The 67436-nt window shown below is 40.7% G+C and overlaps 2 protein-coding genes across 2 annotated transcripts in view; one reads left to right on the top strand and one right to left on the bottom strand.

The window, feature by feature from the left end:
- The first annotated feature begins 20424 nt into the window (after nucleotides 1–20424).
- LOC308098045 (uncharacterized protein) lies at nucleotides 20425–49362 on the top strand. The gene is made up of 11 exons (XM_080446266.1): nucleotides 20425–20560; nucleotides 20768–20802; nucleotides 36217–36355; nucleotides 37947–38208; nucleotides 41344–41535; nucleotides 41631–41827; nucleotides 44711–44741; nucleotides 46182–46313; nucleotides 47772–47963; nucleotides 48059–48255; nucleotides 49138–49362. Exons 4-11 carry the CDS (start codon nucleotides 37950–37952, stop codon nucleotides 49153–49155), a joined length of 1218 nt encoding a protein of 405 aa, XP_080302392.1. The 5' UTR covers nucleotides 20425–20560; nucleotides 20768–20802; nucleotides 36217–36355; nucleotides 37947–37949; the 3' UTR covers nucleotides 49156–49362.
- Nucleotides 49363–62995: 13633 nt separating this feature from the next.
- Nucleotides 62996–67436, bottom strand: part of LOC308098091 (interferon-induced protein 44-like) — a 4942-nt gene continuing 501 nt past the window's right edge. Inside the window, exons 2-8 of the mRNA XM_080446321.1 lie at nucleotides 66277–66339; nucleotides 66137–66158; nucleotides 65574–65769; nucleotides 64615–64752; nucleotides 64317–64488; nucleotides 63684–63784; nucleotides 62996–63542 (exon numbers count right to left, since the gene is read on the bottom strand). Of these exons, the coding sequence (XP_080302447.1) occupies nucleotides 63381–63542; nucleotides 63684–63784; nucleotides 64317–64488; nucleotides 64615–64752; nucleotides 65574–65769; nucleotides 66137–66158; nucleotides 66277–66337 (852 nt within the window). The 5' untranslated portion in view covers nucleotides 66338–66339 and the 3' untranslated portion in view covers nucleotides 62996–63380. The remainder of the gene's footprint in view (nucleotides 63543–63683; nucleotides 63785–64316; nucleotides 64489–64614; nucleotides 64753–65573; nucleotides 65770–66136; nucleotides 66159–66276; nucleotides 66340–67436) is intronic.

The raw sequence follows: 67436 nt of genomic DNA, 5'->3' as shown, positions 1-67436 counted from the left end.
AGTCCACTTACAACTCCGAAGGATATCTATATCGACTTGATTGACCAGGAGATGGGTGATGAGGGCTTTGAGGCTATGTTTTTTAAGTATGACGCTATAATCTACGTACCAAGGTCCAAGTATGTCAAGAAACAACACGAGGAACGCAAAAAGACTTGCATGCTGTCCCAAGGTATTGCGAGGCAGTTGCAGAAGGGCAAACTTCTTGGTAAGTCCAGAAATCTGTTTCAGCATGTGCACTTTCCAAATTGTTTTGGTCAAACACTGGCCAAAATAATCCAGATTATATGGTACTTGATATTGTGATGTAATGACAATTTTTATTGTCATTGGCTCCTAAAGCCTACATCTTTGTGTCACTTTAAGTTATGTGCTGTGATTTCAGGTTTTCATTCAAACCCATAGACTTTTTTCTTTTATTTGTTTTTTTAACACAAAAATGTATGACCTAGTGCTGTAGACACCCATGATTTTATAGATGGGGTGTTTTTTCTGTGTGTTGGTATAGTTAATTGTGGATTAAATCAAGTTCTACTATTAAATCCTGTAATTTTCCTCTCCCCCCTGCAGCCTGCATCAGCTCCAGACCTGGCCAGTGTGGCATGGCCAATGGCTACATCCTGGAAGGCGAGGAGCTGTTATACCAGCGAAAAACTGGCAAATAAACATGTCACACACATTGGATGGGCCTGCCCTTTAGTTACCCTCAGTTTCCCATCTGTATGGCTTGTCTCTGTCTGCTTTTTGAATAAAAAGTATTAAACTGTGAAAAAAATGCTTTGTTTTCTGTAACTATTGGGAAAGTTGTAAAACTGACCAGAAAGGCTTTGCTTTCTAGATGAAACATTTCTTCAACAGTATGATCAGAACAGTATTCAAATGTTTCCTCTGGCAAAAAGTCAAATTGACTTTCTGGTAGGTACTAGGTAGTTACTTTTAAAATGTACAATCTGGTGGTCTGAATTATTCACATTTGTTAGAACCCCCAGAACCCTTTAGAATTATTTTTGCTGTATGAGGACATGGGCTGTTTAAAACAGGACAGGGAAAATGGGAGTCTCATTTAGACCCTGTGACCTCATATTAAAGGGATACTTCACTTTCACATAAAATAAACATTAAAGATAAATATTTTTAAAAAATGAAAGAAGTTATGGCAAAATCACGGCCCCCTCACACATTAGTAGGACACTCTAATGCGTGAGGGGGCCGTGATTTTTCCATTACTTTTTTCATTTATTTTTAATATATTTTTTAAATGTTTATTTTATGTGAAAGTGAAATATCCCTTTAAACAAGTGTGAGTAATGACACTACTGTGTAGTGGAGCTTAGAGGATTCACCTCCTGAAGTAGTGTATTCTGCTTATTAATGCCTAGTGATGTGTGTAAATTGAGGATAGGAATCCTTGTGAATTGGACTGAGTGGTTTAAAGTTTGTTCTGATAAATCTTGCATGTAAATACCCACATTTATAAGATTTGAACTTTTTATTGCACATTGGCTCTATTAGGAGTTCAGAAGTGGTAAAGGACCTTAGTCTGGGAATAATCAATATTGATGATCAATGGCTGTTGACCATCTTGAACTTATTCAAGCAAAATTCTAACCCTCACTGTACTAACTCCTCCGTCTCTCCTCCCCCCTACAGTCTGACTGTAGCCTTCACTGGTATATTTTATTATAGTGCTTTCTACTCATTTAACATTAATTTGTGATTAAATTGTGATTAACTTGTCTAATGAAAGTATAACATTATATCATCCTGTAGCATTTACAATAAATGTTATTGATTATCTTGAGAAGCACGTCTCTGCTCCAGTCATTTACAAACAAACCTGTGTTTCACTTCAGTATAGTTACTTTAGCACTTTGATTGATTATTTGGGTGTCTGTCTGTCTGTCTGTCGTGTCTTTTTTAGCAGTTAAACGGATCAATGTACAAACAGTCCATTGAAGCAGAAACGCGTGCATGTGCCATTTATTATGAATTAATGTATTATTTAAACTAATTTGTTATAAAAAAATAAAACATGACGTTCTGAATGGAGGTGGCCGCAGTGAAACCGTACTGCTGTGGTCACGTAGCACAGAGAAATTATTTTCTAAGACTAAGTTTGACGTTAATATTTTTAGGCATTTTAGTAGAAATGTTTTTTTTTAACCATTACTGATAACATGATATATATTTAGTAACCCCAATGTCTGCCTGGGTGTTACATACGGTACATAATAAATGTTTGAGTGACATGATGAATTAAACTATACGGATATAAATATTGTAATGGAATACATTCTTTATTTTACTTCACTGCCTCTGTTTTCTTTAAGGTTAGTACCTCCCTGTCTCTAGGGGGCGCTGTGTATGTTGTTGTGCTGCAGCTTATAAATTGTACATGAAGTGGGAAGGTACTTCCTCGGCAACAGGGGAGAATGAGGAAGGAGATGGCGGAGAACGTTGAGAGCAGTGAGAGCGAAATTCAAATTGATGAGGATACAAGGGGAAACGAAAATAAAAGGAAAAGGAGTATAGCGGCAAGCAATGAAAGCCAAGAAGAAAAGTTTGTAGTTGGAATGAGAGCAGTTTCAAAAGTAGATGGGATCTTCAAGGAATATCATAGCGTGGCAAAGTTTGTTGGAGAAAAGGTAGGAGAGGTTAAATCAAAAAGGATCGCTAGAAGTGGTATTGTTGTCAGAGTGTGTATCAGAGAGGCAGATGAATGCTACGTTTAGCATCAAGACATTTGACGGTCACAGGGTGGACTGCTTTGAACTGGGAGTTAAGTCAAACAGGGTCGGAGTGATAAGTGGGGTGCCATTGACAGAGGACTTAGAGGCATTTACGGATATTTTGGAAATCAGGAAAGTTACAAGAATGAATAGATTCAGAGATGGAAAGAAGGAGCCGAGTCAGTCAGTATGCCTTTAGTTTTATAGAGAAATCCCTGAAAGGATATATGTTGACTATGTCACATACAGGGTCAGGCCATATGAGAGAGGTCCCCTCAGATGTTTTCGCTGCCAGGAATACGGTCATGCTGTGGCTGTTTGTAGAGGAGCCAGAAAGTGTGGGAGATGTGGGGAGGTGAAGTGTAACGAGTCCTGTAGTGCACGAGAGAAGGAACCAGAGTGCATACATTGCAAGGGAAACCATTACACAGGGGCATTAAAGTGTCCTAGAAGGATAAAGGAAGAAAATGTGAAAAGGATGAGAGAAAACAAGGGACTATCGTATGCTGAAGCAGTGAAGAGAATGGAGGGAAACGATGAAAGGGCAACACAACACAAAATGGAGGAAAATACAAAGGGAGGTGGACAAAACATATGTATGGACAAAAGAAAGTTCCTGGCGTTAATCGCCATGGTGATTAACTGTGCGGTTGAGCTGCAGGGGAAATTTGAAAGGATTAAGATGGTGTTGGACGTGGCAAGGAGATTTCTTGACATAGAGGACATAAGTGGAGAGGACCTTGATTATACCCTGAGGGAAGGGTTCGCACCAACTCAGACCACTGGGTCTGGGTAGAATGTAATATAGCACGAGAAGGGGATCACTATGGGTGTTTTTGTAAATAGTCTGATATATAATTATACAGCAGAAATGATGTGTACAGTAGGTGGCGATATGCACCTTAAGTTGGTTGCAACACGCCAATAAACTAGGAGAAGAAGAAGGTACTTCCTCTTCCTGCATAGCAGCATCTTCAGAGAAGCACCCATTGTGATAGCTCTGAAGTTTATCTTAAGCCATCCAGCCATCCAAAGACCTTCAGTGGAAAAATGGGTGAGTAAACATATTATCTATCATTGTAACAATGCATATTTGGAAGTATTGTAAGATGTTTTCCACATTTGTGTTAACTTTATAGCTAGGGTTGCCACCTTTCAGAAATGGAAATACGGGACAAATACACGCGCGCGGCGGGAGTGCGTGTGCTGGTGAGTCCACCTACAACTCCGAAGGATATCTATATCGACTTGATTGACCAGGAGATGGGTGATGAGGGCTTTGAGGCTATGTTTTTTAAGTATGATGCTATAGCTTTTCAGTTCAGTCTTGTAAAGAACAGCAACATGTCTGACAGCCATGACCACGAACCAGGCGCCTCCAGTGATATGCTAGTTGGCCATGACCACGAACCAGGCGCCTCCAGTGATATGCTAGTTGGCCTTGACCACGAACCAGGCGCCTCCAGTGATATGCTAGTTGGCCATGACCACGAACCAGCGCGAAAAATGAAGCACGATGTAGCTGCTGCAGAAGATAAGCTAGCTGCAGCTAAGAGAAACGAAGATGAGGCCAAAGCAGCTCTCTTAACTGCTCTCGAAGGCTCTGAGTAGCTAGCCATGGTTCACATGACGCTTGTATGACAGTCATGTTTCAGGGCTACTGAGTAGCCAGAATTGTTCATTTCAATTTCAATTGTTAATAAAAAACAATTTGACTAAAAAAAAAAAAAAAAAAAAAAGTGATGCTATAATCTACGTACCAAGGTCCAAGTATGTCAAGAAACAACACGAGGAACGCAAAAAGACTTGCATGCTGTCCCAAGGCATTGCGAGGCAGTTGCAGAAGGACAAACTTCTTGGTAAGTCCAAATCTGTTTCAGCATGTGCACTTTCCAAATTGTTTTGGTCAAACACTGGCCAAAATAATCCAGATTATATGGTACTTGATATTGTGATGTAATGACAATTTTGATTGTCATTGGCTCCTAAAGCTAGCCTGGTAAACCCTCCCTCCAGAAATCTCATTTGTATTTTATTTCAGGAGTGAGTCTGGCCTGCAGACCTATATGGGCAATTTGGCTGTGGGCTGGAGCTGGGCGGGAGTAATGTAGCTTTGATGTCCAAGTGGCCCTTTGATGTCCAATTAAGCCATTTTAGGCTACAGTGATTATCACCAGGAGTAATTGGTTTGTCTTTGATGTTAATGAGCAGCTTGTATGAAAGGTGTATTGATTAATGACGTGTGAACCACTCGGGTTCCACCTGATTGGCCTACCCCCGCTGTCAATCACAAAACAATGAGCGAGGACGCTGATTGGCTCGGTTATTTGGTAATGCACTAGAAACGCCCATACAAGCCTTCATGCCAGACTCACTCCTGGAATCAAATGGAAATGAGATTTCCGGAGGGAGGGTTTACCAGGCTATCCTAAAGCCAACATCTTAATGTCACTTTAAGTTATGTGCTGTGATTTCAGGTTTTCATTCAAACCCATAAAGTCTTTTTTTCTTTTATTTGTTTTTTTTATGACCTAGTGATGTAGACACCCATGATTTTATAGATGGGGTGTTTTTTCCTGTGTGTTGGTATAGTTAATTGTGGATGAAATCAAGTTCTGCTGTTAAATCCTGTAATTTTCCTCTCCCCTCTGCAGTGCAGCCTGCATCAGCTCCAGACCTGGCCAGTGTGGCATGGCCAATGGCTACATCCTGGAAGGCGAGGAGCTGGAGTTCTACCAGCTAAAAATTTGCAAAACTGGCAAATAAACATTGAATGGGCCTGGATGGGCCTTTATATAAAATTGATTTCACACTGGGGCTAGACTCTTTATGATTCAGTGGGGCTAGACTCTTTATGACTACAGTATGATTCAGTGCCTCCGACTGCTCAGCTCTGCCCACATGCAAAAAGAAGTTTCTTTTTCATTTATTTTATTTAATTTCTTAATTGTATTAATTTTTTTGCATCGTCCTCATTGATGCCGCACCATTCAAGAAGTGGTTCGAGTCTTACTACAGAATGTCCATACCCCTCAGTTTTCGGGAAGATTTCAATAAGGTATGTGTCTATTAGCACTGTGGTGAAATGAGGATTGATTTTACAAGAAAAAAAAAACTAGATTTGAAAACCTAATGTACCAGTGAGATAAATAGATTTGAAAACCTAATGTACCAGTGAGATAAAAAGAAAACATTGTCGATGTGAAGGAAACTGGTGTATTGGTAGTGTACCTGTATTCTATTGTGGCTTTTTATGATAATGAAAGCTGTATTTTGATTACATGTTTAGCCAAACTCTTGAAAAATGTATGGACATTTCGATCAAAAAGGTCTATACTGTTTTGGAGATAACTTGATGCAGCCATTTAGTTGACAGTCGATGTGTTCTGGCATTATCAGATGACCAAAGTGTTGAAAAATCGGTGGGGGGGCCAGTGGGAGCCACGACCCCCTAAACTGCTATGCGGCCGGCGGTGTGTGCCCAGCCTGCCTGCGGGAGGACCTTGTCCGTGGGAGGCTGCCCGAGGATGGCCAGGTCGCAGGTGCGACGGCGAGGAGAAGCAGAGGGAGTGGACGGAGAGCGGACCGGACCAGTAGACAGACAGACAGACACTGTGCCGTGGGGAGACGTCAGTGATGTACACGCAACAACCGCAGCGGCAGGGTCTATGACTCTGCCTTGTCGGTAAGTCTCTGACTACACAGCACGCCACTACAACAAGCTTAAATAGCCATTATACCAGTGATCTGCCCCAGTCTTTCTGTCCTCCACAGGGGCTGTGGAGGTGTGTGAAGGCTCCTACCTGCCGTGCTCTACCCATCATTTTATTATTCGCTGCTTGTTTTTGTTGTTTTATTCTATTTTAGTTAGTGGGCCCATAATTTGTTTTTAGTTTTAGCTCATGCTCATTTGATTTAGCTATTTTGTCTCATCTGTTTAAGGAAATAGGTAGCTGATATATTGCACTTTTACCTTAGCGCTAGGTATACTCTTGGTTGCTTGTTTTTGCAGAAAATGCACTAAAGACTTCTGGTGATTAGTAGTTTTCGTTCCCTACCTATGTTGAATACACTTATTGTAAGTCGCTTTGGATAAAAGCGTCTGCTAAATGACTGTAATGTAATGTAATGTAATGTAGTTAGTGGGCCCTTAATTTGTTTTTAGATAGGCATTTTATTGTGTGTTGGCTGTTTTAGATGCCATTATTATGTATTAGGGTAATTCAAATAAAAGTCAATTGTTCACATTTGCAATTTTGCCTCAGCTTTAAGTTTTTGCCTTTTAAATCTCAAAGTTGTCAGACGAACCTGTGTTGCCTTTTTAAAGTTTAACTGAGGACCAGACCTCTCAAAAGGTGGCGTAGTCGGTAATTTTAGCTTTAAGCACCCTGCACTTTTACAAACTTTTCACTTGTATTTTATTGTTTAATTTATAAGTACATTATTTAAGTATTTGGGTGTTTTTAGCGGTGCCGCATGAAGGACTTCGTCATCAGAAGCTGAATGCGCATTGAAACTTGATTAATTGTTAAAGAATGTTTTTTGTGGTGCTAAAGAAAGTGACAAACTAGTATAGTCAGCGTGTGACTTTACATCAGACAAAACTACTTAAGGGTAGTGCAGTAGAGAATGGAGTAGGCTGTGAACTGCTGAACCTCATGCTGTCATGGTTAAACATTTACTGGCATATATGGTACCAGTTGGCCATTTTAACCACTTGAACCTAAGCATCCCTGTTCATTTGTGGAAAATATAGAGGATTTAAGTGATAAATGTTAGTCTAGTTAATATGTGGGTTTACCTGGTCTGGCTGCTTTGAGGTTGATTATGGGTGTGTGTGCTACACTATTGATTTGATATGTAAATATCTCTAGGCCTGTGGTGTGAAAAATTATAATGTAGGTAATGTAGACATGAGTAACATTTCATGAGCACAACTTGATGAAAAGATTAAACGGGGTTAAGGACACCATGATCTAGCCAGAAATCACATTTGATTCTACATTCAACAGAAAATGGTCAGGGCTGGACATAACATATTTTTTTGGGGCAGATGCAGCATATATACAAGCACAAATGGTGGCACATGGCACAAGAAGCTGATAGAAGTCAACGATGAGTGGAGGCTGCGTCCATTCTACCATAAGCGCATGGCCAGTGAGGTCTCTGCCGATGCCCTTGGAGACCAGTGGAAGGTTAGAAAACTTTGAAAGGAATATCCGTCATGCCACTGTATGCTACATTTCTGCTCAGACCGAATTCTTTGGGTAACGCGTTTGGGTGTAACACACACACCGGGCCGTCGAAACGTGACGTCTCTGTGTCGTGACTCCATTAGACCTGACTCTATGGTTAACACATTTAAAAATAAAAAACGTGAATTAAAAATAAACGAAAAAAGTTAATAAAATGTTAGTGGTGTAAAATGGCACCAAAAATATTCTGAAGCCTGCTGCAGGGCAACAGAAAATAGCAAACCTATTTTCTATATACTATACTAAATAGTATACACATATTATATACTTTGCACTGTTCTACACTTGCACTATTAAAGTTGTCGGATTTGGATTTCTTTCAGATACATGTTCTACATGAATATAACCATAATAACCAAGATGAAACACGAGTTAAACGCTGGGAATTTTTGTGGGACTTTTGTCCCTGGGACCCATCTAAAAGTCAAGTCAAGTCAAGTCACCTTTATTTATATAGCACATTTAAAAACAACAGAAGTTGACCCAAAGTGCTTTACAATCACAATAGCATAACCTAATAAAAATACAGTATAGTAAAAGAAACATAAAGCAATACCTAAACAAAAACACCAAAGATAGGAGAACATAAAAGTAATACAAAAAAGAGGAAAAATACATTCAATGGCCATAGGTTAAAATTGCCCTCAGACTGAGCTGAAGGCAATGGAGAAGAGGTGGGTTTTTAGGGTGGATTTAAACCTTTCAATGGTGGAGCTGGACTTAATGTGCAGTGGTAAATTGTTCCAGAGTGTGGGCGCAATAACAGAGAAAGCCCGGTCACCTTTAGTTCTAAGGTTTGTTGGGGGAATGTCGAGGAGCATTTGGGAAGATGACCTAAGAACTCTGAGGGTAGGAGGTGCAGAAAGTAGGTCAGAGTACTGTGGCGCGAGGCCATTTAAGGCTTTAAAAACAAAAAGTAAAAATTTAAAATCAATGCGATGTTTCACTGGTAACCAGTGCAGTTGGGCCAGAACCGGGGTAATGTGCTCTCGCATCCTAGTTCCAGTCAGGAGTCTAGCAGCAGAGTTTTGGACCATCTGCAGACGGGAGAGAGTAGACTGAGCCAGCCCATGGTATAACGAGCTACAGTAGTCCAACCGAGAAGTAATAAAAGCGTGGATGACTGTTTCCAGGTCCCTATGAGTTAAAATGGGCTTCAATTTGGCTATGGTTCGTAACTGATAAAAACTACTGCTCACTACACTTGAAATTTGTTTATTAAAGTTCAAGGAGGAGTCCAAATAAACACCCAAGTTTTTTTTACAGTGGTGTGCAAATTTACAGAGAGGGGGCCAAGAGCGCTTTTTAGGCCAGTGATGGACTGTTTCGGGCCAAAGATAATAATTTCTGTTTTATTTTGGTTCAGCTGGAGAACATTTGTAGCCATCCAGCCTTTGATGTCATCAAGGCAATTTTAGAACTATTTAAGGAGGACGTGTCGTTTGGTGTGACTGGGAGATAAAATTGTGTATCGTCGGCATAGCAGTGGTAGGGGATGTCATGTTTCTTAAAAATGGAGCCAAGTGGGAGCATGTATAAGGAGAAAAGAAGGGGCCCTAGTATTGACCCTTGGGGGACACCACAAGTGATCGGGGCTGAGGAAGATGTGTAGGTACCAAGTGTGACATTAAAAGTTCTGTTTTGTAAATAGGAAGTAAACCAGTTTAAAACAGTGCTCTTAAAAGCAACCTCATTTTCCAGGCGTTTTAAAAGAATATTGTGGTCGATCGTGTCAAAGGCTGCGGTGAGGTCAAGCAGAATTAAAATGGCGCAAGAGCCAGAGTCGACGGTTAAAAGGATGTCATTTTGTACTTTGAGCAGTGCGGATTCTGTGCTGTGCAAAGTTCTAAAACCGGATTGAAATTTGTCAATAATGTTAAATGAATTTAAAAATGAGGAGACTTGGATAAAAACTACTTTTTCTAAAAGACCACCCTTGGGTCCCAGGCCTTACACCACTGTGTGATGGTTAATGCAACCAAATGTAAAACATCCAAATCAATTAGTAGTCTGCATTAAAGCCCTGTTTCCCAAACAATGTGTCATGTTTGGGTCGCAAAAAAATCATTTTTCCTTTTTTTCCCCCTACATTTAAAAAACTAAAAAAGTGAGCTTGTACATCTGCTATTTTTCACTAATTTGTGACCCAGGCAAACGTCTAAGTTCTCTTTTGGGTCTTGAGCTAAAAAGTTTTGGAACCACTGGGTTAACCTATTCATTCCAGGAACGCATACCGTGTCATTTTAGATTTCTTTGGCTATTCAAAAATAGCAGATTTACAAGCTCAGTGCGTTACCGAGTGCCGTGCTCTGAGCTTGTAGATCTGCTATTTTTGAGGAAAGAAATCGTGAAAATGTGTGCAAATCTTTGAATATATATGTACACTTTTAACTCAAATCTTTGCTTCTGAGGGTCCCTGGAACTAAATGTTTTGAGATGGGGGTATGTGGCTAAATACATATAGCATTACCCAATTCTTAACGGACAGTGCATACAGGACGCAAACACCAATGGATAATGACTAGTTCCTCCACATGGAGAGGATTCAGTTGGCTTACTCATGTCTCTACCATAAGACCTGATTTTATTTTTATTCAGTTATTTTAATAACATTTCCTTCAGCTATTTTTCTTTGATTGACCATATTTAATGGAGTGTATGTTGAATCTGTCCCATTAATGGACTTTTTGTTCACCGGTTTTGAAGATGTGACCAAGTGTATGGGATACACGTATGCATAGTAGTCAATAAATGAAGTAGAGAGACAGTTTTCTCCCCTTATATGTTTGTATTAGTATGTCCGGTTTGCCCCCCTTATATGTTTGTATTTGTATGTCCAGTTTGTTTGTTACTAGTGTGCTAGTCTTTCCTTTTTCATGTATGTTTGTTCCTGTTTTGAAAAATGCAAAAAAAAAAATGGAAATAAGAAAATGCAGTGGGCCATGCATACACCTTGCATGCTGGCTGGGGAGAGAATTGATTCACAAGCGTATTTGGAACAGGGGGGTATAAATACACAAGGACTAACTACACACAGGTGAACTCAACTGGAAAATCAACACTGGGATAGGCTGGGGGACTAAGATGACACAGGTGGAAACATAGATATAGAAACCTAGATACCTCATTGGCCTCTGCAGTTCATTGTAACGACTGGTCTCTCAATACAAGGCTCTTCCGGGGGGCTGTTTGACTACTGACCAATCACATCACGTTAACTACTGGCCAATCACAGCGCGTCTAACTGACTAGTTGCTGCGCGGCTGCCTCTTAAGAAAAGACCCACCCCACCTGCCTCTGATTGGCCTACCGAACGCCCCCTTCTGTGACGCACACGGAAGTTTCCAGCTTGCCCCCCAGAAGCATAGAGGAAGCGGAAGTGCGTCCGAGATGCCGACGCTTCAGAGCCAGAGGAGGCGTCTACCTTTATATGTCTATGGGTGGAAACACTGGCAAATCACAGGACTGGTGAGACAAGACAGGTACAGAGACAGCAACAGAGGAAACCAGGAGACACTAGATACTACAAAATAAAAGGTGCACAAGTGTAAAGTAAAACTCCAACTGCAACCAAGAAGCAAGGAATACACAATACTTCAAAATGAAAGGAAACAATAGAAAAGTTAAAGACTAACTAAAACTAGGACCACAACAGGAATTCAAATCAAATCAAAGTTTATTTATGTAGCACATTTCACATGACAGAATCAAACAAAGTGCTGTACAGGTAAAAACACACAACAAAGAGCAAACAATGCAATGTAAACAGACGTAGCATACAAAAATTAAGTGCAAATAAAAACAAAACAAACATTAGCACCAGTCAATGGAGAGACAGGGTTACATCAGCTATCACTGAAGGCCAGGGAGAAAAAATGAGTCTTTGGTAGAGATTTTTTTTGTTTTGTTTTTTTTGTTCTTTATTTACCCAGGGTAGTAGCTGAGCACAAGTGCTCATTTTCAGCAACGCCCTGCACATAGAAACACACAGACAGACAGACACTGACAGACAGATTTAAAGGTAGCTAGCGACTGGGCCGCTTTGATGTGTAAGGGCAAAATATTCCAGAGCCTGGGGGCAGCCACTGCAAAGGCCCAGTCACCCCTGTTCTTTTTCGTGGGTGTTGCCGGCACCTACAGCAGCAGCTGGTCAGCCGACCTCAAGGCTCTGGGTGGAGAGTGGTTAGAAACTAGATTGGCAAGGGACGGGGGAGCCAACCCATTTCGAATTTTAAAAACGAACATTAAAATCTTAAAATCTATTCGGAAACGGACAGGGAGCCAATGGAGCGAGGCTAAAACTGGAGTAATGTGGTCTCGCTTCTTTGTCCCAGTGAGGAGACGGGCAGCAGCGTTTTGGACCAGCTGCAGGCTCAGCAACGATTGATCAATGCCAACATATAAAGAGTTACAATAATCCGATCCTGAAGAAATAAAAGCATGGATGACCCTCTCAAGGTCATTTTGAGAGAGATAGGGTTTGATCTTGGCTAAGAGTCTGAGGTGAAAAAATCTGGTTTTAACGACCAAGCTAACCTGTTTATCTAGTTTGAATGCTGAATCTAAAGTGACACCAAGATTTTTGGGCGGTGAAACCGCCCCTATAAGTGAGATTTGGAAAAATGTACTATGTCCTGCGCTGTGATCTGGGCCCAGGAAATTAGTAGAATTATCCTGCGCTGTGATTGGCCAATCACAGCCTATTCAGGACTGTGATTGGCCAGTGTCACATGACACATGTGCATAGCCCTATATAAGCAACCATAACTTGAAAAATACCAAACTTTTGTTTTTTTCAAGTTATGGTTTTGTCCATCATAAAGAGTGTTTCAATAAATGTATTTATCCTTTGTACATGATTGATCGACTCCATTCAGTATTGTGATTAGCTAGCAACACACATGTTGTGATTGGCTAGTGATACATATGACGTTATTTAGTTATATAATTATTTATTTTTTGTACATCATTGGTACACCGCCCACTTCACACTGGGTGTGATTTTTTACAGAGGAGTGATTATAGGAGCTAAGGGGACCAAGGATGACGGGGGGAGGAATGGGAGAATCGAGGCCGAAAATTATAATTTCTGTCTTGCTGTCGTTTAACTTAAAGGGATACTTCACTTTCACATAAAATAAACATTAAAAATATATATAAAAAAAAAATGAAAGAAGTTATGGCAAAATAAAGGCCCCCTCACACATTAGTAGGACACTTTAATGCGTGAGGGGGCCATGAATTTTCCATAACTTTTTTCATTTATTTTTAATATATTTTTTAAATGTTTCCCCGGCCCTAAAGTGAAGTATCCCTTTAAGAAAATTTGAGCTCATCCAAGATTTGATATCTGCTAGGCAGTCCTGTAGTAACTGTAGGGTTGGGTTATGGTCTGGGTTATTATCATTTGGCTTAAGTGGCAGGTAAATTTGGATGTCGTCGGCGAAGCAATGAAAAGATATATTGTGTTTGGTTATGATTTCCCCTAGGGGCAGTATATATAATAAAAAGAGTATGGGGCCCAGGATTGAACCTTGAGTGACTCCACAGGTCAGAGGGACCATAGAAGATGAAAATTCCCCAAGTTTCACGGAAAAACTCCTATTTGTTAAATAGGATTTGAACCACTGTAAGGCGGTGCCAGTAATGCCTACATTATATTCGAGACGCGATAATAAAATATTATGGTCCACCGTGTCAAATGCGGCTGTCAAATCAAGCAGAACCAGGACAGCTGGGCTGCCAGAGTCTACAGTTAAAAGAAGGTCATTAAAAACTCTTAAAGGACGACTTCACCACTTTTCAACATATCTTCATATAATAGGTCCTCACTAATGCTCATGATAAAATAATTAAAACAAATTCTACTTGGTCTGTGTCTCATAGGAGGGCTGTGGACAGTCCAGAAACCCGTCTACCAGTGACATCATCGTTAGGCAGGATTTTTTTCCCCAAAAAGATTTTTTTTTTTAAATCAGATTTTTATTAAGGCGAGAACAATGGGATCTATTATTGCATTGCAACTTTCCAGGAATACAAAGCCTGCAGTTTCTATTAGCTTGGATTCCCCATTGATGATGTCACTGGTAGACGGGTTTCTGAACTGTCTACAGCCCTCCTCTGAGACACAGACTGATTAGAAAAAAATTGTACCATTTTATCATGAGCATTAGTGAGGACCTATTATATGAAGATATGTTGAAAAGTGGTGAAGTCGTCCTTTAAGAGTGCCGTTTCCGCGCTGTGACCTAATCTAAAACCGGACTGAAAATTTTCATAGATGCCGTGAGTGTTTAAAAACAGTTGCAGTTGAGGAATACAGAAAGAACACGGATCGTGACACTTTGTCCCCCACTTGTGTTTCTTTTCAACTACTTAACCACTGAACCCATTAAAACCGGGAAAGCATCCGTTACATTTATTCAATGGATTTAGATCTATGTTATGTTTTAGCCCATTCTGTTACTGTACTGGGAACACTAAGAACACATTAAGACAGTGGTTCTCAACCGTTTCAGGCCGTGACCCCCAAAATAATCATATTTGAACTGCAGGGACCCTCGAAAATATTAATATTTGAACTGCAGGGACCCCCCAGAATAATCATATTTGAACTGCAGGGACCCCCCAAAATAATCATATTGTAACTGCAGGGACCCTCGAAAATATTAATATCTGAACTGCAGGGACCCCCCAAAATAATCATATTTGAACTGCAGGGACTCCACAAAATAATCATATTTGACCTGGTGACCCCCAAAATAATCATTACAATTTGTTTGACTCCAAAGATAAATTTGTGAAAATAGCAAGCTCACAAGCTCTTGTAGATCGGCTATTTTCAAAATGTTTGCCTCTTATATTATTTGACTGTCTGCTGAGTACTTTTCATGCATTAATGGCCTTTTGAAGAAAAAAACAAAAGGACTTAAAAGTCCTTAAATTATCACTTCACTGTCACCTTGGGACTCTGAGAACCACTCATTAAGTAGCCTTGGGAACCCATGCCTTTTTTTTTCACACGTTCTAATCCCTCTCTAGTACGGCGGGAAATTGCCGTTTTCAATACACGGTTGTGCACTTGGTGATACAAGCGAGAAATTTGGCACAGATGTCCTTCATATGACCCTAATTGATAATCAACCTCTGGCCACGCAAAAATCCTAAGATTTCAAGATGGCCACCACCAGTTTTCAAAATGGCTGCAACTGGGACAACATTTTGAACTATATCACTTTGCTGGGGATTTCCCCCTTATTTTAAAATAGGAGAATATGTTCTGAAGGTATACCAAATATATATTGGGTTCCAATATGGCGGCATATTTTCCAATATGGCTGCCGATAAATTGCATAAATGTACTTTCACATGAGCTTGTAGCACATGTATTTGTATTAATTACCATACACAGAATCAATTTATAGCACATTTTAAAGTGATTTGGTAGCTTTTTAATGACATAGGGCAACATTTTCAATATGTTCACCAATAAATACAAAAACGTAGATATATATAGGGATATTTTCTCAAACAGGTGCTGGCCTTTTTCTCTTTCCGTGGAAGGACAAAACTGTATGGCATCTGCTGAACGCATGAAAGAAGCAAAGACCTGATGACTTTGATCCAATAGCTGATGCATTTTCATGAAGGGGGATCCATCTGAGGTCCTTCGACAGCTTTTTCAAGCCAAGTCTTTGTGTCTGGGTAGCTCAGTCGGTAGAGCTTTCACCTTCGGATCACATGGTCATGGGTTCGATCAGGATCAGTGTATGAGTAGGTACGGTGAGTGTGGCGCTCCACCTCAGCAATACCAGGGGGTCTATAAGACCCCTGCGTTCTCAGCTGATACTGACAATAAGTCTCAGACTTACTTAATATGAACAAGTGCAACTGCTATGACAACAACGTCAGTATCTGAGCTGCGAATCATGATGTGTCAGATGCTATCCTCTGCAGCTCTGCCTCAGATACTGACATTGTTGACGTAACAGTTTCACTTGTTCAAAGACTTGGCTTGAATTAGCTGTGGATTGCCTTTGGAAGGAGGGAAGGATCTCAGATGGATCCCCGTTCATGAAATTGCATCAGCTATTGAATCAAAGTCATCAGGTCTTTGCTTCTTTCATGCATTCAGGGGATGCCACACAGTTTCGTCCCTCCATGGAAAGGGAAAAAGGTCAGCATGGCAGACAACTTCTCCAAATTAGGTTCAACACCTGTTGCAATAAATGATAAACATATGCAAGTCATTGAGGAGTTCATAGTACTCATGTACGATAGAACTTCATAGAAGTAGTTCCTACAAGGAAGTGAATGCAAGTGAAGTGCATTCCAAGCAGGACATATATGGGGCCAGTCACTCTTGTGCAGTCCTGTTTGCCAAATTATGCCAGAAGCTGACACGATGTGGATGTAAAAAAGCATCTTCTGGACACTGCAAATGCTTTAAGTTTGAACTTATCTGCACACCCCTCTGTGGTTGCAGTTGCTAGTACACTGGCCTGTCACTTGCCCAGCCACCATTGTAAATGAGAATGTGTTTATAATGACTTGATAACAAAACAAAAAGTAAGCACTAAGCTTTACCAAGCTATAATCATTCTAATTTGATATGGTAACTAACTGCACAATTTCTATTTAAGGCACCTTTAGGACAGCAAGGTGGCCACGGGGAGGAAGATTCTGCACTTTCGACGCCATCAAATCCAAGATGTCACGTTGGATTCCTGGTTGGAACTTAACAGCTTAACAGTGTTAAAGTTTAGACTTTGTCAGTAAGATGCAAATATGTTGATAAAAAAAAAGAAACAAATCTAGGACTCATACCTTTTCTAAAAAATTCATACCCACTGTACTGTGGCAACTCTGACTTTTAAGTACTTGGATAGTGTTTCAGATGTCCATTTGTTGATTCTGAGTTCAGACTCTGGTGGGTGAAATCTACAGTATAACAGAAAGGGGAATCGAGAAAGAGAAAGATGAACAAGCATGGGCAGCGACTCTATGGTAAAAATAAATGGTAAATGGTTCATTTATATAGCGCTTTTATCCATATTAGATATATGACATAGATTGTGCATTACATTCACCCATTCACACACACATTCATACACCGATGGAGGAGTGTCTTGCTCAAGGACACTTCTACACTAACTCTGGGGGATCGAACTGGAAACCTCACGGCTTCCATCCGCCGCTGTACCGGCCACTCTACCCCTGAGCCACTGCCACCACTGCATCATCTATCAACCTTATACAGTGGTTGAAAAAGTACTCCCAGTTTTTTACTTATGTAAAAGTATCAATACTGCAATGTAGAAATACTCTGTTACAAGTAAAAGTCCGGAATTCAAAATGTCAATTTTATTTTGATGAAAACGAGCCATATTCAACTGCCGATAGCCATAAAATAAATCACAGTAAAATCACACTAAAAATGTTTTTGTTCCGGTGGATAGAAGAGACCCTCCCCCAGACAGCTTTTGTTTACATCCGTGTTCACATCGTGGCTTCCATGGGTCTCAGTGGATCGTCAAAATAAGGTAAAAAACGCTGGCAGTGGCGGATGAATTAATGAATGAATACCTGGCAGTGAATGTGTTAATAAGAGTAATCTCCGGTCATGCACACAGATAGAGAGAGAGAGGGAGAGAGAGAATGGGAGGCAACTAGCTCTGGTCCATAGCGTTAGGAGGAGAACTCTAACGTGGACCAGAGCTAGGCAACCAACTGGAGTTAAAAGACCTCTGAAAGTCTTCTTATGTCAAAGAAATGTGACTCACGTGATGTGCTGACAGTAGTGTGCATGTCGCGTCGTTGCCATTCACATGGTTGGCTGTTGCATGTGCACACATGCCCATGTACAGTATGTTATACTGTACTGTACCATTGCAATGAATGAACAGGTTTCTGTTTGGGATGAACACCGTGCTCTTTACATCATCTGGAATGCATCCTTCTAGCAATAAAGGTCTTATAATAATTATCTTTAGTTTGGGTAGCGTGATCACCATCACATACTGCAGCTCATGGCTCTAGCTGACTCTAATCAAACAGTTTATTAATCTCAGCTCTGTGTGTTCACCCTGTATGCCACACACACACACACACACACACACACACACACACACACACACACACACACACACACACACACACACACACACACACACACACACACACACACACACACACACACACACACACACACACAATGTTTGTAAACCAGAAACGTGTCTATACTGTACATCATTCCTCATGTTGCCACAGAGAGGAAAAATCCTCTAGTTTAACTCTGATTCTGCCACTCTGTTGAAACTGAAAGCAGAGCTGTCTGGATACACCTGGCTGGGCGAAACAAAAAGGGGTGCATTGATGGGGCACACCTAACTTTTAGTTTTTAAAATACTTAAAACAAAAGCATTTGAGAGTTATTTTTACTGCCTGGGGTCGACATCAGCGAGGGCATGCGGTGGCAACGGGTTCCTAACGCCAAATCAAATGGGTTCAGATCTGAAGTCTCCTGAGGAGGCGCGTCTGAAGCCTGTCCTGGACAGGGGTCTCCGGACGTAAAAACAGATGATGATGTGTTCTATAAAAATAATAAATAAATAAAATATATATTTTTCAATTCTTAAAAAAACTAAAAAACAAATCTAAGCTCACAATACGTCGCATCGCGACGCATTGTGAGCTTGTAGATCTGCTATTTTCAAATGGCCGAAAAATGTATGTAGGACTGAAGTGTTTATTGTATGTTTTGTAATACAAAATTGGAAATACTCGAGTAAAGTAAAAAGTACCTCAAAATTTTACTTAACCCTAAAGTACTTGAGTACACGTATTTAGTTACTTTACACCACTGACTGCCAGCACCACATTTGGAACAAGCTCCCAGAAAACACCATGTCTGCTATCAGCCCTTTTAGTGGTTCTCAAACATTTTCATGTCAAGGACCCCCAAATTAATATGTACCGGACCCCAATCTAAATATATGTTGTACATATAAGAGAAGATTTGTGTTACAAATGTGGACAATTATTCAACATTTGTCACAATTGTTTCAAGAAATAGCAGATCAAACTCATAACACATTACATTGAGGCACACTGTGAGCTTGTAGATCGGCTATTTTCAAATGGCCGAAGTATAAACTAGGTTTGAGGTAGTTAAACTGATTTTGATGCTATAATGTGGACTCCCTGGAACCCCCCCCCCCCCCCCCCCAAGGACCCCACTTTGAGAACCACTGCTTTAAACAGCTAAAAATAAATAAATACAAATAATCGGTTTGCTGTTCTGTTAACTATCATTGCGATAAAAAACAAAAGAAACCTGTCCATTCATATTGTGTGTATTTAGCTCTCTTGATGTCTTAGGCTACTGCTTAATGTCTTGAGTAAAGAAGTTGAAAAGAAGTTGATGAATAAACTTGCCTCATCACTCACATCACCCGTACGCTCAAAACATGATTTCTGTGGACACAACCCGCTGAACCTGGCTTCATGTACAATGTATTCCTAGTGCCCACTCTGTTTTGGTGCCCAGATTTCCTGGTGCCCACTCTGTTTTGGTGCCCAGATTTACCTAGTGCCCACACCGTTCTGGTGCCCACTCTTACGGGTACCCTTCTGATATGGTGCTTCAATTCATTTTGTTGCCGTTGCTACAAGTGGTCACTAGATGTCACTAGATACCAATTTATGAATTTAAAAGTAATGCTGTTTATGCTTTGCAGTGAGCAAGGCATTACATGAACTAAGTCATGAGGCACACTGTCTTTAAAGTTTCCCAATTCAACATAACTATTTAAATAAAGAAACGTTTTGAAACTGTACAACACTGTAATGCTGGTTATTAAAGAAAAACAAATGTAGGGTTTTACAAAATGGTCTGGTTAAATTGAAATTGCTTGTATTTGATTGTTTGCTTTACTTTTGGCCATATAATGTTCCAGTAGTGCCTGATTTATATGCCTACCTGTTTTATTTATGGTTTCCTTTTTTCTTGTACCTAATTTATTGGCCCTACTTGTGAATACAATGTTCCAAAAACAAAATACAAAAGTTTCAATATAAAGAATATTTTGTATCACAACAAAAACAATGTCTCTGAAAATTAAATGAATAGTTGAACCAGTCAATGTCTTAAATACATATTCTATCGAAACAAAATAATTGTACACAATGGCATATAATAAAGTAAATAACAGTCTCATTTTCAATCTTGAAAGTACCTGGTTTAAAGGATAAATCAAATGTATGTATGTTTAAAGCAGTTTTCTGATTGTGTTGGTAACAAATTAGTTCTCATAAAAACATCTATCATGGCAGCAGGCAGTGAGAGCAGAGTGAGTCAGAGCAGTAACAGGGAGGAGGAGCCTTGCAGATTAAACTAGAAGCATGTGAAAGAATCAGTTCTTACAGTCGACAGGCTGAACGGCTACATAGGCCTATCGGATACAAACATATTCGATCAAATAAATATATACATATATATTAGTTTTTTCTGTCTAGTTTTTGCCTAAAATTTTGTCAGACAATGTCGGGAGGGACTTCAACAGATGAGTTGACGGGGTGAGTGAAAATCATTATGCTTTTGCAAGTATAGCCTACACTTCTCATTTGAAAGAACACAGGTTTGAGCCATTTTCATGTACAGTAGGAAACTGCATCACTTGCCTTTAAAATACTCTTATATTACAACAACAGTACCAATTTTTTTTGTGACTTTCTTTGCTGGTGGTAATTATGTTATTTTCTGTTTATTTGTCTGTTCCTCAGAATCAAATCAGAGCAAAACACACCACAGTGTGATGGTAAGATCATTATGTGACAATACTTATATACTAATTCAATAAAGTTACAAGAAATGTTGAAAACAAATATAGCACACGTTTCACAATGTCACTAAAACCAGTTTGGGGACAGACAGAATAGATGAAATAGATAATTATTTATTATGGCCTTTAATATAATAGCATGTAATGTGGGATTCTACAATGTAGCCTTTTCTACGGTTACAAATTGGTTTGGGTAAGATTATCAATCAATGTATTTATCTCCGTCAGGCCAGGTCATACAGCAACATTGCAGGAAGATAATGTTTTGTAGGCCTACTGTCTAGCTCTATTGGAACAGTGGATTGTGCGTCGGGTTTCCGAGCAGGGTTCAATCCCAGCTCGATGTGAATCATCATGGTCAGTATCAGGTCAGCATCGTGTCAGTAAAATGGTCAGTATCATGGTCTGTATCATGTCAGTATCATGGTCAGTATCATGTCAGTACCATGTCAGTATCATGTCAGTGCATGGTCAGTATCATGCTAGTATGTCAGTATTATGGTCAGTATCATCTAATATCAACTAATACACAACTACACAACACTAAAACGAACAAATTAAAAACTAAACTAAAACTAATAAAAACTAAACTAAAACTAAAGCCTTTAAAAAAATATATATAACCAAAGTAGCAAAACCGCTTTGAAAACGAATCAACACTAAATACAGCCTTATGGTAAGATCATTAAGGGACAACTTTTACTAATTCAATAAAGTGACACGACATTTTCATAACAAATATTCTAGCACGAGTTTCTCAATGTCACTGGAACCAGATTAGTGTGACTAGACATGCTAACTATTTACTTACTAAGCACATTTTTACGATAATTAGTGTGGTTGCCCTAACAGGGCAACCAGACTATAGTACTCTTCCCCCTTTAATATTCTTTCTAGATAAACAATACTTTGAACCGCATCTCCTCCCACAGTTTTTATCCCCCAATGTCGTGCCATATGTCAAAATGACCGGCTTGACCGGGAATCGTGCGCTTGTATTAAAAAAATTATCACACCATTCGGCCTCATGGTGGCGCTATAACAGTCCTCTTTACGTTTTGGCCTATAACTCTTGAACCGTAGGTCGTAAAATCACGCCACGCCCATTTGCGTCAGGATAGATTTTCCGCCATTTTGAATTTTCTTCAAAACACACTTTTTACACCTTTTCCTACAGATTTTTTCCAAATCTCACAAAAATCGGTATACGTGATCTATGGACCCATGCGATAAACCTATCCAAACGGCATTTTGACAGTCCTCACCGTTCGTCCGTAATTGGGTTCCAAAGTTAGTGGGAGGGGCCCGTTTTACAAAGAATGCCAAAAATCACGAACGAAACGTCCAATCGATCCCAGATTTGAATCACATGTCAAGGGTGGTTTACTCAACGAATCCCCAAAAGCATTTCCACTTTGATCCATAGGGGGCGCCACAAATGCTCAAAATGTAACCGTTTGATGCAAAAACCTTATGTTGGGGGGATCAATCCTCTCAAAATTAAACGCAAGTGATCTCAGGAGTGACGTGACAATGTAATTGGCGCAGCCTCCGACGGTATTCCTCCCAGCGTATTCCTCGAGTCCCGACCAGCGTCGGCGCAACCACACTTTGCAATTGCCCTGAATTGCGACGCGTCTAGTTAGTCCAGACTATAGCACTCTTCCCACTTTATTTATTTATAGATAAACAATATTTCAAACCGCATCTCCTCCCACAGTTTTTATCCCCCAATGTCGTGCCATATGTCAAAATGACCGGCTTGACCGGGAATCGTGCGCTTGTATTTTGCTAAGAGATTGGTTGCATAGTTTGTTATTTAGTGCAATTGATTTATTAGTGCATTACATTTCCCCATCCGCTTTAATGGAAAAGTGAAAGAACTCAAATTCAAGTATTTTTTTCTCAGAAACCGTAAGAGCTAGAGTTACCAGATTTGGAGAGGAGGTTCATAATTTAGTCCAAAATTATTAAACAAATAATTACACCATTCGGCCTCATGGTGGCGCTATAACAGCCGCCTTTACGTTTTGGCCTATAACTCTTGAACCGTAGGTCGTAGAATAATTTTTTTCCCACTAGATTCCTTGGGTCATGACGCAACTCCCCATATAGGCCACGCCCATTTGCGTCAGGATAGATTTTCCGCCATTTTGAATTTTCTTCAAAACACACTTTTTGCACCTTTTCCTACAGATTTTTTCCAAATCTCCAAAAATCGGTATACGTGATCTATGGACCCATGCGATAAACATATCCAAACGGCATTTTGATAGTCCTTACCGTTCGTCCGTAATTGGCCTCCAAAGTTAGTGGGAGGGGCCCGTTTTATCAAAAATGCCAAAAATCACGAACGAAACGTCCAAATTTGAATCACATATCGAGGGTGGTTTACTCAACGAATCCCCAAAAGCATTTCCACTTTGATCCATAGGGGGCGCCACAAATGCGCAAAACGTAACCGTTCGATGCAAAAACATGATTTTTGGGGGGATCAGTTCTCTCAAAACTAATAGCAAGTGATCTCAGGAGTAACAGGACGATGTCATTGGCCTGCTACATTTGTGGGAGGGGCCTATTTATTTAGTGGGAGGGGCCTATTTCTTAAAATCAAAACGCCATGTATCAAGAACGCAGGATCCAATCAGCACCGAATTCGAATCGCACGTCGCGCGGCCTCCGACGGTATTCCTCCAAGCATATTCCTCAAGTTCGGGCGGCGGCAACCTGCGACCGGCGTCGGCGCAACCACACTTTGCAATTGCCCTGAATTGCGACGCGTCTAGCTCTTTCTTTATTCTAGATAAACTTTATTTCAGGCTGCTACTCCTCCCTCAGTTTTTTTTTCCCAATTTCGTGCCATATGTCAAAATGACCGGCTTCACCGGGAATCGTGCGCTTGTACTTTGCTAAGACATTGGTTACATAGTTTAATTGATATTGATTTATTAGTGCATTAAATTTCCCCATCCACTTTAATGGGAAAATGAAAAAACGCCCATTCAAGTATTTTTTTCTCAGAAACTGTATGGGCTAGAGTTAAAAGACTTTGAGGGGAGGTTCATAGTTTATTGCCAAATTATTATACAACATTTTACACTAGTCGGCCACATGGTGGCGCTATAACAGCCCACTTTACCTTTTGGCCTATAACTCTTGAACCGTTTTCCCCTGGATTCCTTGGGTCACGACGCAACTCCCCATATAGGCCACGCCCATTTCCGTGTGGATAGATTTTCCGCCATTTTGAATGTTCTGCAAAACACACTTTTAGCTCCTCCTCCTACAAGCGGAATTTTGATAGTCCCTACCGTTCGTCTGTAAATGGCTTCCAAAGTTAGCGGGAGGGGCCCGTTTCACAAAAAATGCCATAAATCACGAACGAAACGTCCGGTCAATCCCAAATTTGAATCACATGTCAAGGGTGGTTTACTAAACGAATCCCCAAAAGCATTTAAACTTTGATCCTTAGGGGGCGCCACAAATGCGCGAAATGTAACCGTTTGATGCAAAAACATTATTTCCTCCATTCCATTATCAATCCTCTCAAAATGAAACGCAAGTGATCTCAGGAGTTACGTGACAATGTAATTGGCGCAGCCTCCAACGGTATTCCTCCCAGCGTATTCCTCGAGTCCCGGTGGCAGCGATCCGCGACTCGCGTCGGCGCAACCACACTCTGCAATTGCCCTGAATTGCGACGCGTCTAGTTATTAGTGTGGTTGCCCTAACAGGGCAACCAGACTATAGTTCTAGGGACACTTTATTCCACTTCTTCAAGATAAACAATATTTCAAACCGCATCTCCTCCCACAGTTTATTTTTCCCAATTTAGCGCCATATGTCAAAATGACCGGCTTCAACGGGAATCGTGCTCTTGTATTTTGCTAAGAGATTGGTTAAATGTTTTTTTTTATATTGATTTATTAGTGCATTAAATTTCCCCATCCACTTTAATGGAAAAGTGAAAAAACTCAAATTCAAGTATTTTTTTCTCTGAAACCGTAAGAGCTAGAGTTAGCAGATTTGGTGGGGAGGTTCATGATTTAGTCCGAAATTATTAAAAAAAAAAATACACCAGTAGGCCTCATGGTGGCGCTATAACAGCCCACTTTACCTTTTGGCCTATAACTCTTGAACCGTTTTCCCCTGGATTCCTTGGGTCACGACGCAACTCCCCATATAGGCCACGCCCATTTCCGTGTGGATAGATTTTCCGCCATTTTGAATGTTCTGCAAAACACACTTTTAGCTCCTCCTCCTACAAGCGGAATTTTGATAGTCCCTACCGTTCGTCTGTAAATGGCTTCCAAAGTTAGCGGGAGGGGCCCGTTTCACAAAAAATGCCATAAATCACGAACGAAACGTCCGGTCAATCCCAAATTTGAATCACATGTCAAGGGTGGTTTACTAAACGAATCCCCAAAAGCATTTAAACTTTGATCCTTAGGGGGCGCCACAAATGCGCGAAATGTAACCGTTTGATGCAAAAACATTATTTCCTCCATTCCATTATCAATCCTCTCAAAATGAAACGCAAGTGATCTCAGGAGTTACGTGACAATGTAATTGGCGCAGCCTCCAACGGTATTCCTCCCAGCGTATTCCTCGAGTCCCGGTGGCAGCGATCCGCGACTCGCGTCGGCGCAACCACACTCTGCAATTGCCCTGAATTGCGACGCGTCTAGTTATTAGTGTGGTTGCCCTAACAGGGCAACCAGACTATAGTTCTAGGGACACTTTATTCCACTTCTTCAAGATAAACAATATTTCAAACCGCATCTCCTCCCACAGTTTATTTTTCCCAATTTAGCGCCATATGTCAAAATGACCGGCTTCAACGGGAATCGTGCTCTTGTATTTTGCTAAGAGATTGGTTAAATGTTTTTTTTTATATTGATTTATTAGTGCATTAAATTTCCCCATCCACTTTAATGGAAAAGTGAAAAAACTCAAATTCAAGTATTTTTTTCTCTGAAACCGTAAGAGCTAGAGTTAGCAGATTTGGTGGGGAGGTTCATGATTTAGTCCGAAATTATTAAAAAAAAAAATACACCAGTAGGCCTCATGGTGGCGCTATAACAGCCCACTTTACCTTTTGGCCTATAACTCTTGAACCGTTTTCCCCTGGATTCCTTGGGTCACGACGCAACTCCCCATATAGGCCACGCCCATTTCCGTGTGGATAGATTTTCCGCCATTTTGAATGTTCTGCAAAACACACTTTTAGCTCCTCCTCCTACAAGCGGAATTTTGATAGTCCCTACCGTTCGTCTGTAAATGGCTTCCAAAGTTAGCGGGAGGGGCCCGTTTCACAAAAAATGCCATAAATCACGAACGAAACGTCCGGTCAATCCCAAATTTGAATCACATGTCAAGGGTGGTTTACTAAACGAATCCCCAAAAGCATTTAAACTTTGATCCTTAGGGGGCGCCACAAATGCGCGAAATGTAACCGTTTGATGCAAAAACATTATTTCCTCCATTCCATTATCAATCCTCTCAAAATGAAACGCAAGTGATCTCAGGAGTTACGTGACAATGTAATTGGCGCAGCCTCCAACGGTATTCCTCCCAGCGTATTCCTCGAGTCCCGGTGGCAGCGATCCGCGACTCGCGTCGGCGCAACCACACTCTGCAATTGCCCTGAATTGCGACGCGTCTAGTTAGTGTGGTTGCCCTAACAGGGCAACCAGACTATAGTAATCCTCCGGCTTTATTAGTGTGGTTGCCCTAACAGGGCAACCAGACTATTGTTCTAGGGATACTATCATAATCTTTCTAGATAAACAATACTTTAGACCGTATCTCCTCCCACAGTTTTTATCCCCCAATGTTGTGCCATATCTCAAAATGACCGTCTTGACCTGGAATCGTGCGCTTGTATTTTGCTAAGAGATTGGTTAAATAGTTTAATTGATATTGATTTATTAGTGCATTAAATTTCCCCATCCGCTTTAATGAAAAAGTGAAAAAACTCAAATTCAAGTATTTTTTTCTCTGAAATCGTAAGAGCTAGAGTTACCAGATTTGGAGGGGAGGTTCATAATTTAGTCACATGGTGGCGCTATAACAACCCCCTTTACGTTTTGGCCTATAACTCTTGAACCGTAGGTCGTAAAATCAAAATTTATTTTCCCCTGGATTCCTTGGGTCACGACGCATCTCCCTATATAGGCCACGCCCATTTGCGTCTGGATAGATTTTCCGCCATTTTGAATTTTCTTCAAAACACACTTTTTGCTTCTTTTCCTACAAATTTTGTCCAAATCTCACACAAATCGGTACAGGTCATCTATGGACCCATGCGATAAACCTATCCAAACGGCATTTTGATAGTCCTTACCGTTTGTCCGTAATTGGCTTCCAAAGTTAGCGGGAGGAGCCCGTTTTACCAAAAATGCCAAAAATCACGAACGAAACGTCCAATCGATCCCAAATTTGAATCACATGTCGAGGGTGGTTTACTCAACGAATCCCCAAAAGCATTTCCACTTTGACCCATAGGGGGCGCCACAACTCTGCAAAATGTAACCGTTTGATGCAAAAACATGATTTTTGGGGGGATCACTCCTCTCAAATTGAAAAGCAGGTGATCTCAGGAGTGACATGACGATGTCATTGGCCCGCTACATTTGGTGGGAGGGGCTTATTTATTTTAGTGGGAGGGGCCTATTTCTTCAAATCAAAACGCCATGTATCACGAACACAGGATCCAATCAGCACCAAATTCGAATGGCACGTCACGCGGCCTCCGATGGTATTCCTCCAAGCATATTCCTCAAGTCCGGGCAACGGCAACCTGCGACCGGCGGCGGCGCAACCACACTTTGCAATTTCCCAGAATTGCGACGCGTCTAGTTAGTGTGGTTGCCCTAACAGGGCAACCAGACTATAGTACTCTATACTCTTTATTCCACTTTCTAGATAAACAATACTTTGAACCGTCTCTCCTCCCACAGTTTTTATCCCCCAATGTCGTGCCATATGTCAAAATGACCGTCTTGACTGGGAATCGTGCGCTTGTATTTTGCTAAGAGATTGGTTGAATAGTTTAATTGATATTGATTTATTAGTGCATTAAATTTCCCCATCCGCTTTAATGGAAAAGTGAAAAAACTCAAATTCAAGTATTTTTTTCTCAGAAACCGTAAGAGCTAGAGTTACCAGATTTGGAGGGGAGGTTTATAATTTAGTCCGAAATTATTGAAAAAATAATCACACCAATCGGCCACATGGTGGCGCTATAACAGCCCCCTTTACGTTTTGGCCTATAACTCTTGAACCGTAGGTCGTAAAATCAAAATTTCTTTTCACCTGGATTCCTTGGGTCACGACGCATCTCCCCATATAGGCCACGCCCATTTGCGTCTGGATAGATTTTTTGATATTGATTTATTAGTGCATTAAATTTCCCCATCCACTTTAATGGGAATTGCAAAAACTCCCATTCAAGTATTTTTTTCTCGGAAACCATAAGGGCTAGAGTTACATGACTTGGAGGGGAGGTTAATAGTTTATTGCAAAATTATTTAAAAAAAAATCACACCAGTCGGCCACATGGTGGCGCTATAACAGCCCACTTTACCTTTTGGCCTATAACTCTTGAACCGTAGGTCGTAAAATCAAAATTTCTTTTCCCCTAGATTCCTTGGGTCATGACGCAGCTCCCCATATAGGCCACGCCCATTTGCGTCAGGATATATTTTCCGCCATTTTGAATTTTCTTCAAAACACACTTATTGCTCCTTTTCCTTCAAATTTTGTCCAAATCTCACACAAATCGGTACACGTGATCTATGGACCCATGCGATAAAGATATCCAAACGGCATTTTGATAGTCCTTACCGTTCGTCCGTAAATGGCTTCCAAAGTTAGCGGGAGGGGCCCGTTTTACAAAAAAAAACACAAATCACGAACGAAACGTCCAGTCAATCCCAAATTTGAATCACATGTCAAGTGTGGTTTACTCAACAAATCCCCCAAAGCATTTCCACTTTGAGCCATAGGGGGCGCCACAACTCTGCAAAACGTAACCGTTTGATGCAAAAACATGATTTTTGGGGGGATCACTCCTCTCAAATTGAAAAGCAGGTGATCTCAGGAGTGACATGACGATGTCATTGGCCCGCTACATTTGTGGGAGGGGCTTATTTATTTTAGTGGGAGGGGCCTATTTCTTCAAATCAAAACGCCATGTATCACGAACACAGGATCCAATCAGCACCAAATTCGAATGGCACGTCACGCGACCTCCGACGGTATTCCTCCAAGCATATTCCTCAAGTCCGGGCGGCGGCAACCTGCGACCGGCGACGGCGCAACCACACTTTGCAATTTCCCATAATTGCGACGCGTCTAGTTAGTGTGGTTGCCCTAACAGGGCAACCAGACTATAGTACTTGATGAACTTTATTCTTCTTTCTAGATAAACAATACTTTAGACCGCATCTCCTCCCACAGTTTTTATCCCCCAATGTTGTGCCATATCTCAAAATGACCGTCTTGACCTGGAATCGTGCGCTTGTATTTTGCTAAGAGATTGGTTAAATAGTTTAATTGATATTGATTTATTAGTGCATTAAATTTCCCCATCCGCTTTAATGGAAAAGTGAAAAAACTCAAATTCAAGTATTTTTTTCTCAGAAACCGTAAGAGCTAGAGTTACCACATTTGGAGGGGAGGTTCATAATTTAGTCCGAAATTATTGAAAAAATAATTACACCAATCGGCCACATGGTGGCGCTATAACAGTGTCCTTTACGTTTTGGCCTATAACTCTTGAACCGTAGGTCGTAAAATCAAAATGTCTTTTCCGCTGGATTCCTTGGGTCACTACGCATCTCCCCATATAGGCCACGCCCATTTGCGTCTGGATAGATTTTCCGCCATTTTGAATTTTCTTCAAAACACACTTTTTGCTCCTTTTCCTACAAATTTTGTCCAAATCTCACACAAATCGGTACACATGATCTCTGGGCCCATGCGATAAACATATCCAAACGGTATTTTGATAGTCCTTACCGTTCGTCCGTAAATGGCTTCCAAAGTTAGTGGGAGGGGCCCGTTTTACCAAAAATGCTACAAATCACGAACGAAACGTCCGGTCAATCCCAAATTTCAATCACATGTCGAGGGTGGTTTACTCAACGAATCCCCAAAATAATTTCCACTTTGACCCATAGAGGGCGCCACAAATGCCCAAAACGTAACTGTTTTATGAAAAAACATGATTTTTGGGGGATCAATCCTCTCAAAATGAAAAGCAAGTGATCTCAGGAGTGACGTGACAATGTAATTGCCGCAGCCTCCGACGGTATTCCTCCCAGCGTATTACTCGGGTCCCGGCGGCACCGACCCGCGAATCGCGTCGGCGCAACCACACTTTGCAATTGCCCTGAATTGCGACGCGTCTAGTTAGTGTGGTTGCCCTAACAGGGCAACCAGACTATAGTTCTTGATGAATTTATTCTCCTTCCGGATAAACAATACTTCGGGCTGCTTCTCCTCCCACAGTTTTTATTCCCCAATGTTGTGCCATATCTCAAAATGACCGTCTTGACCTGGAATCGTGCGCTTGTATTTTTCTAAGAGATTGGTTAAATAGTTTAATTGATATTGATTTATTAGTGCATTAAATTTCCCCATCCGCTTTAATGTAAAAGTGAAAAAACTCAAATTCAAGTATTTTTTTCTCAGAAACCGTAAGAGCTAGAGTTACCACATTTGGAGGGGAGGTTCATAATTTAGTCCAAAATTATTTAAAAAAAAATCACACCAATCGGCCACATGGTGGCGCTATAACAGCCCCCTTTACGTTTTGGCCTATAACTCTTGAACCGTAGGTTGTAAAATCAAAATTTCTTTTCACCTGGATTCCTTGGGTCACGACGCATCTCCCCATATAGGCCACGCCCATTTGCGTCTGGATAGATTTTTTGATATTGATTTATTAGTGCATTAAATTTCCCCATCCACTTTAATGGGAATTGCAAAAACTCCCATTCAAGTATTTTTTTCTCGGAAACCATAAGGGCTACAGTTACATGACTTGGAGGGGAGGTTAATAGTTTATTGCAAAATTATTTAAGAAAAAATCACACCAGTCGGCCACATGGTGGCGCTATAACAGCCCACTTTACCTTTTGGCCTATAACTCTTGAACCGTAGGTCGTAAAATCAAAATTTATTTTTCCCTAGATTCCTTGGGTCATGACGCACGCCCATTTGCGTCTGGATAGATTTTACGCCATTTTGAATTTTCTTCAAAACACACTTTTAGCTCCTCCTCCCACATATTTTGTCCAAATTTCACAAAGATCGGTACACATGATCTCTGGACCCATGCGATAAACGTCTCCAAGCTGAATTTTGATAGTCCTTACGGTTCGTCCTTAAATGGCTTCCAAAGTTAGCGGGAGGGGCCCGTTTTACAAAAAAGGCCAAAAATCACAAACGAAACCTCCAGTCAATCCCAAATTTGAATCACATGTCAAGGGTGGTTTACTCAACGGATCCCCAAAAGCATTTCCACTTTGATCCATAGGGGTGCGCCACAAATGCGCAAAACGTAACCGTTTAATGCAAAAACATTATTTCGGGGTGGATCGATCCTCTCAAAATGAAACGCAAGTGATCTCATGAGTAGCCTCGGAAACCCAGGCTTTTTTTTTTGTTACAAAAGAAAAAAAGCCTGGGGGAGCGATGTAGGAACGATGGTCTTGGACCTTGTTATCTCCTAACCAATCAGAGTGCAGAGGGGCGTCGCTCTAAATTTGGTGACGTCAGCGTGCTCCGTGTACAGGCCGAGGGGGGAGGGGAGGGGAGGCGGGGACATAGATTGGTGAAGCAATAGGAAGCCACGCACAAATCCAGGCGGCTGTGTTTGGGTCCGCCCTTCAAGACCATGGATTGAGCTCGTAGCCTCAGGCTATCTCATGAGAGACGTGACAATGTAATTGGCGCAGCCTCCGACAGTATTCCTCCCAGCGTATTCCTCGAGTCCCGGCGGCCGCAGCCCACGACCGGCGTCGGCGCAACCACACTTTGCAATTGCCCTGAATTGCGACGCGTCTAGTTAGTGTGGTTGCCCTAACAGGGCAACCAGACTATAGTACTTGATGAACTTTCTAGATAAACAATACTTTGCCGCGCTTCTCCTCCCACAGTTTTTATCCCCCAATGTCGTGCCATATGTCAAAATGACCGTCTTGACCGGGAATCGTGCGCTTGTATTTTGCTAAGAGATTGGTTAAATAGTTTAATTGATATTGATTTATTAGTGCATTAAATTTCCCCATCCGCTTTAATGAAAAAGTGAAAAAACTCAAATTCAAGTATTTTTTTCTCTGAAATCGTAAGAGCTAGAGTTACCAGATTTGGAGGGGAGGTTCATAATTTAGTCCAAAATTATTGAAAAAATAATTACACCAATCGGCCACATGGTGGCGCTATAACAGCCCCCTTTACGTTTTGGCCTATAACTCTTGAACCGTAGGTCGTAAAATCAAAATTTCTTTTCACCTGGATTCCTTGGGTCACGACGCATCTCCCCATATAGGCCACGCCCATTTGCGTCTGGATAGATTTTTTGATATTGATTTATTAGTGCATTAAATTTCCCCATCCACTTTAATGGGAATTGCAAAAACTCCCATTCAAGTATTTTTTTCTCGGTAACCATAAGGGCTACAGTTACATGACTTGGAGGGGAGGTTAATAGATTATTGCAAAATTATTACCAAAAAAATCACACCAGTCGGCCACATGGTGGCGCTATAACAGCCCACTTTACCTTTTGGCCTATAACTCTTGAACCGTAGGTCGTAAAATCAAAATTTATTTTCCGCTAGATTCCTTGGGTCATGACGCAACTCCCCATGTACGCCACGCCCATTTCCGTCTGGATAGATTTTCCGCCATTTTGAATTTTCTTCAAAACACACTTTTAGCTCCTCCTCCCACATATTTTGTCCAAATTTCACAAAAATCGGTACACATGATCTCTGGACCCATGCCATAAACGTCTCCAAGCTGAATTTTGATAGTCCGTACCGTTCGTCCGTAAATGGCTTCCGAAGTTAGCGGGAGGGGCCCGTTTTACAAAAAAGGCCAAAAATCACGAACAAAACGTCCAATCAATCCCAAGTCCGGGCGGCGGCAACCTGCGACCGGCGACGGCGCAACCACACTTTGCAATTTCCCATAATTGCGACGCGTCTAGTTATTATTCATACTGGAGATAAACAATAGTTTAGATCGTCTCTCCTCCCACAGTTTATTTTTCCCAATTTAGTGCCATATGTCAAAATGACCGGCCTCACCGGGAATCGTGCGCTTGTATAAGGCTAAGAGATTGGTTGCATAGTTTTATTGATATTGATTTATTAGTGCATTAAATTTCCCCATCCACTTTAATGGAAAAGTGCAAAAACTCAAATTCAAGTATTTTTTTCTCAGAAACCGTAAGAGCTAGAGTTACCAGATTTGGAGGGGAGGTTCCTAATTTAGTCCGAAATTATTGATATAATAATTACACTAATCGGCCACATGGTGGCGCTATAACAGCCCCCTTTACGTTTTGGCCTATAACTCTTGAACCGTAGGTCGTAAAATCAAAATTTTTCCCTAGATTCCTTGGGTCATGACGCATCTCCCCATATAGGCCACGCCCATTTGCGTCAGGATAGATTTTCCGCCATTTTGAATTTTCTTCAAAACACACTTTTAGCTCCTCCTCCCATATATTTTGTCCAAATTTAACAAAAATCGGTACACATGATCTCTGGGCCCATGCGATAAACATATCCAAACGGCATTTTGATAGTCCTTACCGTTCGTCCGTAAATGGCTTCCAAAGTTAGTGGGAGGGGCCCGTTTTACCAAAAATGCTACAAATCACGAACGAAACGTCCGGTCAATCCCAAATTTGAATCACATGTCGAGGGTGGTTTACTCAACGAATCCCCAAAATAATTTCCACTTTGACCCATAGAGGGCGCCACAAATGCCCAAAACGTAACCGTTTTATGCAAAAACATGATTTTTGGGGGATCAATCCTCTCAAAATGAAAAGCAAGTGATCTCAGGAGTGACGTGACAATGTAATTGCCGCAGCCTCCGACGGTATTCCCCCCAGCGTATTACTCGGGTCCCGGCGGCACCGACCCGCGAATCGCGTCGGCGCAACCACACTTTGCAATTGCCCTGAATTGCGACGCGTCTAGTTGTAACATAAAACTTGACAGGGTGATACAGGCCTGATGTGATGTGAAGTGGAGTGGAGCCGTCCTCACATTTGTTTATGTACCACTGTACCATACTCCCACTGTGACAGCATGTCTGTCACCCTCCTGGTCCAATGGTGTACTGTAATGCTGTACAATTTTGAGGTACTTTACTGGAGTATTTCCAATTTTCTGTACTTTTAATCCACTACATCTCAGAAGCAAATATTATACTTTTACTCCACTACAATTATTTGAAAACTTTAGTTAGTTACTTTGTGGATCATGATGCAGGCTGAAAACCCACCTCTTCAGGAAACACTACCCTCTTCGCCTTGCCTACTTGTTGTTAACTAGTTGTACAAACTCTTGTTTTATTGTTTTACTGGATCTTGTTTATGCGATACACTTATTTGTTTTAGCTTTTGCTCATTTGATTTTCCTATTTTGTCTCATCTGTTTAAGAAAGCAGGTAGCTGATATATTGCACTTTTACTGTAGCACTAGGTATACTCTTATAGTTGCTTGTTTTAGAAGAGAATGCCCTTAATACTTCTGGTGATAAGTAGTTTTGTTCCCTAACTATGTTGAATGCACTTATTGTAAGTCGCTTTGGATAAAAGTGTCTGTAATGTAATGTAATGTAATGTAATGTAATGTAATGATGACTATTATTACAAATACAAAACATACATTAACCACTTCAGCCCTGTATATACTTAAGCTATTTGAAAATAGCCGATCTACAAGCTCACAGATCAGCTATTTTCAAAGGATTTTTATACATTGTGGTACTAATACTAAAACCCGGGTCTAGGAAAACAAGCCCAAAAGCAGCGAGCCTTTCACCCTTTAAACGTATTACATTGGCTATTTGAAAATAGCTCACGTGTCACCATGCGACGCGTTGTGAGCTTGTAGATCTGCAATTTTCAAAAAATAAAAATCTTGAAGACATTTTGAAAAATGTGGAATATTTTGTAAACATTTTAACAACACAAATCTTGTATGGGGGGTCCCTGGCATACTATATTTTCAGATGGGGGGGTTTACAGACAAATCCTTGACATGCAAATGTTTGAGAATCACTGGTTAAAACAACATTAGGAAACGAGCCCAAATAAGCAACTACAATTTAGAAACAAGCCAAAAGAACGGCAACCCCACAACTACCAATATTTACAAGCAACTTTACAGGAAATGAAGCCCAAAGTCGCTTATAAAAAGCCGACATGGCAACACTGAACCCTGCCTGCTGCTGCGCTGCTGCTCCTGCAAAGGATGCTTAAGATACCACGTGACCTCACACTACAAGACAACCTGCAACCGTCTGGGGGGGGGGGGGGTCAACAACAATAATAGAACTTGAGGAATTTGAGGAAATATTATTCTCTGCCTGCCAGATTAACACTGTGCCCCTTGAGTCACAGTTGCTCTGTGTGTGTGTGTGTGTGTGTGTGTGTGTGTGTGTGTGTGTGTGTGTGTGTGTGTGTGTGTGTGTGTGTGTGTGTGTGTGTGTGTGTGTGTGTGTGTGTGTGTTGTTTGCCATGACTGAAATCAACTGAAGTTCAGTTACAGTATGTGTACACAGAAAATAACATTTACCCTGCAGCAACTGTATTATTCATTTTGAAAATTATTATGTTTATCATATTATGGCAATACAATTAAAGGACAAATAACTTTTACATATTTTAAATTTGGTACTGAGGAATTCTAAATATACTGAATGTATCAATTCAATCTAACCATGTGTATGGTTTCTGGCACTGCTGCTATTTTCAAAGGGGTATTTCACTTTAAAACACTTCAGGGGTCATGTTAATGTCTACTCTGTCTTTTGTGTGCACCCCAGACAGTTTTTAAGTTGCTCGATTAAATATTTAGTTATATTCATTTGATCAGACACGCCCCTTTCCTATACAAATCCATTGTAACTTCAAGCTCAATTTTAACCATGTTAGATTCACTGAAAACATGGTGACATTGTCCTTACAATGTGTGAGGGTTGCTGTATTTTTTCAATAACATTTTGAAGGTTTGTCTTAATATTCCATGTTACATTCTGTTTGAAAATGGTTGCTATAATTCAACATAAATTATGGTGTATGGTCTCTGCATGGCCCTGATTAGGAGTGATAAACGAGTACTGTAACTTTTACAGAACACGTCATGTAAACGTACAAAGGAAGTGCACAAAGGAAGTGCACAGCGCATGCGCAACGCACATCTTCCCGCCACAACACCAGAAGGAAACAGTTTCACTTTCTTTTACTCGTCGGGCGTCTGTCTCAAGCTTTAAGGTAATTAAGCTCTTTTATCTGACTCTTTTAACCACATGAATCCTAGAGTTCCTATTCTGGGCATGTCATAACAGGCCAAAATAGACCGACATTCTAGAAAATAGAGAAACACATGCTGAACCAAACAGAATCATAAGAACAAAGCGAGGCTCGCAACTCACTTGTTGAATGCTCTCGACAAACAGCAGATATACAACGTTTCAAAGTTTTGACGTTTAGAAAAAGACCGGAAGGGTCGAAACATCGTATATATGCTGTTACGAATAAATAAAAAACCTTCGGGGCATTCAACAATGAGTTCCGAGCCCCGCTTTGCCCCGAGCCCCGGGTCCGTGTATGTGCTGGGAAGCCACGTTTAAACCTATTGTAGTTTATTCATCAAAATAATGGCATTGGCGACTGATACTTTGCACGTTTTTCTCAAAGATTATATTTAATGTGGAAAAATGCCACATTTTTTCTGTTTGGCCTTATGTTTTGAAATTACAGACATACTTAAACGTATGTACTGTAGTACAGAAGGAATGCAGGTATGTGCAGTTTGTGTGCGTGTGTACAGTAGGCATATACAGTGTACAGTATGTATGTAGTTATGTACAGTAGGTATATACAGTGTACAGTATGTATGTAGTTATGTACAGTAGGTATATACAGTGTACAGTATGTATGTAGTTATGTACAGTAGGTATATACAGTGTACAGTATGTATGTAGTTATGTACAGTAGGTATATACAGTGTACATGTATGTAGTTATGTACAGTAGGTATATACAGTGTACAGTATGTATGTATTTATGTACAGTAGGTATATACAGTGTACAGTATGTATGTATTTATGTACAGTAGGTATATACAGTATGTATTATGTACAATATGGTAGGTTTGTATATACTGTCTGTATAGTTTGTTTGTTTGTATATACAGTACGTAGTTATGTACAGTTTGTATGTACTGTAGGTACAGTATGTATGTATGTGCAATATGTACAGTATGTATGTACAGTAGATAGGTAGGTAGGTACAGTAAGTATTTAAGTATGTTTGTACAGTATGTATGTACAGTAGGTAGGTAGTACTATTTGAGTACTTTTTCCACCACTGGTACTGTAGGTAGGTAGGCAGGCAGGCAGGCACAGAGATAGGTAGGCAGGTTGGTAGGTACAATAGGTATCAGTCAGTAGTTATCTCAAAAAAGCTATCTGATCTTCAAATAGACATACAGTACATCCTGAAAATGCATTAAAACCCAATGGAACTCATGTAGAATGGCTCCTCAAGCTAACGTTTTCACCTGCTGTATGACTAAAAATAATTACGTGCAACTTTTATTTATATTTTTTTATAAAAGAAAGTATGATGATAGGATAACCTAAGCATCTTTTTGGGGGATGAGGCCAAATATTTAATTATCATACCTTTCAAGCCGGGAATCCCTCTGTGTGTAGTTACTATATACAGACAACATTATATATAGACAACATTCTTTTATTTTATTTTTTTCAGGGGGAAAAAAAGAAGGCGTTTTTAGAATCACCCTCATGGTTTGAAGTATCCTACCATAAACTGTACAGTATTTTCTGTTTTCTCACCAGAACATGGAAAATCTAAAGAAAATCCAGGACAAACTTTGCAAGTGGCTTTCAACCGATCCTGATCACATCATTAAACAATGTGAGGACATCTTATCCGCAAAGCAGGATAGGATGCTAAAGGAGCAAGCTGTTGCCTTGGAGAAAATTACACTTCTTTTGGAGATGTTCACTAAAGGTGAAGAGAGCAAATGTCAGAGCTTCTATGACATTCTGAAGGAGCAGACTCACTATCCAGACATGCAGAAGTTTTTCAAAGAGGAAGGTAAAAATCAGTCTCACTCATTGCTGCTTAAAGGGCAACCAGACTATAGTAATCCTTACACTTTATTATTGTAGATAAACTTTATTTTACACCGCATCTCCTCCCACAGTTTATTTTTCCCAATTTAGTGCCATATGTCAAAATGACCGGCTTCACCGGGAATCGTGTGCTTGTATTTTGCTAAGAGATTGGTTGCATAGTTTTATTGATATTGATTTATTAGTGCATTAAATGTCCCCATCCACTTTAATGGAAAAGTGAAAAAACTCAAATTCAAGTATTTTTTTTTCATAAAAATCGGTACACATGATCTCTGGACCCATGCGATAATCTGGACCGAAACAGAATTTTGATAGTCCATACCGTTCGTCCGTAAATGGCTTCCAAAGTTAACGGGAGGGGCCTGTTATACAAAAAAGGCCAAAACTCACGAACGAAACGTCCAGTCAATCCCAAATTTGAATCACATGTCAAGGGTGGTTTACTCAACAAATCCCCAAAAGCATTTCCACTTTGATCCATAGGGGGCGCCGCATAGGCACAAAATGTAACCGTTTGATGCAAAAACCTTATGTTGGGGGGATCAATCCTCTCAACATGAAACGCAAGTGATCTCAGGAGTGACTTGACAATGTAATTGGCGCAGCCTCCGACGGTATTCCTCCCAGCGTATTCCTCGAGTCCCGGCGGCAGCGACCCACGACTCGCGTCGGCGCAACCACACTTTGCAATTACCCTGAATTGCGACGCGTCTAGTTATTAGTGTGGTTGCCCTAACAGGGCAACCAGACTATAGTTCTAGGGACACTTTATTCCACTTCTTCAAGATAAACAATATTTCAAACCGCATCTCCTCCCACAGTTTATTTTTCCCAATTTAGCGCCATATGTCAAAATGACCGGCTTCAACGGGAATCGTGCTCTTGTATTTTGCTAAGAGATTGGTTAAATGTTTTTTTTTATATTGATTTATTAGTGCATTAAATTTCCCCATCCACTTTAATGGAAAAGTGAAAAAACTCAAATTCAAGTATTTTTTTCTCTGAAACCGTAAGAGCTAGAGTTAGCAGATTTGGTGGGGAGGTTCATGATTTAGTCCGAAATTATTTAAAAATGTTTTACACCAGTTGGCCTCTTGGTGGCGCTATAACAGCCCACTTTACGTTTTGGCCTATAACTCTTGAACCGTAGATCCTAGAATAAAAATCTTTTTTCCCCTAGATTCCTTGGGTCATGACACAACTCCCCATATAGGCCACGCCCATTTGCGTCAGGATCGATTTTCCGCCATTTTGAATTTTCTTCAAAACACACTTTTAGCTCCTCCTCCCACATGTTTTGTCCAAATTTCACAAAAATCGGTACACATGATCTCTGGGCCCATGCGATAAACATATCCAAACGGCATTTTGATAGTCTTTACCGTAAATGGCTTCCAAAGTTAGGGGGAGGGGCCCATTTTACAAAAAATGCTAGAAATCACAAACGAAACGTCCAGTCAAATTTGAATCACATGTCGAGGGTGGTTTACTCAACGAATCCCCAAAAGCATTTCCATTTTGATCCATAGGGGATCACAAATGCACAAAATGTAACCGTTTGATGCAAAAACATGATTTTTGGGGGATCACTCCTCTCAAAATGAAACGCAAGTGATCTCAGGAGTGACGTGACTATATAATTGTGCTGTTACATTTGTGGGAGGGCCATATTTCTTTAGTGGGAGGGGCCTATTTCCTAAAATCAAAACGGCACGTATCACGAATCGAATTCGAATCACATGTCGCGCGGGCTCCGACGGTATTCCTCCCGGCGTATTCCTCGCGTCCAGGTGGCTGCGACCTGCGACTCGCGTCGGCGCAACCACACTTTGCAATTTCCCAGAATTGCGAAAATTCTAGTTTATTATTGCCTTTAATATAATAACATGTAATGTGGGTGTGTACAATGTAGCCTTTTCTATGGTTGCAAATTGGTTTGGGTAAGATTTTCAATCAATATCTTTATCTCCGTCAGGCCAGGTCATACGGCAACATTTGCATGCAGATAATGTTTTGTAGGCCTACTGTCTAGCTCTATTGGCACAGTGGATTGTGTGGGCAACCCGACACACAAAATACACAAAATAAAAATAAACTCAAGTGGAAGTCCACACCACAACTATATGTAACCATGGCAGAAATATAACAGATCAGTAATTTCGAAAAGCCACCTTGGGAGTTTCACCCAATGAATCAATCAATGTGCTAAATTAACCACACTGAATTGCAACACAGGTTCGTATGTTCGTATACATAGGACCATTAAAAATACACACAATTGTCTAAAACAAATAGTTTAAAAGCAAAACAATAATCCATTGCCTACCTCGCTCAGACAAGTCAGTGCATACAGAGAGAGACAAGCAGCAAAGAGTGAATGAGCACCAGGCTTTATAGGGGGGGGGCACGCTATTAAGCAAAATTGTGTGTGTGTGTGTGTGTGTGTGTGTGTGTGTGTGTGTGTGTGTGTGTGTGTGTGTGTGTGTGTGTGTGTGTGTGTGTGTGTGTGTGTGTGTGTGTGTGTGCAAATTATTTACTAAACACATGGAGTCGGTGACAGGTTGTGAGCAGTGTGTGTTAATTAAAGAGGCTCTATACAATTTGTTGTTCATTGTGTCATGGACGATTGGCCAGTTTGTGATATACGCACTAAAGAATGTGATAAGCTTTACTGTCAATTCTGTGAATACATATATTCAGCCTGACCTGCATGACTGTTTCCCTCAATGAGATGACAATTTTATGTTGTCCAATATGTATGGTAGAGTATGTTAATACAATATAACTTATACATTTGGGGTGGTTGTATTTGGTCTTCCTGCTCTTCTATTGAGACATTTAGATCCTATGTCAAAGTTGGATACAACCTTTTACACGATCCTGTTTCTGGTTTGACACACATTTTGACCTGAAGGTCAAAGTGTATTTTTTCCCTAGAGTAAATAGGCTGGCTCTATTAGTTCAGTGGTAAAAAAAAATCAGCAATTGAACAGGAGACCAACGTTCAAATCCGGGGTAGAACAGTTACACATTCAGCTTGACTGTTTCCTCAATAATCTCCCCAGCCTTACAGTTATCTCTATCTTGACACCAGGGCAACTCTTCAATATCTTCGTTTTTAAGACTGGAGAGACTAAAGGTGCCCATGAAACCTTCGTTACACAACTTAAAGAGAAAAGACAGATTCAGGAGACATCTGCGGAAGAAAGTGACTACATCCTGGCTTTCTGTCCAAGCCCCTCACGAATTGGAACTGATGTCCAGGAGGCAATGGGAAAGATTCCACGTGAGAAATCCTCTGATGAGTTTTTGGTTCAATTGATGTATGTATAAATCATCCATCCAGATTCATTTATTTATTCATTTTCTCTCTCTTAAAAGATGGTAAACCAGTGATTCTGGTGGTGATGCATCACAGACATGATGTTGAAGCTCGTCTAGCTGACAGCAGTAGACATGTGAGCAGAGAAGATGTCATCCTCACTGTCGACACTGTGTTCTGGAAAGGCGAATTCCTGAAGTGCAGCCACAATGAGAAAGCCGTCAGTAAAGTCCGGGAGGCTATTGGTCATTCTCTGGTACAAGTTTAATTTTCACATCATTATTATTATGTTCTTCTTATTGCTTTTATTCAGAGGTCTCCACTACATGGAGGTCTGAGTACAGGGTCAGGTGAAGAATGTTACTCCTTGAAGCTTGTTAGGGATTCACTATTTTGCTTAAGGACACGTCGGTAGGACAGAAGGGGCTTAAACTCAACAGCACTTATCCATTGTTATACTGGATAAGGGCATCAGCTAAATAACTAAATATACTTTACCAGTATATAATACATCAGTAAGAATATAGTCATGATGTCACACTGGGAACAACATAAGCAGTTGTGCTCGCTGTCTGATAACATGCTTTTTTTACTAACTAAGAAATCCATCGGGAAGACCTCGAAAAGATCATATTCTAATGTCAGATGTCAGACCATTTTGAAAAGAAAAAAAATAAGTCTTTAAGGTGTCTGATTAACCGACAAATTAAGGCAATTTCTCAAATACAAGTTTTTTTTATATAGAGCAGTGATGTCAAACTGGTGTTTCGCGGGCCGTTTGTGGCCCGCGACGTCGTCAAATCTGTCCCGCGAGGTGATTTTAAAAAACGGCATTTAATACTACCTCTAATGGAAAAAAAACGAGAGAGAAAAAAAAAAGGCAGAAAAAAACGCCAGCGCCCAGCAGCTCCTTACTGAGGCTGCCTGGGGGTTGAATACTGGACAAACTTGTTATGTGAGAACAATGACCAAGCCGTGAAGCCACAGCCAAGGTCATTAACATACAGAGGACCATCACCATTCAACTCTACCTGAGAGAACGCTTTTTCAACAGCATCACAAATCCGGTAAAACACCGTTGTATGGAGAAGTATATGTCAGTTGCGTCTCTCGATCATCTGGAGGAGTAGAGAGTGGCTGCATTCCTCCCCACAGCCCGCTCCCCCCACTTTGTAACCAGTGTTGCTGTTCTAATCTTGAAAACTAGAATCCATTTGTCAGAGGGTGTGACATTAGTAGGATAACCAGCGATAGTAAGAGCCTGCGCACTGTGCGCAGGGCAAAATAATTAACACCAGCTGTGAATGCTTGACTGTGTGTGTGTGTGTCAGTGTGTGTGTGTGTGTGTGTGTGTGTGTGTGTGTGTGTGTGTGTGTGTGTGTGTGTGTGTGTGTGTGTGTGTGTGTGTGTGTGTGTGTCTGTCTGTCTGTCTCTTTCTGAAAGCAATAACTTCTCCAAAACGAAGGAATGGCAGGTCTGATGGACAATAAATAAATAATCCTTTTGAACATCCGTGTTCTGTTTGTTTGTCAACAATGATCTAAATGGGAAGTTTATTTCAGCAGCTAATGTGACAGTTTTAGTCCGTTTTTTGATGCGCAACACAGCCCTCGTTTAAGTGAATTGCTTTCACCTGCTGTTGCTGTGCGTTGTGTACGCAACAGGGCATATCTCCGCCAAGCCAGGGTGACCTACCCAGGCCCATGAAATTCATATGCAGGCATAGTAGCCAATTAGAATGAAATCTGCAAAAACTAACCCATATACTGATACAGAACCATATATTGGCTATATATTATCGTTGGAAATATTGTATGTTCCTTTTTTTATTATTATTTAAAACAATTTAAATTCGTGAAAATAGCCAAAATTACAACACCAAAGGCCAAGTGGCCTTGCCCCTAAAATGACGAAATTCCAGGCCTGAACTGCAGACATTATATTGCCTTTTGTTAGGCTATTCAATGTTAGTTAATTTATTTAATTTGCAATACTTCAACTGTATGGCATGCTAAGGTTTTGAGACATATTGTATTATATTACTACACAGTAAATAAATAATTCTAAAAATATGCTTTAAATAACTGATCTATGGATTATAGTTATGATAAGTGTTGCCATAATCATGTAGCTCTACAACAGAGGCATAGCCATGACAGAAATGGTACAAAATAATATTTAAGAAAATGTATATATATATTTTTTAAATAATCATTTTCAGCCATTCGGCCAAGTGTTTCCTATATTCGGTATTCGGTTTCGGCCAAGAATTTGATATACTGTAGTTATAGCTGTGACTCAGGTGTAGTGGAGTAGAAGTAAAAGTACTGGAAATACTCTAGTAAAGTAAAAATACCTCAAATCTTTACTTAGGTACAGTACTTGAGTAAATGTAATTAGTTACTTTACACCACTGTTGTTCTATAAATCTAATTATTTAACCACCCACACACATTACCAGGTATTGTTTAACTTCAAATTGAATTATTCTACTTAAAATTGTTTATTATTATTATTATTATTATTATTATTATTATTATTATTATTATTATTATTACAAATTGCATTGTTTATTTTTAATGTCAATAATTAAAGTAGCTATTCTTCTTAATAAAAAAAAGGAAAAAAAAGTGATATGCATAGTTAGTAGCAGTGTCTGAGTGCGTGTGAGCGCGCATGTGCGTCCGCAACTGGTTCCGGCCCCCATCAAGTCACCATTTGACCAATCTGGCCCTCACCCCAAAATGAGTTCGACACCCCTGATATAGAGCATTGCTAGTCACATCTTGTCCCATACAAACAATGAAATGAGGAGTATTCTTATTTTTGATTTCTGCGCTTTCACCCTCATTCATCTGTGAAATCACTGTGCGTGTGTGTCTGTCTGTCTGTCTGTCTGTCTGTCTGTCTGTCTGTCTGTCTGTCTGTCTGTGTATGCAGCATGTGAATGCGTGCCTGTTTTTTTGTTCATGTTTGTATGCATGTGTTGGCACCTTTCCAACAGGCAGTATTTAGTGGCACACATCTGCAAGAGTGACACATTGTATGTTCATGATGACCTGATGTCTCTCTCTCCCTCCCTCTCTCTCTCTCTCTCTCTCTCTCTCTCTCTCTCTCTCTCTCTCTCTCTCTCTCTCAGCCCCTCGCCCACAGGAACCAACCAGCACCAGGTATTATATTTCACTCTTACTGTACTTTGATCTCTTGAGTCTCTCATTAAATTGTATTACATTTGTTTTTGAAAGATCTTAAATATTTTCTGAGGTGTATTCCCAATGTGACTGAGTTTTACTAAGTGATGAGAAATGTTTTAATTTACATTTACCATATACAGTAAATCACGCAAATCGGTAAACATCACTGTAGTCATTAAACGAAACTGGTCATCAATATTGTCTCCGCCAGGTCGAAGGCATGGCCAAGACTATGTTTTGCACCCTGTCCGTCCATCCATCCGTCCGTCCGTCCAGGTGTCTGTCTGCGGACAGCTAATCTCTGGCACCGTTGGCCCGATTGACGTGAAAATATGCACACACACTCCCTGGATGCCAGAGCAGAACCTGTGCCTGTTATAGCGCCACCAGGAGGCCGATTTTTGCAACAATTTTCTTTTTAACAGTACTCCTACAGATTTTGTCCAAAAATCACGCAAATCGGTAAACATCACTGTAGTCATTAAACGAAACTGGTCCTTCAGATTTTTCATATTCCATCTTGATTGGCCAAGATTGGCTTCCAAAGTTAACTCCCTTTTGAACAAAATGCCTCAAATCATGAACACAGCTTGCAATTTCTGTGTAATTTTGCACGCACATTCCCACTAAGCCAAAGAAGAAATGCCACTTGAATTTTTTCAAATCAGCCTCATGGTGGCGCTATAACAGGCCGATTCGTGTTTTTACCTAGAACTGCACCGATCTGTGTAAAACGTTGTATGTGCACTCCCTAGAGGCCAGGGAAAAACCTTTGCCCTGCATTTTTCACATCTGCCTTTTATAGCACCACCAGGAGGCCGCCTTATTTTATCCAAACGCAAATCGGTCCACATTATCTCCATAGTCAAGTGATTAAGACAGATCCGTCCGATTTTCCATATTCCATCCTGATTGACGAATTCCTAACATTGCTGGCCCACAATAACCTACCTGACCTGGCGGAGACCTTTCCTGCCTTTCCTCCGAAGAAGAAGACTGTTTCTAGTGTGACAATACTTTTACTAACTCAATAAAGTTAAAACGAATATTCTAGCACGCGTTTCACAATGTCAATGCAACCAGTTTGGGGAGAGACAGAACAGATTAGTGTAACTAGACATGCTAACTAATTACTAAGCACATTTTTATGATAATTATCATTGCTTTTAATATGTAATGTGGGTTTCTACAATGTAGCCTTTCTATGGTTGCAAATTGGTTTGGGTAAGATTATCGATCAATATCTTTATCTCCGTCAGGCCAGGTCATACAGCAAAATGTGCATGCAGATAATACTGTTTAGCTCTATTGGCACAGTGGATTGTGTGTCGGGTTGCCGGGCAGGGTTCCAATCCCAGCTCGATGTGAATCACTACAAAAGTGAATTGAGTATTTAACTGTTTTCCATCTTTCCAGCCCATTCAGGCGGTCAAGATCCTGAACCAATGGCAACAGAGGCTACAATAGAACCTCCGATACCTCAGGAGAAGGGGAACCCCGCCAGCATCAACATCGCTAAGGAAGCCTCCGGAAGCATCAAGGACTCAGGTGGCATGAACAAGTAGTCTTTTTACTTGAGTAAAAGTAGCAATAATACCACAATGTAGAAATATTCTGTGAAAAGTCCTGCAATACAAAGTTGTATTTGAGTGAAAGTACAAACGTATTGGCATCAAAATATGCTAACAATACCAAAGTACAAGTACTCATTATGAATTGCCTGTATCTTAAAACATTTCTCAAACCTTTAAAAAGAATTGCCGATCTACAAGATCACAATGTGTCACGATGCAGCGCGTTGTGACCTTGTAGATCTGCTATTAACTCTACTTTTCTGACCTTGTTGAATCTCGCCCCTGACAAACCTATATAACAATACACAACTAATGCACAACTACACAACACTAAAACTAACACATGAACAATTTAACACACTTGACAAACTAAACTAATACTAAAGCTTTTTTTTTAAAGAAAAGAAAAAAAGTAGCAAAACCGCTTTGAAAACTAATCAAAACTAAACTGCAAATTAAAAACACATAATGTAATTTTTTTTTAAATAAACTCAAGTGGAAGTCCACACCACAACTATATGTAACCATGGCAGAAATATAACAGATCAGTAATTTCGAAAAGCCACCTTGGGAGTTTCACCCAATGAATCAATCAATGTGCTAAATTAACCACACTGAATTGCAACACAGGTTCGTATGTTCGTATACATAGGACCATTAAAAATACACACAATTGTCTAAAACAAATAGTTTAAAAGCAAAACAATAATCCATTGCCTACCTCGCTCAGACAAGTCAGTGCATACAGAGACAAGCAGCAAAGAGTGAATGAGCACCAGGCTTTATAGGGGGGGGCACGCTATTAAGCAAAATTGTGTGTGTGTGTGTGTGTGTGTGTGTGTGTGTGTGTGTGTGTGTGTGTGCAAATTATTTACTAAACACATGGAGTCGGTGACAGGTTGTGAGCAGTGTGTGTTAATTAAAGAGGCTCTATACAATTTGTTGTTCATTGTGTCATGGACGATTGGCCAGTTTGTGATATACGCACTAAAGAATGTGATAAGCTTTACTGTCAATTCTGTGAATACATATATTCAGCCTGACCTGCATGACTGTTTCCCTCAATGAGATGACAATTTTATGTTGTCCAATATGTATGGTAGAGTATGTTAATACAATATAACTTATACATTTGGGGTGGTTGTATTTGGTCTTCCTGCTCTTCTATTGAGACATTTAGATCCAATGTCAAAGTTGGATACAACCTTTTACACGATCCTGTTTCTGGTTTGACACACATTTTGACCTGAAGGTCAAAGTGTATTTTTTCCCTAGAGTAAATAGGCTGGCTCTATTAGTTCAGTGGTAAAAAAAAATCAGCAATTGAACAGGAGACCAACGTTCAAATCCGGGGTAGAACAGTTACACATTCAGCTTGACTGTTTCCTCAATAATCTCCCCAGCCTTACAGTTATCTCTATCTTGACACCAGGGCAACTCTTCAATATCTTCGTTTTTAAGACTGGAGAGACTAAAGGTGCCCATGAAACCTTCGTTACACAACTTAAAGAGAAAAGACAGATTCAGGAGACATCTGCGGAAGAAAGTGACTACATCCTGGCTTTCTGTCCAAGCCCCTCACGAATTGGAACTGATGTCCAGGAGGCAATGGGAAAGATTCCACGTGAGAAATCCTCTGATGAGTTTTTGGTTCAATTGATGTATGTATAAATCATCCATCCAGATTCATTTATTTATTCATTTTCTCTCTCTTAAAAGATGGTAAACCAGTGATTCTGGTGGTGATGCATCACAGACATGATGTTGAAGCTCGTCTAGCTGACAGCAGTAGACATGTGAGCAGAGAAGATGTCATCCTCACTGTCGACACTGTGTTCTGGAAAGGCGAATTCCTGAAGTGCAGCCACAATGAGAAAGCCGTCAGTAAAGTCCGGGAGGCTATTGGTCATTCTCTGGTACAAGTTTAATTTTCACATCATTATTATTATGTTCTTCTTATTGCTTTTATTCAGAGGTCTCCACTACATGGAGGTCTGAGTACAGGGTCAGGTGAAGAATGTTACTCCTTGAAGCTTGTTAGGGATTCACTATTTTGCTTAAGGACACGTCGGTAGGACAGAAGGGGCTTAAACTCAACAGCACAATCCATTGTTATACTGGATAAGGGCATCAGCTAAATAACTAAATATACTTAACTGTATATAATACATCAGTATGAATATAGTCATGATGTCACACTGGGAACAACACAAGCTGTTGTGCTCGCTGTCTGATAACATGCTTTTTCAAACTTTCCAAACCACTTGAAAATCCATCGGGAAGACCTTGGAAAGATCGTCTTGTAAGTTGCATTACAAACATAAAGAGAAACCATATTCTAATGTCAGATGTCAGACCATTTTGAAATTGAACAAAGAGCATTGCTAGTCACATCTTGTCCCATACAAACAATGCAATGAGTATTCTTATTTTTGGTTTATTTCTGCGCTTTCACCCTCATTCATCTGTGAAATCACTGTGTGTGTGTGTGTGTGTGTTTGTGTGTGTGTGTGTGTGTGTGTGTGTGCGAGCGCGCGCACTCTCTCTCTCTCTCTCCCCCGCACCCGACGTAACAGCAGCACCCGCTGCTAATACGGCATCCATCTGTTAGTGAATTCAAACCTAGATGTTGAAAGAGGGGATTTTTATTGCCATTTAATTATTGCCAAATATATCATGTATAAATTAGCATAGTAGCACTAAACGTGTGTGTGTGTGTGGGTGTGGGTGGGTGTGTGTGTGTGTGTGTGTGTGCGTGCATTCTCATAATTTTTTCAACATTCCTTCCCACCATGAAGACAGTCCGGTGCTGGTGACGTGACGTCCATCTTCTACTTGGGAGTCGGGACATCCATGGAGATGCGGCATAGTCAACAATATAATTATAAAACAAAACGTTTCATACTCATGTGTGACTCCTTATTTCTGAGAGCATAATGTTTTACTGTCATTTCCAGTTATATTCTTTGGACTAAACTTATAGAAAACATGAAGTGCATTACTTTAGAATAGATGACATGCTAATGTTCAAATACTCTTGTCATACACAGTAAATACTAATAGAATGTACAAGAGTTTCACTATTATATCTGTAATGCTTACATGTAATTATGTACCATTCTGCCAAATGAAAGACCATCTCCTATATCATGAAACGGTTCAAAAGAACCCTTATAGAATTGGGGGTTCACATTTTGTCATTATGAATGCATATACAATGTAGAATGTACCGTGATCAATGAGTAGAGCAAGCAGGGTGTAAATGTAATCGTTTTATTTAGAAAAAATAATATATGGTTGTATCTCATAAGGTGAGGTGAATCAGCCGTTCCTCCAAGTTTGCAGGCTGACAACAGTCTGTCCTGTCATTGAAAATAACACATTAGATTAGACAAAATGCTTATGACAAATAATGATGATTATGACAAAATGCCTCATCATGAATGCAGTGTCTGATTGAAAGGCCAAAGAAAGAAATGGCACCCTTTCCACATTGGCCTATTATAGCAGCCAACAGCAAGGAGGTACAGTAATACATGTAAAAGGATAACACAAAAAAGTCATGGGGTCTTGGGTCCATTGTGGTCCTATGTATTCAATTCATCAACAGAGCATATCCTCCTATAATTTGACAAACCTCTGTAACCGTTGTGAGAGCAAAACTGTGTGCCCGGTTCTCCTCACTGGCTGGAGCAATTGATCTGAATTTGCACACAGCCATTGACAATTACGATCTGAACGCAACTGCAAAGCCTGTTTCTCAATTTCATCAAATCTCAGCTGTTTATTAGCGTTTTAAAAAACAACAAACTGTGCATGTGTCGAATCCACACACCCACGCTGTTACAGTGTTGTTGCCGCCTGCCTCAAGCGCACACATACACACACACACACACAGCAATGTGATTAAACTTAAAGGACTTTCATTTACGCACGTGTACACAGAAAACGTGTGTGTGTGTGTGTGTGTGTGTGTGTGTGTGTGTGTGTGTGTGTGTGTGTGTGTGTGTGTGTGTGTGTGTGTGTGTGTGTGGGCGGGGGGGGACGCTTCGCCACCATTACATTACACACGATGTTACGCCGTTAACAGACTGACTTAAGGTAGACCAGTAATTCCACAGAGCTGCCAAGTCTCACCCTTTGAGAGTGAGAGTGACGCAATTTAACCTCTTCTCACGCCTCACGCCAAACTTGCCATTTCACATGCTTTTTCCCCCCTCTCACAGCAAAAAGAAAAGAAAAAACAGCAACCGGGTGGAAAACGGAACGCTCGTTCTACAACACACTGCCACTTTTTTTTCACGGACCGTGGCCACCGGATTAGACCTGGGGTGAGGGTGTTTTAGGACGACGGTTCCATTTGGGGAGGTGCGCTGCACGATGGGATGGACTGTAGCCATGGTTCACATGACCCTCGTCTGTCACAAGCATCATGGAACCCAAAGTTCCTGGTTTTTGATTTTTTTACATTTACAACTCTCACATGTACGAAAACGTTCAGATTTCAAATATAAAGTGCTTACCCACGAGCCACGGATGTTACAAGTTGATCCGACCCGCGATAAGTACCCGTATCTCCCGTATTTCAATAAAAAGCATTTTAATCCGATCGCCGGCCATTTTCTTCGAATTGTTGCAGATAATTTAAATTATGCGACACTAATGGTTGGGAGGTGTATTGCACTCTGATACATTACAAAACTAGAAAAAGTGCTCCTCGGCGCACAGGTTTCCGCCAGGTCAGGTAGGTTAGTGTGGGCCAGCAATGTTCGGAATTCGCCAATCAGGCTGGAATGTGAGAAATCAGGCGAATGGGACGGATCCGTCTTGATGACTTAACTAAAGAGATCATTTGTACTGATTTGCATGGTGTTTGGACAACATTTGTAGGAGTAATGTTTAAAAAAATAGTTTTGCAAAAATCTGCCTCCTGGTGGCGCTATAATAGGGCAATGTTGAAAGGGTGGCAATTGTGGCCTCACCGCAATCGGACACTGCGTTCATGATTTGCAAAACGGGCCACTCTGCAAACGTTAGATGTCAATCGTAGCCAATCAGGATGGAATATGAAAGATCTAACAGCTCCGGCATGATCACATGACTATAGAGATCATGTCTACCGATTTGTGTGAAATTTGGATAAAATCTGAAGGAGTAATATCCAAAAATGTGTTTGACATAAGTGGGCCTCCTGGTGGTGCTATACAAGACAGATGTGAAAAATGCAGGGCAAAGGTATTTTTTTGGCCTCTAGGGAGTGCACATACAAAGTTTTACACAGATCGGTGCAGTTGTAGGTAAAAACACGAATCGGCCTATTATAGCTGATTTGAAAAATTGCAAGTGGCATTTCTTCCTCTGCCTAGTGGGAATGTGCGTGCAAAATTTCACGGAAATTGCATGCTGTGTTCATGTTTTAAGGCATTTTGTTCAAAATTAGCACTCCTGCAAACTTTGGAAGCCATTTTTAGCCAATCAGGATGGAATATGAAAAATCTGAATCTTTGGACAAAATATGTAGGAGTACTGTCAAAAAATGTGTTTTGCAAAAAGCGGCCTCCTGGTGGCACTATAACAGGCCCATGTGAAAATTTGGGGCAGAGGTTCTGAATTGGCATCCACGGAGTGTGTGTGTACAGTTTCGCTGCGATCAAGCCAACTGTGCCGGAGATTAGCTGGTCACAGACGGATGGACAGACGGACAGACAGACGGACGGACAGGGTCCAAAACATACTCTCTCGCCATTCCTTACAGCCTGGCGGAGACAAAAATAATAGAAAATGGCCGGCGTTCGGATTAAATTATGCTTTTTAAAGAACAATACGGGAAATACGGGTACTTATCGTGGGTTGGATAAACTTGTAACATCCGTGGCTCGGGGGTAAACTAAGCACTTTATATTTGAAATCTGAACGTTTATGTAGGACATGTGAGAGTTGTAAATGTCAAAAAATCAAAAAACAGGAACTTTCGGTTCCATGACTGTCATGGTATGACAGTCATGTTTCAGGGCTAGGATGGACTGGAGAGAAGAAGGATCCGCCATCGTTTGCTTTTTGCTTGATATTGTTTGATGGCGAAACAATCATCATGACTGATACACATGAAAGAAGACCCTTCACAGCTAATAGAGATTTTTTTATTTTAAGAATCGGTTTATAATTGAATGAGTAAGGCTATAGTTAAATGTGAAGCTCTTTCTGCTATAAATATGCATCCATGCGTTCTGCGCCGCCCGGCTGCGACGTTTCCTTTTTGCCACACAGCTACACTTCGCTGCACGCGCGCGCGTGCTCTTGCCACACATGCATGTGTGGCGCGTGTGCATGTGATGACACTAAAGTCTTACTCCTAGATTTTCCTGAAACTTGGCAGCCCTGCACACAGAGCTAATGTGACACCAACTCATAACCTCTGTCTCATGCAGAAAGCGCACACACACACACAGACAACGTGCTTAAACTTAAAGGACTTTCATTTACGCGCGTGTACACAGAAAACATTCTTATGGATCTGTGTGTGTGTGTGTGTGTGTGTGCGTGCGTGCGTGCGTGCGTGCGTGTGTGTGTGTGAGTGTGTGTGTGGGGGATCGCCACGCGACCGAACGGTTGGTTGTGTGTCTGTGTGTGTGTGTGTGTGTGTGTGTGTGTGTGTACAGTACAAAGCTCTGTGGCTCTGTGAGTGCGTCTGTAGCTCTGTGTGTGCGTGCTCTTCTGCCTGGTTCTCCTCAGTGCCAGGAGCAATTGATCTGTATTTGCACACAGCCATTGACCATCAGCATGTGCACGGAACACTGTCGCCCGTTTTTACACTTTACCCACATTGGAGTTTCATTGCCTTTTTCCCAACCTCTGTTTAACACCACGGCCGGCGTTTTCGACGTTACTGCGCATGTGTGGTCAAGTGCGCATGCATGCGCAGCCACGTACTGTACGTGCACATGCACGTTTGTGGTCGCTGCCGACCGGGTTGCCAAATCATGTGCGTGCAACAAGGACGTGCGTCCCCAAAATCTGACTTTGGGTGCTCATATATCCTCCGACGGGTATGGTCTAGTAGAATATTAATGCATTAATACATGTCATCAGCAAATACATTTGTCTATTTGCGGTTGACATTTTAACTTTCTCTGAAACTAAACTTGATCATACGATAATGGACTCTGAGATTGAAATTGAAAACTACAAACTCTTCAGAAATGATAGGAACATAAATGGGAGAAATGGGGGTGGTGTATGCATGTATGTACATAAAGACAATGACTGCATCCTTCGCGAAGACCTGAAAGATGCAGCCATTGAAGCTGTGTGGGTCGAGATCATTTTTAAACATGCTAAACCTGTGCCATATACAGACCTCCTAACCAGACTGATTTCTATGAAAGACTTGAGGAGTGTTTAGCTAAGGTGGACCATGCGGAGACGATACTTCTTGGTGACTTTAACACAGACATGCTCCGTAAGGAAGCGTCAGTGTATAAGTCATTCAAGGGGTTTTGTCATCGGCACTCATTCCACCAGCTGATCACTCAGCCCACAAGGCTACCTGTGGCATATCTGATCATAACATGATCTTTTGCACCAGAAATAAACGTAAACCTAAGACCGGTTACCACAAATCAGTCACGATCAGAGACCTCAAAAACTATAAGAGTGAGGACTTAGATCACAGGCTAGAGGAACAGGACTGGTCCGACGTACTAAACAGCACACAGGTAGACGAATCTTGGCTTGGTTTCAAAACCAAATTCATTCAAATTTGGACAGTGTGGCTCCCATGAAAACCATCAGGGTCAAAACCCGCTCGGTACCATGGATGAATTCGGACATCCTTACTGCCATGAAAGTCAGAAACAAAAAGTGTTCTGAGTTTCATAAATGTAGGATCAAACTGGCCAAATGCTTTAACAAAGGTCTCGAATCCCACGTAGCTAAACTCAAAAAAGAAAAAAACATACTAAGAAACAAGGTTAATGGCATGCTCCCGTTAGCAGAAACAAGAAAAAAAATGACTTGAAGTCATATTCTACCAGGTGCTCTGTGTGTGTGTGTGTGTGTGTGTGTGTGTGTGTGTGTGTGTGTGTGTGTGTGTGTGTGTGTGTGTGTGTGTGTGTGTGTGTGTGTGTGTGTGTGTGTGTGTGTGTGTGTGTGTGTGTTTGTTTTCATAGACCTGATTACTTGTTTTTCGGATTGCTTGTTTCTCGCCGAACCTGGCAACATATAAGCGACGGTAAACGCTAACTAGACGCGTTGCAATTCAGGGCAATTGCAGAGTGTGGTTGCGCCGACGCGAGTCGCGGGTCGCTGCCGCCGGGACTCGAGGAATACGCTGGGAGGAATACCGTCGGAGGCTGCGCCAATTACATTGTCACGTCACTCCTGAGATCACTTGTTTCATTTTGAGAGGATTGATCCCCCCAACATAAGGTTTTTGCATCAAACTGTTACATTTTGAGCATTTGTGGCGCCCCCTATGGATCAAAGTGGAAATGCTTTTGGGGATTTGTTGAGTAAACCACCCTTGACATGTGATTCAAATTTGGGATTGACTGGACGTTTCGTTCGTGATTTGTGGCCTTTTTTGTAAAACGGGCCCCTTCCGCTAACTTTGGAAGCCATTTACGGACGAACGGTATGGACTATCAAAATTCTGTTTCGGTCCAGATTATTGCATGGGTCCAGAGATCATGTGTACCGATTTTTGTGAAATTTGGAGAAAATATGTGGGAGGAGGAGCTAAAAGTGTGTTTTGAAGAAAATTCTAAATGGCGGAAAATCTATCCTGATGCAAATGGGCGTGGCCTATATAGGGAGTTGCGTAATGACCCAAGGAATCTGGGGAAACAAAGATTTTTATTTTACTACCAACGGTTCAAGAGACATAGGTCAAAAAGTAAAGTGGGCTGTTATAGCGCCACCATTAAGCCGATTGGTGTAATAATTTTTTCAATAATTTCGCATTAAATTATGAACCTTCCCACAAAGTCTTGTAACTCTAACCCTTACGGTTTCTGAGAAAAAAATACTTGAATGGGAGTTTTTTCATTTTTTCATTAAAGTGGATGGGGAAATTTAATGCACTAATAAATCAATATCAATTAAACTATGGAACTAATCTCTTAGCAAAATACAAGCACACGATTCCCGGTGAGGCCGGTCATTTTGACATATGGCACTAAATTGGGAAAAATAAACTGTGGGAGGAGATGCGGTGCAAAATAAAGTTTATCTACACGTATTAATAATAATAACTAGACGCGTCGCAATTCAGGGCAATTGCAGAGTGTGGTTGCGCCGATGCGAGTCGCGGGTCGCTGCCGCCGGGACACGAGGAATACGCTGGGAGGAATACCGTCGGAGGCTGCGCCAATTAGATTGTCACGCAACTTCTGAGATCATGGGGCGGCCATAGCTGAGTGGTTAGTGAGCCCGCCTAGGGAACCAGCTGGCCCTGGTTGCCCTAGGTTCGATTCCAGGCTATCCCAGCATATGTGCCGATGATATGAAATTTGTCCCTGAGCAAGACTCTTAAAGGGATATTTCACTTTCAAAAAAACTTTGGGTCATTTTATCGTCTACTCAGGCTTTTGTTATCCCCCCAGACAGTTTTTAAGTTGCTTTATTTAGTATTTAGATATTTGATAATCATTTTATCAGACACGCCCCCTTCCTATACAAACCCATTATAACTTCAAACTCCATTTTAACCCGTTAGTTTCATCAAAAACACCCGTCCTTGGTTCTGCTGACTCACCCTGCCCTCCTAATACGTGAGGGGGCCGTGTTTTTTCGATTACTTTTTTCAATTATTTTATTTAAATTTTTTATTGTATTTAATTTTTTTCATTTTCCAAAAAAAATATTAAAAATAAATGAAAAAAGTTATCGAAAAAACACGGCCCCCTCGCGTATTAGGAGGGCAGGGTGAGTCAGCAGAACCAAGGACGGGTGTTTTTGATGAATCTAACATGTTAAAAATGGAGTTTGAAGTTATAATGGGTTTGTATAGGAAGGGGGCGTGTCTGATAAAATGAATATCAACTATCTAAATACTGAATCAAGCAACTTAAAAACTGTCTGGGGGGATAACAAAAGCCTGAGTAGACGATAAAATGACCAAAAGTTTTTTTGAAAGTGAAATATCCCTTTAACCCCAATTGCTCACAGGTTCTCATTGGAAACAAGACCGCAAGGACTTTCATGAATGACCTGTTAAAAGGAATTATTATCACTTGCGTTTCATTTTGAGAGGATTGGTCCCCCCAACATATGGTTTTTGCATCAAAAGGTTACATTTTGAGCATTTGTGGTGCCCCCTATGGATCAAAGTGGAAATTCTTTTGGGGATTTGTTGAGTAAACCACCCTTGACATGTGATTCAAATTTGGGATTGACTGGACGTTTTGTTCGTGATTTGTGTCCTTTTTTGTAAAACGGGCCCCTCCCGCTAACTTTGGAAGCCATTTACGGACGAACGGTATGGACTATCAAAATTCTGTTTCGGTCCAGATTATTGCATGGGTCCAGAGATCATGTGTACCGATCTTTGTGAAATTTGGACAAAATATGGCCTATATGGGGAGATGCGTCGTGACCCAAGGAATCCAGGGGAAAATACATTTTGATTTTACGACCTACGGTTCAAGAGTTATAGGCCAAAACGTAAAGTGGGCTGTTATAGCGCCACCATGTGGCTGATTAGTGTAATAATTTGTTCAATAATTTCGGACTAAATTATGAACCTTCCCTCCAAATCTGGTAACTCTAGCTCTTTCTGAGAAAAGAATACTTGAATTTGAGTTTTTTCACTTTTTCATTAAAGTGGATTTTAATGCACTAATAAATCAATATCAATAAAACTATGCAACCAATCTCTTAGCAAAATACAAGCACACGATTCCCGGTGAAGCCGGTCATTTTGACATATGGCGCTAAATTGGGAAAAATAAACTGTGGGAGGAGATGCGGTTTGAAATATTGTTTATCTATAAAGAATAAAGTTTATCTATAACAATAGTCTGGTTGCCCATTCGGGCAACCACACTAATAATAACTAGACGCGTCGCAATTCAGGGCAATTGCAGAGTGTGGTTGCGCCGACGCGAGTCGCGGGTCGCTGCCACCGGGACTCGAGGAATACGTTGGGAGGAATACCGTCGGAGGCTGCGCCAATTACATTGTCACGCAACTCCTGAGATCACTTGCATTTCATTTTGAGAGGATTGGTCCCCCCAACATAGGGTTTTTGCATCAAAAGGTTACATTTTTAGCATTTGTGGCGCCCCCTATGGATCAAAGTGGAAATTATTTTGGGGATTTGTTGAGTAAACCACCCTTGACATGTGATTCAAATTTGGGATTGACTGGACGTTTTGTTCGTGATTTGTGGGCTTTTTTGTAAAACGGGCCTCTCCCGCTAACTTTGGAAGCCATTTACGGACGAACGGTATGGACTATCAAAATTCTGTTTCGGTCCAGAGTATCGCATGGGTCCAGAGAACATGTGAACCGATTTTTGTGAAATGTGGGCAAAATATGTGGGAGGAGGAGCTAAAAGTGTGTTTTGAAGAAAATTCAAAATGGCGGAAAATCTATCCTGACGCAAATGGGCGTGGCCTATATGGGGAGATGCGTCGTGACCCAAGGAATCCAGGGAATTTTGATTGTACGACCTAAGGTTCAAAAGTTATAGGCCAAAACGTAAAGGGGGCTGTTATAGCGCCACCATGAGGCCGACTGGTGTAATTATTTTTTCAATAATTTCGGACTAAATTATAAACCTCCCCTCCAAATCTGGTAATTCTAACTCTTACGGTTTCTGAGAAAAAAATACTTGAATTTGAGTTTTTTCACTTTTCCATTAAAGTGGATGGGGAAATTTAATGCACTAATAAATCAATATCAATTAAACTATGCACCCAATCTCTTAGCAAAATACAAGCACACGATTCCCGGTGAGGCCGGTCATTTTGACATATGGCACTAAATTGGGAAAAATAAACTCTGGGAGGAGATGCGGTTGAAAATAAAGTTTATCTTGAATATTAATAATAAAGTGCGAAGATAACTATAGTCTGGTTGCCCTGTTAGGGCAACCACACTAATAAAGTGTGAAGATTACTATAGTCTGGTTGCCCTGTTAGGGCAACCACACTAATAAAGTGTCCCTAGAACTATAGTCTGGTTGCCCACTATCTAGACGCGTCGCAATTCTGGGAAATTGCAAAGTGTGGTTGCGCCGACGCCGGTCGCAGGTCTCCCCCACCGGGACTTGAGGAATACGCTTGGAGGAATACCGTCGGAGGCCGTGTGACGTGCCATTCGAATTTGGTGCTGATTGGATCCTGCGTTCGTGATACATGGCGTTTTGATTTGAACAAATATGCCCCTCCCACTAAATAAATAGGCCCCTCCCACAAATTTAGCGGGCCAATGACATCGTCCTGTAACTCCTGAGATCACCTGCTTTTCATTTTGAGAGGAGTGATCCCCCCAAAAATCATGTTTTTGCATCAAACGGTTACGTTTTGCGCAGTTGTGGCGCCCCCTATGGATCAAAGTGGAAATGCTTTTGGTGATTTGTTGAGTAAACCACCCTCGACATGTGATTTAAATTTGGGATAGATTGGACGTTTTGTTCGTGATTTTTGGCATTTTTGGTTAAACGGGCCCCTCCCACTAACTTTGGAAGCCAATTACGGACGAACGGTAAGGACTATCAAAATGCCGTTTGTATATATTTATCGCATGAGTCCATAGATGACCTGTACCGGTTTGTGTGAGATTTGGACAAAATTTGTAGGAAAAGGAGCAAAAAGTGTGTTTTGAAGAAAATTCAAAATGGCGGGAAATCTATCCAGACGCAAATGGGCGTGGCCTATATGGGGAGTTGCGTCATGACCCAAGGAATCCAGGGGATTTTTGATTTTACGACCTACGGTTCAAGAGTTATAGGCAAAAACGTAAAGGGGGCTGTTATAGCGCCACCATGAGGTTGACAGGTGTAATTCTTTTTTTAATAATTTCTGATAAAATTATAAACCTCCCCTCCAAATCTGGTAACTCTAGCTCTTACGGTTTTTGAGAAAAAAAAAACTTGAATTTGAGTTTTTTCACTTTTCCATTAAAGTGGATGGGGACATTTAATGCACTAATAAATCAATATCAATAAAACTATGCAACCAATCTCTTAGCAAAATACAAGCACACGATTCCCGGTGAAGCCGGTCATTTTGACATATGGCACTAAATTGGGAAAAATAAACTGTGGGAGGAGATGCGGTTCAAAGTATTGTTTATCTAGAAATAAATAAAGTGTATAGAGTACACTCTATACAAAGTGTATAGAGTGGTTGCCCTGTTAGGGCAACCACACTAATAAAGTGTAAGGATTACTATAGTCTGGTTGCCCTTTTAGGGCAACCACACTAATAATGTTTTGTATATAAGTGGTGGCAACATTTTTAGACACCACACGGGTCTTCCCAACAATAGCAAAGATGAAAGTCAGTGTGAACATGGCCAAATAATAACTTAATAGCCAAACTAGGTCTAATGAAGCACACTAGTATTTAGGCTAACTCTTGCTAACTAACTGTTGCCTAAGGCTGCGCTGCAGTGCAACTTGCACTGTCTGTGTGAATGAGGGGAGCGGAGGGCGGTTACTGCGGAGGACGGGCCGTCTCCCCGGGGAAGTGTCCCCATTGGCTTAAAGGAGTGAAGGACAGCCAGGACAGCCAATGACGAAAAGGTGTCGCTTAGGTGTCGCGGATTGGCTTAAAGGAGTGAAGGACAGCCAGGACAGCCAATGACGAATAGGTGTCACTTAGGTGTCGCGGATGATGATGTCTCAGTCTCTCTGTAGACTCAGGCGCTCTTCCAGAGCACCTGGTAAAAAGCTACCTCGATGACAAAATTGAGGAAAATCAAAGCAAGAGCTTTGGAAGCTATTCAACAACCTACTAGGCTGCAGCAAGAAATTGAAAACCAGGTTTACAAACATAAACCTCAAGGTGAATGACACTCTCACTACAACCAAACGTGAAGTGAGTAAAATCCTCAACATATTCTTCACGACTGTAGCCTCAGATTTGGTTGAAAAACTACCCCCTCACTCTGGGAGATATGGTGAAGAGTATGTTGACTCATTTTACGAAAAACAGGGTGTACGCAAAGATGATTTTAAACTCTCCCCTGTGACAACAGAAGAGGTGTTTAAAAAATTGAGTGCACTTCACCAACACAGAGCCACTGGCCTCGACAATAGCCCCTCCACATTTCTAAAAGACTCAGCCGCCTCCATTGCTCCAATCATTACCCACATAATAAACCTCTCCATCATACAGGGACGGGTCCCTAACGATTTCAAAAAAGCAAGGGTGACCCCTCTGTACAAAAAAGGAAACCAATTAGACCCTGGCAACTACCGCCCTATTTCTATTCTTAGCTCCATCTCGAAAGTCATGGAAAAAATAGTCTATGAACAGGTCGATAAGTATCTTGCCGAGAAAAATCTAATCTACAAATTCCAATCTGGTTTCAGAACAAACCACTCCACTGACACATGCCTTCTCTATTTGAACGACTCTATCAAACAAGATGTCGACAAGGGCAAATATTGCGGCATGGTCATGCTGGACCTCCAGAAGGCCTTTGACACCGTTAATCACCCAATTATGATCAACAAGCTCAAAGCAATAGGTTTTGATGATACGTCGGTGAACTGGATGAGATCCTACCTGGAAGGGAGGGAGCAAGTCCCCTCCCCTCCCAGTGACTTGTGGTGTTCCTCAAGGAAGTATACTAGGACCTTTACTGTTCCTGATATATGTGAATGATATGTCTTCAGCCTGCGACTGCAAACTGTTCCTGTTCGCAGATGACTCGGCCCTGCTAGTCTCGGACAGGGACAGGCTGCAGGTTGAGAAAACTCTCAGCTCTGAACTCAACAAGATCTGCATCTGGCTCTCCGACAACAAACTTTCATTACACCTGGGTAAAACTGAATACATCCTCTTTGGGTCCAGTCCTAACCTTAGCAAGGCTGAGAGTTTCACGATCAAAGTGGGTGATGATGTTATCACAAGAAAGGAGGAAATTACCTTCCCTGGGTTCCATCTTGGAGGCAAACCTCTCCGGTAACAAAAACGCCGAAAGAGCGATCAAAAAGGTCAACCAAAAAACACGCTATTTGTGGAGGATTGATCGTCTAGTCAGTAAGAATACTCTGAAAATTCTTGCAGGGGCCCTCATACAAGGTTATTATGATTATGCATGCACTTCATGGTATCACAACACCTCCAAGGCCTTAAAAACAAGGCTCCAAACATCCCAAAACAAACTTGTAAGGCTACTTCTTGGCCTCAATCACAAAACCCATCTAACCCCTGCTCATTTTGCTAGGATTGGATGGCTTAGGGTTGAGGACAGAGTACTTGCTATGGGCCTGGTCTTCAAGATACACCACAACATTGGGATCCCCCTGTATTTGTCAAAATACTTCCAAAATGTTATTGAAGTCCATGATCATAACACCAGAGGCAGCTCCACAAATCATGTTCAGATTTGGCTCAACTAAGGGAATGAACTCGTTCTCATGCTATTCATCAAAAATGTGGAATGCCCTACCAAAAGGAGTAAAGGAGTGTAAAACCCTACTCACTTTCAAAACTGCCCTAAAGATACACCTTCAGGAGGCTGCAATTCGAAAATGGCCCCTGTCTAAGTCTTAACCTACCCCCCCTACCCCCCCCCCCTTTTTTATTTTTCTTCTTTTGTATATATATTTTTTCACTCTTCATACCAGTAACCTGTAAGCTGATTGTATGACATTCTGTATAGTAGTGTGTATATCTGTCTGTCTCTTATATGTCATCATGATTTGTGTGCATGGGGATCTCATCTTAAACAAGCTCAGTGCTTAATGAGTCTTCCAGTTTAGTAGACCTTGTATTGTGAATTTGTACTTCCATGTACTGTTATTCTCATGTCTTACTAAATAAAGTACATCAATCAATCAATACAAATAGCTATAGTTGCAGAGGGAAAAAAAGAAAAAGGAAAAACAACGACAGTGTCTGACCCCTCATTTAAATGAGAATGAATATCTAACTCCCCTTGTAGTTTTCGGATAGATTCTTTTTCAGGCCAGTTTTGAAAGAAACCAGTGATTCACATCCTTTAATGGGGGATGTCAGAGCATTCCACATGGTGGCATGTAGTAGAAAATATATTTTAAAATATATAACATTTCTGCTAAGGAGCAAGCTAGATAGGCGTTGACATATTTCATATATAGTAGGACTTATTTATGTGACTGCACGTGAAAAAAGAAGTGTGTGGGGGCCATTTATGCGAGCTTCCATTGCATAGACCATGACATAGCATAGGCTATGGTTTGCAACTTTGTCATATTAAGGTAGTTATATTCATAAACACATTGGAGCTTTAAAAAGGTTTTCAGTGCATTATGTCACCTATTTAAATGTCTTATTCATACTTATTTCAATACTAGTTCAAAGCAGCATGAGTAGAGCAGAGAAAGCAGCAGCAGTCATATTCAACATGTATTCATTGTTTTCATGTCATAAACCTGTAACAAGTGGATGTTTTATAACCAAGACAATGACAGATATGGAGATGGACTGAACATTTCACTCTGGATCAGAATCATCTTTATTGTCACATCACAGGTTTACAAGTAGGTGAAATTATTATTATCATAGATCACAGATCATTGAAGCATTACTTTGATCTTGAAATATACCTGACTTATTTCCAAATTTCCTGCACTGTGTATATCAATCTCTGACCCTCTGACCTCACTGACTAAATGAAGCATTAATGCTATAAAACAATCATCTTTAAGGCTTTCGGTTACTCTGATGACAATGGATCAGTCTATCCACAAGTTTCCTAGGATGTGTGGGCATCACTTCTTGTCGATTTCATTGGATATCATTGGATTTATTTGGATCAAATCGACAGGAAGTGAAGCCCACACAGCCTAGGAAACTTGTGGATAGACTTCATCAACAGGATGCTACATATCGTCAATGCAGTCTCCTCCCACGTTAATCATGTGTTTCAGTGCTTTCAGTATCAGAACATCAAAGTCATTATGCAGGTCAGTTTCTTCATGGTAGTTCTTCACAGGAAAGATGCAGCTCATTGGGATGCCCACTGCTTCAGCGAATTGCTCCATCTGTGTTGAGAGTATTGACAGGCCAGTAGAAGATTGTTAAAATAAAATAACTGTTAACAACAAAGCAAAATTGCATTTAACATCCAAAAAAATTGATAAGATAAGATGAACAATCTTATATAAAACTTCTAGTAGTCTCACGTTTTCCTTCACAGCCTTCATCTTGTAGACATTTTTTACGTCCTTCTTCATCAAAGGATGGACCTTATCAATTTTGGTGATAATGCAGACCTGTGGAATGCCTGTAAAAAAAAACAGAAAGCCCAACCAGTTGTAGAGAGTACTTAAGTACATTTACTTGAGTACTGTAAAAAAAAAAAAAAGAAGGAAATTGTTCGAGTATCTATACTTAACTTGGATATTTGTATTTTTGGATGCATATGAATTTCACTACATCCACTACATTTCAAACACAAATATTGCTCTTTTGACTCCACTACATTTCTATAAGGGAACACTTTGCGATGTGACGTGTTGCGAGCCTGTAGATATTATATTACATGTGTTGAACATTTCTGGAAAATCTTTGAATGTCATATCAATACAGCAATGCATTGATATGGAAAAATAAATGCAATTTGTAATTTGTACTTTTGAATACTAAAGTATTTTAAAAAGCATGCACTTTTGAATACTCTTAAAGGCAAATACTTTAACTCCAGCAACCTTCCCTTACAGTGTAGTAATGTTTGAAAAACGGCAGCTGTAAATGACACCTCCCAACACTAATAGGGTTTTTTAAGTTTTAGGAAGACAACAAAGCAGTGCTATTACCCAAGTCTCTGGCTGCAAGTCTGATGCGCCGTATCTTCCTTACGACCTCATCCTCTAAAATCTCCACTTTGTCAGCAGGAACGACACAAACCACAACATGCATTTGGTCCTCTGGAGTGGGGTTAGGGTTGTAGAGAGGATTCCCGTCTGACATCGCTGTTTCAGTATCGAACTGAATACAAATATGACATCAACAGAGGCAATTAAATATCTTAATCATTTGTCATGAAAAATGATTTGAATTATTAATTAGCATTAATGATCAAATATCAGGGTGTTACACATGCAGTCATTTTACCTTGTAACCATCCTTTACATGGCCTTTCATTATCAAAGGAATGTCTTTTACTTTAATTCCAGAATCTCTCTCAATGCCCATGATGTCGTTGAACACAAAGGGGACGCTGTTTTGTGTTTTCATTTTATAGGTTCTGTACTGTAAAAAAAACGTGAACAGTGATATTTTTCATGCAATTCAAATGTAGCCATGTTAGGAACTTCATGTAATATCTACTGTAAGTATTGATCATAATTACATAATTTGTTATGATATTGAAAATAGAAATAGTACACGACTACTGACTCAAGTATCGATAAAATACAGGCTTCAGGTTTCAGGCCCGGTGCCTTCCAGAGAGAGAGAGAGAGAGAGAGAGAGAGAGAGAGAGAGAGAGAGAGAGAGAGAGAGAGAGAGAGAGAGAGAGAGCAGAGACCATGCGGATATATGGTAATTGGTCATGAGTCTATGACCCCCGCACCCCAGGATGGATTGGACCCCTTCCCCAGCCAGGCCGCCAGTTTGACTCTCCCTATTGAACTGTGAATGTATTACACCACAGTTATGAATTTAAAGCCATTGCTGGAATGCTCCCTGCTTATATTTGTTCCATGCTGGAACAGAACAATTATAATTATGTGTTTCCTGCTCAGACAAAACTACAGACCTGCTCCAGTGATGTTGTAATGCTTTAATACGTTATTCTGTTTTAGTGACTTGTTTTAGATACTGTTTAAGTTCTTTTATTTTGTAATCGTACTCTGATTCACATTCCTTGTCAATCTGTAATGGATTTGGATTGTGTCTATTATTGTAACCTTGGCCCCTCAACTATACTCTGAGTTTAAATAAAGGTAATGATGATTTGTCTTAAGGTGCATGACACAGACAGTACAGTATACTAAGCAAAAGCATACATTACATACATTACTGATTATACTTTCACCAGTAAATATATTGGATCAAAATGTATTACTTACTTGTAAGGTGAAACTACCATCACCTTCACCCACAGGGGCACGGTCGGCCATTCTCCCCTGTAAGATGCTGCTGACAGAGTTGACAAAACTGGACTTGCCAGCTTCCACTTGACCATAGAGCAAAATATTGATGCGTTTGACTTTCTCATTTTGACGGTTGTATTCCCTCACACTTTGAAGCAGTGCTTCTTTGTTCCTAAAGACATAAGATACATTTTAAATTGAATTGTAATTATACAATAATCGTAACATTAAAGTTAGGATTATGATTTTTTTGTTGTTAACCCATTAAAACCGGGAAAGCGTCTGTGTCATTTTAGATTTTAACATTGGCTATTAAAAAAAGCAGATCTACAAGCGCACAGCACATCACTTAGTGCCGTGCAGCGAGCCTGTACATCTGCTATTTTTGAACATTTTTGAAAAATCTTGGATGTGTGGAACATTTTGAATAATTATTAACACAAATCTTTTCTTCATTTATAAAGTGTCATGTTTAGATTGATGAATAAAGACCACAGTTTTACCACATTATTTGTTATTTAAGAAATAAGTTTTCTTACCAGTCCACCTGTCTCCATGCAGCTGAGGGGAAAAAAGTGAAGAGAACAATTCACCAAATAGATTAAGTAAAATCAAGATTTGTCATTTTGCATTATAAATGATGTTATTTAATCATAACTGAACATTGTAACATTCTTACGAATGAAGGGTGAAGGTGAAGGTGAAGGTGCAGGTGCATGTTTGCTTTCTTCAACTCCCATAACTACAAAACAAGATGATTAATGATTACAATATGTATGTTTCATACAATGTGCATAAAGTACCTACAGGTTCCAGGGGCTTCCCAGCAAAATGAGGAATAGTTTAACACTTGAGTCCTATTTTATTTTTGTATCTATTTGAAAAGTCCTGATATACTGTACAAGGCATTGCATTGCAACACATACTGTACGTTGTTGAGCTTGTAAACAACTGAAAATTCAATTGGGGGTCTGAGGCCAAATAAATACATATTAATTTGGGGGAACTTGACATGAACAAGTTTGAGAACCACTGACCTACATATTATAGTTTGTGTCCCTAAAATATGTACAAAACTCGAAAAAGTGCTCCTCGGAGCACAGGTCTCCGCCAGGTCAGGTAGGTTATTGTGGGCCAACAATGTTCGGAATTCGCCAATCAGGATGGAATATAAAAAATCGGACAGAACCATCTTGATCACTTGACTATAGAGATAATGGGTACCGATTTGCATGATGATTGGACAACATTTGTAGGAGTAATACAAAAAAGATAAGTTTTGAAAAAATCGGTCTCCTGGTGGCGCTATAATAGGGCAATGTTAAAGGGTGGCATTTGTTCTTCAACATACTGCGAATGTACGTGCAAAGTGCCTCAATCGGACGCTGCGTTCATGATTTGTGGCATTTTGTTCAAAACGGGCCACTCCTGCAAACTTTAGATGTCAATGTTAGCCAATCAGGATGAAATATGAAATCTCAGTGGGAAACCTAGTGGGAATGTGTTTGTGAAATTTCACGGAGATCGCAAGCTGTGTTCATGATTTGAGGCATTTTGTTCAAAACGGACCAATCCTGCAAATTTTGGAAGCCAACCTTAGCCAATGAGGATGGAATATGGGAAATCTGACAGATCCGAGTTGATCACATGACTATAGAGATACTGTGTACCGATTTGCATGACGTTTGGATAAAATCTGTAGGAGTAATATTAAAAAATGGGTTTTGCACAAATTGGCCTCCTGGTGGCGCTATAACAGGCCCATGTGAAAAATTTGAGGCAGAGGTTCTGAATTGGCATCCAGGGAGTGTGTGTGCACAGTTTCGCAGCGACCGGGCC

The sequence above is a fragment of the Gymnoscopelus braueri genome, assembly GCF_963280865.1.
Source record: "Gymnoscopelus braueri genome assembly, chromosome: 13".
Lineage (NCBI taxonomy): Eukaryota > Metazoa > Chordata > Actinopteri > Myctophiformes > Myctophidae > Gymnoscopelus > Gymnoscopelus braueri.
The sequence above is the reverse complement of the archived record's forward strand: the minus strand, read 5'-3'. Positions and strand labels throughout refer to the sequence as shown.

Coding starts and splice junctions, on each gene's coding strand:
- LOC308098045 (XM_080446266.1), top strand. CDS start 37,950: ATGGAAAATCTAAAGAAAATCCAGGACAAACTTTGCAAGTGGCTTTCA. Junction 38,209..41,343: donor GAAGTTTTTCAAAGAGGAAG/GTAAAAATCAGT, acceptor TCTTGACACCAG/GGCAACTCTTCAATATCTTC. Junction 41,828..44,710: donor AGGCTATTGGTCATTCTCTG/GTACAAGTTTAA, acceptor TCTCTCTCTCAG/CCCCTCGCCCACAGGAACCA.